Genomic DNA, 72,089 nt, shown 5'->3' on the forward strand with positions numbered 1-72,089 from the left:
TAACCAGTACCCCACCCCCGCTGGAGGCGCGCGGGACGAGCCGGGCAAAGCCCGGGACAAGGGCGGGCCCGTTTTAGCCCATTCTAGTATGGTCAAGGACGGGACGGGCCACCCTTCTAACAACATTAATCAAGGTTAGTGAGAGGCTGTGTTTCTTCGTATTGCTTGGTACTATTGTGGATTTATTTACCAACTGAGCTATTTTTCCGCCATACCATGACTGCCTCACCTACTACGGGTGGTAATATTCGGAAATATACTGGAGGGTCACTAATGGGTACTCTGGATACTTTTCTGGTAAGAGTATCTACAGCTTTAGCCCGGGACATTGAGTTAACAGAAAAGAGATTATCTCTGGACATTGCCTTTGATAAGAGATCTTCAATGGGCAGTCTGGCTAAAGCCCAATTCCCAGACCCCCGACAGCCTAACATCCATGATTTAACATCATCCCCGGAGGAGGGAGAGAGATGCCAAACACCTTTACATTCTGAGGGGCCTTTAATATGCCAGACAGACTGTCCTACTACCTCAATGAACACGAGACCTGCGACTAACTCCCGTATTACTGCAGGGTCTGTGCACTCGCCCAATATTAAGACCCGGTCAGCTAGCAGTAACGCTAAAGCGGGCGGACCTCAACAGTCATTGGGACCGACAACCAAAAGGAAGCGCACTGGGGCCCAAGCACAAGCTTCTGGGAGAAGAGCAAAAATAAGGAAAGAGACTTTGCCTAATGAGGCCTTATCCAAAGAGACTCTGTTATTAGCCTCTTCCCATAAATCCGCTACCTCCGTCATAACACAACTAGCTACCGACGGGGATATTTTTCCATCATGCGATAGGGATGAAATACAAAGCCAGATGGGTCCATCATTCTGGACAAAATTAGAGTGTATCGTTAAGAGGGCCTGCCTCCCATTGTGTGACAGACTAGACTCCATAGAATCTAGACTTGTGTGGAAGATCCTAATTTCCATTTCAGAGTCAAATACAGAAGGTAAAAACTTTGAGAGGGACAAACTTGCTTGGGGTATCTGGCCCAAACTCCATTGTTGTCAGCTTGAAATCACGCTAAGGCCGCAGTCACACTTGAACAATGCTTTCTATTGCCGCTTTACGTTTATTGGCACTTTTCTCTTAAATCTTTCAAAATCGTATTTACAATTCCCCTTATTTGATTGCTGTTGTTTTGGTGTCATTTAGTTTTTTGAAATGTTCGCTATTTTTATAAATTAGTGTAAAATTTGTATTGAAATGTGCTTTTGACTTTGTAACTTTTTTTTACCTTCTAAATGCTTTACATATTTAATATAAGTTATGCCTGTCTGCATTGCGACATGGCTACTAGAGGCAGAGCATAGGTTTATATTATTGAAACAGTTTCCTGCACCTTACAGATTAGTGATTTAATTGATGTTGGTGGACTGACATTCACCCTAATTAATAAATCAGTTTTCCTACAGTTAGCATGAGTACTGCATTGATTTGCAAGCGTACTGCTTTTTTTGACATGTACAAAATGGTATGCTTCATATACATAATATATTGCTTAATTCTTGAAAAGCACTAGTTTGTATGTGTAATGTATTGGGTCCTTATGCATAACCTTCTAGGTTGCATGTTTATCATACTGATTTGCATGGATACATTCCTAGTAGACCTGGACAGTATGGTTCCCATGAATGACTCATTGCTTTGCAAGCACACTATATATGATTGTGTACAGAATTTTGTGTTTTCTATTCATCCCTAAATATTTTGTATTGTGCCCATTGCATACTAAGGCCCTGATTAAAAGTATAGGTTTTATCTAGATCTCCTGATAAATAATGATTCCACAGGGTACGTTATTTATCAGGTGTGCTAAAAAGCACCTATTACAAGTTTTTGGGGAGTAACATGCAGATGTGCACGTTTAACACATAAAAATCTGCATAGTAAGGTAAAATAACATACATATTCTCCCTATTAAATTTCTGAATGTTTGACCTGCCGTAATTTAATGAAGCATGAGGTATTTAACATATCCATTAACTATCTAATGCATTAAATACCTGAAATCTCACATTTCCAATCCCTGTGTAAACAGGGGTTTACCTATGGGTTGGAAGTAACCTAACCACTCATAATTAGGCCCTATTTGTTATTTCCTCAATCACATTGGTGAATGAACTGCAAATAACTTGACTTGAATAGGTTTTATATTGAAGCCTGTGCTGTATTAATTTTTGTTGCTGGCAAAACACTATAGACTGACCCAGCAGATTTGAGAGGCTAATAAAATGGCAGGGGTCAAAGGTCTCCAGAAGCTGGAAGCTCAGTTTTCTTAAGTCCTGGGAGAAGCCACTTCCTGTGAATCTGAGAAGCACTTGCTGTTGCCATGAGAGGGAAACACCTTGGATCATTTACTCATGCTATGGTTTCACAACTACAAATGTATGGTTTTAAAAGTTTAGTTAGGGAGGAGGAGCTACGCTACGAATCAAGATGGCCGCGTAAGCTCCCGGCTCCGCTGCCCTCCGCCAGCAGCTCGATTATCCTGTCTTCAATCCTACCTTACACCTGATTTCCTTGTTTATGAAGGTCTACTGCTTCTAAAGGTGCAATCCCGAGATTTCTACCTCATCGGCTGACGAAGATACGCGGTGTTTCCATTCTCGGCCTAACAACGTGTGGAAGCCGGGGCCTCGATTTCTAGACTATCCGGGTCAGAGTTGAACAACATCGGCCGTGAGACCTGGACTGAGCCCGGTCTCCCGAAGAGTGCCTGAATTGTTGACTTTTTGTGACGATCCTTTGAACGATCTACACCGAGGACACACCAGCGTGCCACGCCGGCTGCTGTGGTGGGGGTCCGGTGCCCGGAGACCTTGCTGCCCTCCCGGGGTCTACGGGCTGGGGCCCTCTCTGACGGCGAAGGTGTGTTCTGTAAGACGCGGAGCGCCCCATTACTTGATATCAGATTTGCGTGGCCTGCGACTCCGGAGCAGCCGGCCTCCGGGGTTCAAGTCCGGCTCTGTCGCCTATTGGGAGGGGATGGAGCAGACGGAAGGCGCGCCATCGCTGCAGGCCGTTGTGGCCGCCATTGGGGCGCTCCATTCGCACACAGTCGCTGTGTTCCGGACACTGATGGTGAAAGTGGACGGTATCTGGAACCTGAGGACGACACCTCGATTGGTTTCCAGCTAGAGATGGTACCAGCGGTGCATTGTGCATTTTGTGTCTTCAATGGAGCATTAAAGACATCCCTTTGGGCACACCTAATTCTCCTCCATAAGAAAAAGAGGATTCCACACTCTTTGTATCTTTGAATTCTGTGTATATTTATTTGTTATTTATTTTTGTTTTTGTTCCATTGATGTTTAACAGTTTCTTTGTAAACATTCTGATTCAGTTCAATCATTATTCATATTCAAATCAGCGACAAAATTACCATTCTATCCAATGCATTTCAGGCGTATTTGTATCGCCCTTCATCAGGGAAGCAACACTGTAAATTAAAAATAATAACAATCATGAGTCACGGTACGTTAATGTCGTGTTCAGGTATATCTACTGTTCGCTGCGTGCATAAGTGTCTAGATAACTTCACCTCAGTCACCTTATTTGCCCGTGCTACCTATTATCCTGCTTAAGTGTATCCACTTACATGTCGCTGTAATCAACCTTGTAATCGGTCGCTGTAACCAAAAATCCAAATAACGAAAGTCAGTAAAGTTTCTACCAAAGTCGGTTGAACTTAGCGCTATTATCACTATTATCAACTCACAAAAGTACCCTAACGTCTTCTTTACGAAACTGACCTGGTCCGTACTAACTCGGCGTTCTTCTCCCCGTTCAACTTTCCTCCATACTAGCCGGTTACTATGGTAATGAATAAACCGCTTATCTATAGGCTGAGGCTCCGGTCATGTGATCACGGAACTCGCCGATATTCTACACTTTAAACTGAAGTAACAGACTATGTGTTGATCTCCTCGTCGGTGTATGTCATTATCACAGGTATAAAATGATTTATCAGAAAAGGTGGAAAATAAAGAATAATGACAATCTATTTGTGTTCTAGCGGCTATTTTAAAAAGATGTTATATCTGCCGGTAAACAGGCGAATAGAACCCCCTCCTTCTCAAGTCTGCATGTTACATCTTTTAGCAAGGTGAGCTATAGTGTTTCATGTGGTGAATGTTGATGAACAGCAGTTATATAGCAAAATGGTTAATCCACTCATGATCAAACATAAAAACCAAATGAATAATATACATTTTGTATTCGCAGGTTTCCCTTTCGGCCCAAGGAAAACAACAACCACCTCTTACAGTCTATTTACAAATAGCATGATAGTTCGCTTCGTTCATTGAGCCCGTACGTTATATAGATGACATTTTCATCATTTGGAAATCCTCTAAGGAACTATTGGAATATGCTCTAACTGAATTCAATAATATAGACAACCGCATACAACTGACCTGGGACATCTCAGAATCCACAGTAACCTTTCTGGATGTAAGGATAACCATGACAAATGAAGGATTTGAAACAAGTATGCATAGAAAGGAAACATACAGAAACAATATGTTGCATTTTGCCAGCTTCCATCAGCCCAGTTTAAAAAAACATTTACCTTACTCACAAATGACTAGGGCCAAAAGAATTACATCGGACAAGACCAAAGTAGCCGCCACATTGGAAGACATGTCAACGAGGTTCATGAATAGAGGTTACCCCAAAGAAATCACAGACAACGCTAAAAGGAGAGTAGATGCTATTGACAGGAGAGATCTCTTGAAACCTGCTAAAAAACATGAGGAAGCACGAATAGTAGCGGTATCTAAATATTCAACACAAAGTCACAATTTCAAGAGAATAATAATCAAACATTGGAAAATGCTTAAGTTGGAACCAGACTTCCAAAAATGTTTTGATCAAATTCCTATCTTTGCCCACACCAGAGCACAAAACTTGGGGGAAATTCTAAGGAGTACAAAGGCACAAAACCATGTTTAAGCTGTGGAAACTGCAACAGCATCATCAAAGGCAACGTAATAAACCATCCAATGAAAGGCAAAGAGATCAAATTGAGAGTAAACGCTACCTGTAACTCCAAGAATGTAATATATGGAGGAGGAGCTTGGCGGGCATCCGTGATGGCCGCGTGAGCACAGCGCTCTCCGGACCCCCGCCACTCCCGGCATGATATCCTGAACATATCCTGATTCTTCACGAGGATCTATGTAGAGGACGCTGGGCTGATCTTCCTGGGATTTTTGGAATTTGATTTGGACCCGGGGCGCCGAAGATACGGCGATTTGAACTTTCGGGGCCCGTCCTTGCAGTGCGCCCGGGACTGGGTGAGGCTCTCTGGCCGTCTCGGAGTTGAACAACAGCGGCAGGGGGATTGGACTTGTGGGTCCCCCTCTTAAGTTTCGGTTTCGATTCTGCCTCAGACTGAAACATTTGGCAGGGGAGTCTGGCCTGGGCTGGGTCCGGCGCACTAGACGGCTGTCGGGCCTTTGGCTGGCTTATTCTCCTTTCAGGCTGGACCTCTCCTAGTGGTACCCTTGCAGCTGCCTTTTGGTCCCGAAGACCTGCTTTCCCGTGGCCGTTCCCATCGAATCGAGTGAGTCTCCTGGTGACGTGGTTTCCGACATGGCGGGCAGAGGGGACCGAGAGACACGAAAGACCAAGACGCCCCTGCGTGGGGGCCCGGTCCAGTCTAACGTCATGGACCGCTACACCCATGCGAAGGGGTCCCCCGGAGCCGCCCTGCCTGGCCCAAGTGCGGTTGACCACATTGTGGACGCATCAATGGAACCGTCCTTGCAGGACATCATGGGCGCCATTTCTGGCATGAAGGAAACGATAGGCCAACAATATGAAGCCTTGGCCCACAAAATCGACACAGTGGCCATTGATGTGAACTTGATTCGGGCCGACCTATCTAAAACCAATGAGAAGGTGAAGTCATTGGATCTCAAATCATCCAGCCTCACGGCAGACGTCTCAGAGATACAGACGGAGATTGGCAACCTCCGTAGGGTGAACGATTTCATGACCCGGCGCTTGGAGGACTTTGAGAACAGGGCACGTCGCTGTAATGTGCGTGTGGTTGGCGTTCCGGAGAATCCAGAACCGCACTCTGTTGATCTCCTGGTCGAGGACCTGATCCAGAACTACCTTTCTCCGTCTGGGCTGAGTAAATTCTTCGCAGTGGAGCGTGCCCATCGTGTTCCGGGAGGCCAGGGTAAGCCAGGCGCCCCGCCGAGGCCTATTGTTGCGAAACTCTTCCACTATAGGGATCGGGATGCTATCCTGCAGGCATCACGTGTGAAGGGCCCGGTGGCCTTTGAGAACGCCACGGTGAACTTTTATCCGGACTTTTCTCAACAGGTGCAGAAACAGCGTATGGGCTTCCGTGGAGTCAAGAAGCGTCTCCGGGACATGGGATTGCGCTACGCTATGCTTTTTCCGACCAGGCTGCGAGTTGAGTACAATGACCGACCCTTTTTCTTTGATCGGCCTGACTCTGTGAATGACTGGCTGGACTCTCTGCCGGACCGACCTCCTGCGGCTGAGTCCGCCGCCCACCCGGGTGGTGCGGAGGGTGGTGTAGAGAGCTGAACTATTTGTCTATGCCCGGGTCCTCGTGTTAAGTAACCTCTTCTGGGATTCTATGCCTAAGTGCCTCTACTATCTGTGTGTTTTCCTTGTTATTAATCTTGTTGGGGTGGCGGGTGGGCCAGAGCCTTTCCTCCTCCGGGGTCTTTTTGTAGAATGGGGGTTCTTGGGCGACAGGCACACTGCATGTTGGGGTGGCTTTTTAGCTTCTTGCAGGGGTGCAGGGTGGGGGGTGTTTCCTTTATTGTTGGGGGGTGGGTGGATGGGAAGTTTGATGTTTATGTGTTGTGTCCTCAAGGCGATTCTATCTTGCTAATGATGTTTTTGATGTCATGCTCATTGGAGGGGGGTGGCGGCGTTGCTGTGTGGGATGGGGGTAGCGGGTTGAGGTTTATTTCGTGGAATGTTAATGGTCTGGGGGATCGTATTAAGCGGGGTGTGGTGTTGCGATGTCTACGACGTTTGTCTCCGGATATTGTTTTTCTACAGGAGACTCATTTAGTGGGCAATACATGTCGTGCACTGAATAGGTGGGGCTATCGCCTCGCCGCACATTCGGGGTTTACTACGGGTTCCAGGGGGGTAGGTATCCTTGTTCGGGCTTCCCTCCCCCTAGCTATTGATGATGTGATCCTTGATGATCGGGGGCGTTATGCCGTCCTCGTGGGTCGCTATGAGGGTCGGACCCTTTCCTTGTTTGCCGTTTATGTGCCCCCCGGTCTACAGACCTCTACCTTTTCCGATTTGGGCCGTGTGTTGTTGAACCTCCCTGTTAGTACTCTCTTCATAGCGGGTGACTTTAATTCTGTGTTCTCCGGTCTACATGATCGTCACCCCCCTAGGGACACCCCTTTGGCCCAACAGTGGCTGGGTGGGTTTCTGGATACGTTCGGCTTGGTGGATTGCTGGAGGCTTATGCATCCTACTCAGCTTCAATACACTTTCCACTCTGGGGCCCATGGGAGTCTGTCTAGACTGGATTATTTCCTGATGCCTGCGGCGCAGTCGCCGGCGGTTCGTGAGATTAGACACCTCCCCCGGGGTATCTCTGATCATTCTCCGCTCTGGCTTTGTTTTGAGGTGGGGGTGGAGGCGGCGGGCCGGGTGGCTCCTATCAACCCATGGTACCTCACCTCCCCCGAGACCCGCAATCTCTTGATTAAGTCTTTGGATAATTATTTTTTAGACAACGAGGGTTCCGTCTCCTCTGCGGTATCCCTGTGGGAGGCCTTTAAGACGGTGTTTCGCGGGCAGGCCCTTTCACTTATTACTGAATCCAAAAAGGCGAGGAATCGGGAGGTGGTGGACCTTGAGAGGGAGATTGCTGAGATAGAGGCTGACCTAGAATCGGATGTTACATCTGATAAACTCCACGCCCTGGGTCTGAAACAATTTGCTTATAAGTCTTTGGTCACAGATGCGGCTAAACTGATGTTTCGGGAGCAACAGGGTCGTTTGTATGATGTGGGGGACAAAGCGGGTAAATTATTGGCATGGTTGGATAAGAAGGAGAGGGCGAGTCGTGTGGTGCCTGTGATTCAGATGTCGAACGGTGTGAGAGTGACAGACCCGGTTGGAATAGTTGAATGTTTTGCGGATTATTTTCGTGTAGTTTATACCCCTGTGTCTGAACGGGATGTTGATGACTCTCGCCTTTTGTTGCATGATATAGCTCTGCCCAGTGTTTCCGATTTATACCGAGTCTCTTTGGAATCCCCTTTTACTGCGGACGAGATAGCGACGGCCATTCGCTCACTCCGTTCGGGCAAAGCTTTGGGCCCGAATGGATTGCCAATTGAATTGTACAAGCTAAGTCCTGACAGGGTGGCGCCCTATCTTCGTACCATGTTTTTGGAATCCCGCGAACGGGGTATTCTCCCTTATGATCAGCGTCTGGCTACGATAGTTGTTATTCCCAAAGAAGGTAAACCTCGGGACCTTTGTTCGTCTTACAGGCCCATTTCCCTGTTGAATGTTGAACCCAAAGTCCTGGCTAAGCTCCTGGCTACCCGCCTCTTGACGGTCATTAGTGGCTTGGTTCATCCGGATCAATCCGGATTTATCCCGCATCGCAACACGGCTCTTAACCTACGTCGTCTCCACGGAGCTGTTGCGAGGGCGGGGGTTCTGACGGAGCCGGCCATTTTGGCTTCGCTTGACGCCTCGATGGCCTTTGACACGGTAGAGTGGCCCTATCTTTGGGCAGCTCTTGAGAAATTTGGTTTTGGACCTGAGTTTATTGGTTGGGTGAAGTTGTTATACGCCGAACCCTTGGCACAGGTAGTGGTGAACGGTCGGGTTTCGGTCCCCTTCTGTCTTGGTAGGGGGACCCGTCAGGGGTGCCCCTTGTCTCCGTTGCTTTTCGCGCTTGCTCTGGAACCGTTGGCTGCGTGGCTTCGATGGGAACCTTCACTCAAAGGGATCCGTTGGTCACCGGATTTTGAAGACCGCGTCTCGCTTTACGCGGATGACATTCTTCTGTATCTTACTTCCCCGCGTAAATCTTTAAATGTCTTATTTGACGTTCTTACTTCGTTTGGTGCTAACTCAGGTCTGGTTATTAATTGGGCTAAGTCCTGTGTGTATGTTCTCTCTGGTGTTTTGCCCCCATTACCGGACAGATTTCCTATCCAGGTTGCCCAGTCTGGCTTCAAGTATTTGGGGATCTTTATTACGCTGGACTCTTCACTCCGGTTCGAGCGTAATCTCCTCCCCCCGCTTCTTAGACTGCGACTGGATGTGGCCCGTTGGCGTAAACTACCCCTGTCTCCTCTGGGCAGGGCTGCCCTTTTTAAAATGATGTCTTTTCCGCGATTCCTTTACGCGCTTCAAAATTCTTTTGACGACATTCCCGCTACCTATTTCCGAGAGATCGAGAGTCTTCAAAGGCAACTGATCTGGGACGGGCGTCCACGTATCGCCCTTGCGAAACTTACCATCCCTTGGTTTGACGGGGGCATGGCGCTCCCCGATATCAAGAGATATTATTGGGCTTCCCAGCTGTCTGCCATTAACCACGCAATGTATTCCCCGGGTCGAGATCCGTCCTTTGAGATGGATAGACTCCAGCTGCCGGGAGGGGATTTTAATAGAGCGCTTTATTCCAGATCGGCCGGGCGCCATCTTGTGGGCCCGTCCAGGACCGCAGTCAATGTGTGGCATGCCGCGAATGTGAGTTTGGGATGGGAGAACCGACTGACAATGGCGACTCCGCTTTATGCTTCTGAACGTTTGGGGTGTCTCTGGTCTACTAAGGGCTTTGACCGCTAGGATATGATTGGTATATGTAAAGTGGGTGATGTCTGTGTGAAAGGTAGAGTGAAGTCTTTCCAGGCCCTTAAGGCAGAATATGACTTGAGTGATAGAGAGTTTTTTCGGTATTTGCAGGTCCGGCATGCCCTGACCTCTGTTCTGGCTCCTGATGTGACCCTGCCCGAGTCCTCCCCCCTTGAGGATCGCATACTGGATGGACACCTGCCCGATAGCACTATCTCCCTTATTTACAAGAAACTGATTAATAATCGCGCTGATTTATTGGTCCGACTTAGGGAGGTTTGGGTCGGTGACGGATTGGACTTGGATGACGAGGATTGGCAGTCGGCACTCTCTTCTCCGAAAGAGGTCGCCATCCCCGCCCGTCTCCGTTTGGTCCAACTTAAGATCCTCCACCGGGTATATGTAACTGGTCCGCGTCTGGTTGTGATGGGTTTTTCCCCAGATGGCTTATGCAAGCGTGGTTGTGGGATGAGTGCTACATTTCTGCATATTCTTTGGGAATGCCCGGTGGTAGCAGCCTACTGGATTGATGTGCTTGCGGTGATGACTGTTGTGACTGGTATTACCCTGCGGCCTGAGGCCCGACGATGCCTGTTGAACGTGTGGGAACCCACCGACTATTCTGTGGCCCAGACCAGATGGGCGACCTTGGGATACATGGTCGCGAAGCGGGACATTGCGCAACTCTGGGGCGCATCCAGACCGCCCGAAGTCTCGGTGTGGGAAGATAACATGGACTGGTCCATGTTCCGAGAGAAGACCGTCTATGTGGCTAGGGGCAGACCCAGGGCGTGGGCGAAGATTTGGGGTCAGTGGAATGCATATCGTGGAGATATTTGTACCCCTCCCTTGGTTGACGCTCCCGATGTTACCTTATCTCCCTAGGCTGACGTTCCCGAAATTTTTTTCATGTTATTATAGGATTTTCCTGCCCTCCCCGCTGGCCCCCCCCCCGGCCTTGCCGAGTCCCATTGATTTGCTTTTGTTTTCCTGATTAGTGTCTCTCCCCTCCGCCTTCTGGGCTGACTTGATTAATGTGCATTCGCCTTGTTTAGAGTTCATTGTTTTTATGATTAATACAGAAAATTGTTATGTCCTGTCCTATGTTTTGAGCAATAATTGGTATATGCTTTGTGCCTGGCCACGAAAGTGATCGTTTGCTTCTTATGTTGTGCGTTGCTATTAGCAGCCAGCCCGTGTGGTTGTGGGCCCATCTTTGTAATTTTTATTTGATTGCTCAATAAAAGTCTTTAACCAAAAAAAAAAAAAAAAAAAAAAAAAGAATGTAATATATGCATTGAAATGTCCATGCGGCAAACTATATGTTGGAAAAACAGAAAGAAACATAAAAACAAGACTCACAGAGCATAAATCTAACATTCGGATGAAAAATATGAAATCTTCTGTAGCTATCCACTTTATGGAAGCGCAGCACAACATTTCACAATTGAAATACATAGTATTAGAGATTGTTGAAAAAAAAGAAGGAAGAGACAACACCAAATTCATGCTGCAGCGAGAGAACTTTTGGATACATAAACTGGGGACACAGAGCCCGAACGGGCTCAATGAACGAAGCGAACTATCATGCTATTTGTAAATAGACTGTAAGAGGTGGTTGTTGTTTTCCTTGGGCCGAAAGGGAAACCTGCGAATACAAAATGTATATTATTCATTTGGTTTTCATGTTTGATCATGAGTGGATTAACCATTTTGCTATATAACTGCTGTTCATCAACATTCACCACATGAAACACTATAGCTCACCTTGCTAAAAGATGTAACATGCAGACTTGAGAAGGAGGGGGTTCTATTCGCCTGTTTACCGGCAGATATAACATCTTTTTAAAATAGCCGCTAGAACACAAATAGATTGTCATTATTCTTTATTTTCCACCTTTTCTGATAAATCATTTTATACCAGTGATAATGACATACACCGACGAGGAGACCAACACATAGTCTGTTACTTCAGTTTAAAGTGTAGAATATCGGCGAGTTCCGTGATCACATGACCGGAGCCTCAGCCTATAGATAAGCGGTTTATTCGTTACCATAGTAACCGGCTAGTATGGAGGAAAGTATGGAGGAAAGTTGAACGGGGAGAAGAACGCCGAGTTAGTACGGACCAGGTCAGTTTCGTAAAGAAGACATTAGGGTTCTTTTGTGAGTTGATAATAGTGATAATAGCTCTAAGTTCAACCGACTTTGGTAGAAACTTTACTGACTTTCGTTATTTGGATTTTTGGTTACAGCGACGTCTGCCGTGAGGCTGGATGATTTGAGATCCAATGACTTCACCTTCTCATTGGTTTTAGATAGGTCGGCCCGAATCAAGTTCACATCAATGGCCACTGTGTCGATTTTGAATTCAGTTAGAGCATATTCCAATAGTTCCTTAGAGGATTTCCAAATGATGAAAATGTCATCTATATAACGTACGGGCTCAATGAACGAAGCGAACTATCATGCTATTTGTAAATAGACTGTAAGAGGTGGTTGTTGTTTTCCTTGGGCCGAAAGGGAAACCTGCGAATACAAAATGTATATTATTCATTTGGTTTTTATGTTTGATCATGAGTGGATTAACCATTTTGCTATATAACTGCTGTTCATCAACATTCACCACACGAAACACTATAGCTCACCTTGCTAAAAGATGTAACATGCAGACTTGAGAAGGAGGGGGTTCTATTCGCCTGTTTACCGGCAGATATAACATCTTTTTAAAATAGCCGCTAGAACACAAATAGATTGTCATTATTCTTTATTTTCCACCTTTTCTGATAAATCATTTTATACCTGTGATAATGACATACACCGACGAGGAGATCAACACATAGTCTGTTACTTCAGTTTAAAGTGTAGAATATCGGCGAGTTCCGTGATCACATGACCGGAGCCTCAGCCTATAGATAAGCGGTTTATTCATTACCATAGTAACCGGCTAGTATGGAGGAAAGTTGAACGGGGAGAAGAACGCCGAGTTAGTACGGACCAGGTCAGTTTCGTAAAGAAGACGTTAGGGTACTTTTGTGAGTTGATAATAGTGATAATAGCGCTAAGTTCAACCGACTTTGGTAGAAACTTTACTGACTTTCGTTATTTGGATTTTTGGTTACAGCGACCGATTACAAGGTTGATTACAGCGACATGTAAGTGGATACACTTAAGCAGGATAATAGGTAGCACGGGCAAATAAGGTGACTGAGGTGAAGTTATCTAGACACTTATGCACGCAGCGAACAGTAGATATACCTGAACACGACATTAACGTACCGTGACTCATGATTGTTATTATTTTTAATTTACAGTGTTGCTTCCCTGATGAAGGGTGATACAAACACGCCCGAAATGCATTGGATAGAATGGTAATTTTGTCGCTGATTTGAATATGAATAATGATTGAACTGAATCAGAATGTTTACAAAGAAACTGTTAAACATCAATGGAACAAAAACAAAAATAAATAACAAATAAATATACACAGAATTCAAAGATACAAAGAGTGTGGAATCCTCTTTTTCTTATGGAGGAGAACTAGGTGTGCCCAAAGGGATGTCTTTAATGCTCCATTGAAGACACAAAATGCAGATTTAATCAGGCGCCCAGGGACGTTGGCCGCCACCCAAGGAGCACCCAAACCGAAAAAACACAATCGTTGAACTTATAGCTGTGCACTTACCCCTTCCCCACGTATTTACCAGCGGTGCATTGCACATCAGAGGTCGAGGTCCCCGTGCATAACCCGGAGTTCATAAACCTTGACGGTCCCCTATTACCGACAAGCCAGCCCGTGCTTCTCGCTAGCGTCACTTGCCTGATCCTGCTGCCGCCTAACGCATCAATAGACGGTCTTCCATGTGGCTACGAGTTCCTTGGTGATGGTTTGGGATACTCGCTATTTTTGGACACCTTTCCTCGTTCGAGCCGTGAACTATTATCCTGTATTCGATCCTCCTGTGCTGACAAGAACTTTTGTGGACGCTTTGCCTTTTCCTTCAAAATGGCGACTCGAGTGGCAAAGACTCTTATGACGGACCGTACTGGCCAGGGCTGAACTTTATCGCTGGGTTCCGATAAAATAGCTTTTAGCGATGCCGGGGTTGTGCCTATATTGTGACGAGAATTGGGTGGTTGTTGTTTATCCTCCCCGGACTGGTTTGTATAATTGCTAAATATTGATTTTACCATGTCTCGGGATGGTCGCTGTTGGCAGGGGGTACGGGAGACCGGGAGTGTGTTTGCTTTCTCCTCCTCCGCTTTCTCTTTTCCCTTCCTTTAGGGTAGTTCTTGGGCGACAGGCACGCTGCTAGTGGGGTTAGGCCGTAGCCATTGCAGGGGTGCTGGGTGGGGGGTTAGGGGTGGGGTTTTTTATTTTGCCTTCTTTTGTTCTATGGCCCCTTTTGTCTTTTCTTTTTCCTTCTACGAGAGATGGGCTGTTTGTTTTTCATGGATCCTTTATTGTCCGGGTGTCTTCGCTGGCTTAATTATCCTGTAACATTGTGGACGAGGTCACGTGGGTGGGATTGCTTTGATTGCTTAATAGATTGCTTATTTCCTATTTCCGTTATGTGTACCCGTGATGGGCCTTTTACTTCTTACAGTGATTATTGTTTGTATATTTCCCCCGCCTGGCCCTGTTCTGTATTTTACTGCGAAACACCTGATATCTGTATTGCCTGCTCTTGTCTTACTGTTAAAAAAAATAAAAAAATAAAAAAAGTTTAGTTAGTATTTGAATATCATTTTAGAGTGTGATATATGTTAGCACTGCTTGCAACCGTTTAGAATCCATTTAGATGGACACTGCTTAAAAAGCAGCTTCAGATAGCTTGCATTCTAAATGTTTATAAAGCAAATAAACTGTGAAGTTCAACTGTTCCTTCTTAGTTTTGCAGTGGATCTCTTGCTATTTTGAAATCAGTAGTTGTTAGCATGAGTGTTTTAATATCAGGTGATGTCTTGTTTTCCTTGAACTAAGGAAATTGATGTTTTCGAAGTCCAGTGGTCAGTCTGAAAATGACCAGAGCAACACACATAGTTTTAAGCAGGTGCTGTGTAATAGAAAGTCTCCTTGGGGTACAACAAACATGTACATCTGTTTTTTGCACCCTGGAGGCACATTGGTATGACAGTAGGAGCTGCAGATGCTTGTGCAGTGCATCTGTTATGCAGACTGTGCTAAACATGCAGCAATACATACGTGCAATTTGGAGCTGCATTAGAGGCAACTGTCAGCGCAAAGTTGTTTTGGAGCACAAAATGACTGATATAGCCATTTGTGGGAGAATAAAATAGGAAATATGGGCCTTTGAAAGCATATAGGTAGGAGAAATGGGATTTGTAAAGTGATTGATATGGGCAGAATATGGACAATGGTGCTTTGTATATTAGAATATGACTATCTGAACATTAAACTGTTGATAAAGCGACATTCTGTGGGACAATGGAATGCACAGTTTTACTCCCCGATAGAAATGCATTCAGAAACATTGGTTGGTAGAATCAAAAAATGAAAAGGTATTACATTTTTTGTTTCTAGGTTTTCAAATGGAGACTGCAATGATTTTGTCAGCACAGGTGCTGAGAAACCCAGAGGCCACTTTACAGATACTGCATACTATCCACTCTGTCCTGTGATTTAACATAAAAGGCCCAATTATGAGTTTGACGATGGGGTGGCGGGATCGCCCCACTGCCGCACCACCAAACCTGTGTGAAAACCGCCTGCCATATTACGTCTTTTTTAGTCTTTGGCGGGTGGTTCCTTATCCATTCCCACATCGGTGGCTATAAAATAGGCACCGCAATGGGAATGTTGACATTCGCTGCGCGAATTGTATTGTATGGTGAAGCGCTTTGTGGTAAAACGAATCTCTGCTGTGTGACTGAATAATAATTGCACTGCTTAGCCCGACTCTTAATGTTACTTGTTTGGACCTGCGCTGTATAACAATCTATGTTAGAGCGCGAAAATAATTTTTAGATACACTGCGGCGATTGATTTTAAAATTGCACTGTGTGTTGGCCATTTAATTATATTTGCACCCACTCACCATTGAGGCACTCGTCACCCCTGTAGCCCCGTTTCCACTGCAATCGCTAGGCTTGTTTGTGTGGAGGGTGCAGGGCGGGACCTTCTTCCGGCTTCCAGGCCGGGGCAGGCACTGATTGGGCGAGCGTGTAGAGGCGGAGATGATGACTAGCCCGTCCTCTACATAAACCAGATGCCCTCTATGACGCGCAGCGCCCGCGCCAAACCCGCGCCGAAGACGTGCCTAAGACCAGCTCGTCTGGGCCCGTCCGGGCCAGGCCGGGTCACAGGGTAGGGAACCATGCTACATCAGAACCCATTAAATACAGGTATGATGACCTCTGAGCAGCTAAGGGCCCTTCATCCAAGGAAAAATGTTGAATGCACTACACTCATGCCATCTCACACTGGTAACCTTTCCTGTCCTAAATGCTTACTCTCACTGATTTCCAACCCTATCCAGAGACAAGCGACGGTACTATCAAACAGGGCCATCCCCCAAAACCGAAAACACTTGAGTTTACATTCTACAGTGTAAACTGCCGATCTTTACCGCAACACAAACTCGATATTTTCAACTTACTACTGGACAATAAACCTAGTGCAATCTTCTTGACAGAAACCTGGCTCCATGATGGCGCGGGGCCTGATGTGGCTACCGCTCTCCCTCCTAACTATGCCATTGTTAGAAAGGACAGATTTGGGCAAGTAGGCGGGGGCATTGCAATCATTTACTGTAGGGATCTCACGTGTAGCCTCGAATCGGTTGACATCCCTGACTGTGAAGCCGCGTTTTTTAAAATATCCCTTAACCCCAATTTTACATTCTCCGGTCTTTTGATCTATCGGCCACCGGGGAACGCTACCTCGTGGGCCGCAAATTTAGCAAGCCATATTACACCTTTTCATCTCACCTCCAAAAACTTCTCATTGATAGGAGATCTTAATTTACACCTCGACGACCTAGCCAATGTCTCCTGTGTGAACCTTTTAGACGACCTCACAGCACTGAATATGACATTGCTTAATACAGGCCCCACACACAAAGCAGGTCACCTTCTAGACCCAATTGTTTCGAACATGCAAGATCTAAAATGGCTAAACACGACCCCTATTTGTTGGTCTGATCACCATCTAATTCTTTTCAATCTCACATTAGCAGCATCCTCCCAACCATACCCCGTCCGTCCAGTCACCTTCATGAGAAACTGGAAAATGCTGAACATTGAAGAAATGAATTTTACCCTGGCCAAAAAAAACCCTGTCCATGGCCACGGCATGGAAAGTATTGCCTACGCAACTCACACGTGGCTTGGGAACGCAGCAGATGTTTGTCTGCCTCCTTCCCACTTTAAAGGCAATATTCATCGCCCCCCAGCTCCGTGGTTTAACGAGTCTCTGACAATGGAAAAATCTAAGTGTAAAGCGCTTGAAAGGCAATGGCAGAAAAACTATGACCCCAGAAAGAAAGAGCTATATCGAAAAGCTAGGAATATTTACCACACTGCCTGTATCAAGACCAATGCCCTCTACGTAGCAAATACTATTAACTCAGCTCCCAATATGGCCCGGACGCTTTTCAATACCGTTAAGGAATTGGCGGGTGAAAAAAATCTATTGCTGCGGCCTGCCCACTAAACACCCAACAATGCCAAGATCTGCCCTTCTCTTTCACAGAAAAAATTGAGAAAATCATTACTGACGTTAATAAGAATATCCCAGTCAATGACCCACAAGAAGAAGATACCACTCCTGTGATAACAGAAGGGTGCATGTTAGAACACTGGCCTTCTATCACCTTCGAGACTCTGAGGTCCCTCCTCAAATCCATCAAGTCAGGCTCCCCTCGTGATCCGATTCCCATTAGTGTCATAAGTCAACTAGACAATCCTTCCTTAAACATCATTGCCGACATGCTTAATTCTTCCCTTCAACTCTCTACGGTCCCCTCGCTGTGGAAACACGCCATGGTCAGCCCATTATTAAAAAAAACAACCGCCAATCCTGAGATTTTAGCTAACTATCGGCCCATATCCCTTCTCCCGGTTTTCTCGAAAATCCTTGAAAGACACATCCATTCGGCCCTCACCACATTTACTGAAGACAATTCTCTCCTACACCCTTCTCAATCGGGTTTCAGGGCAGGTTAATCTACCGAAACTGCTCTTCTTGGAGTAACGGAGAGGATTAGGAAACTCTTAGATGATGGCCAAACGGTCGCACTAATTTTGTTAGACCTGAGTGCGGCCTTTGATACCATTTCTCACAATATACTACCAGCCACGCTCAGGAGAAATGGTATCGGTGGTGCGGCACTGGAATGGATCAGGTCCTTCCTTTCACAACGCATGTTCCAGATCGCTTCTTCCCTTGCCTGTTCTGATACGTTTAGTGCCCCACATGGAGTGCCCCAGGGCTCGATCTTGAGCCCTTTGTTTTTTAACCTTTACCTTCGCCCATTAGCTGATTTAGCAGAAAGGTCTGGACTCACCCTGATGACCTATGCGGATGATTCGCAAATCGGTTTTTCATTGTCAAAGTCCGATCCCCTTGCCCCGTCTCTACTTAAACAAGGTTTCCAAGAGGTCTTCTGCTGGATGTCTAACAACCAGCTGAAGCTAAATGGGGGAAAAACTGAGATTCTCCTTCTAGGGAAAAACAAAGATTTATGGAGTTCTTCCCACTGGCCGCCTATTTTAGGCAACCTCCCCACACCAGCCACTCAAGTTAGGAGTTTGGGGGTTACCATCGACAATGCACTTTCTATGAAGCAACAAGCAAACAAAGTCGTTGGCCTATGCTTTACCATCGTGAAATGGCTGCGTAAAATCTTGTGGATGCTGCCCCCTGCTACCCAGAAGACCGTAGTCAATGCACTCATTACATCTCGGCTTGACTACGGCAACATCCTTTACCTGGGCTAAAATCAGGCGGTCCTAATACGGCTTCAACTTGTCCAAAATTGCGCCGCAAGATTGCTGTGTAAAATCCCGAAAACCGCCAGGGTATCGAAATACCTTAGGGAACTTCCCTGGCTCGGGGTCGAGAACCGGGTCAGGTTCAAAGCCCTGAGCTACATGTTTAGGATCAAAGTCGGCACGGCACCTAAATATTTGCAAGAACTAGCCAGTCCCTACCTTCCTACACAAAATCTGCGCTCCCTATCAGCAGCCAACTTTGGGGTGCCCAGATCTAAACTGGCAAGAATGGGAGGGAGGTCTTTCTCCCATCTAGGGCCCACCCTATGGAACTCACTCCCTGCTCACATCCGTAAAGGGGACAACTATGCAAGATTCAGGAGAAACGTTAAGACCTGGCTTTTTGAGAAATGATTTGTCCACTTTTCTGCTTTCCATACCTTTTGCTCAGCCATAATGTCTCGGCGCCGGGAAACCCTTTGTGGGTAGCTGCGCGCCTTACAAATGCAAAAAATAAATAAATAAATAAATGTCAAAGGAAGTTCCGGCACGGCACAGACTATAAGTCTAAACTGTGCTGGAACTGGGGGTGCATTCACATGGAGTGAGGCACAAGGGGGCCCTTTCGTTACTGTCACTGTTCTGAAGGCGGAAAGACCTCCATGAAATCAGTGGCAGTGAGTAAAGTTGTTATATGCTTGGCAGGATTGTGGCGGTCCTGCCAAGCATATTGATGCCTTTTGACTGCCACGCCACTGCCAGGGAATGGCAGTTCCCTGGTCGAGTCAGCAATCGCAGGGCGGCACGACTGCCAATGTCGTAATGAGGTGTTCAGAAGAATGCCACCGCTGCCCCACCACGAGTCTGGCCGTCTGAGAACCTACAGACACGTAATTAGACCCTTAGTGTATGCAACAGAGCACAGTGGGACAGTGGACATATCACAGCAGCTGCTCTGTTCCCAGTGCAGGTGTAAACTTACACCCACATTAGGAACAGCACATAAGTGAAATGCATACCTCTTTTTTGAAGGATTGTGTACACCTTTCACTGCTGTGGATCCTTGAGTGAAACCTGCATCTCTAATGCCCCCCTCTCAAGGGACCTCTTTGTTGGGTGCACTGACTGTGAGGAAACTTGATGTGATGCACAGTCAACACGCTTCTTGACTTCGTCTTTATCTCTGCCCACATATCTAATAAGGCATGGGAGCAATGGCAAAGGATTTCCTCATTTGAAAAAAGCCACACCCATGCAAATGAGGAAACACCCCCTTGAGATTGTTTCACATACAATTACTGCTAGCATGATCTGTGTGACAGATGGGGCAATGCAAGCAACAGCCCCCCTCTGTAATATCAAAATGCCCAAGGAGAAAAAAGCAGGCACACAAGCCTATTGCACCCCGAGGTAATTTTATATAATAAGGCACCCAGTTAAATACAAATACATACATTTTTCTAGCCTATAATTGACAATCACTTGTTTAAAATGATGTGCTACACTGGCACCTTTCAGATAATTCACTGGATTTACAAAATGTAAGAGTCCTATATTCAAGGTAAACATGAGACCCTGATGTCCCTTAACCCCTTCGGGGCTGATGACGAGCTGGGCTCGTCATGGCGTAGCCTCCTCGCACGCTGGTGACGATCCCAGCTTGTCATGAGCCCCACCCTCGGGTGAAGCGCCAGCGCTCCCCCCTAGTCTGCCCGATTGTTTTCTTTTCTGCGGGGATGGCAGGGGAAGACCTTCCCCTGCCTTCCCCCGCCCTCCCCGCCCACGTCATCAATGACGTCAGCGCGCGAGGCGCGCTGACGTCACCGGAGGCTCCTTTTGTTTACCGACGCGCAGGGAAGCCATTTGCTTCCTGCGCCTCGGATGGGAAAGAGGTTTGTTTTGCGGCTGGGGCGGGGGAGATTGCATTTTCACTTCTAACGAGGGAAAGGAAAGGCTTTTCCTTTCCCTCGAGGGCACTTTAGAGGTTTCTTGCTTCACGATCGTGCGATCGTGCAGCAGGAATGTTAGGGATTTTTTTTGTTTTTTTGTTTCATGATCAATTTCGTAGTTCGGGGAGCGGCCCCTTGGGGAAGGGTCGCTCCCCTTGTTGGGGGAACATTATCTATGAAGTCTTCTCTTGGCTGCAATGTTGTGGAAAGGCCGTTTTTTCTACAAAAATGCTGATGGGGGTCATTTATAAAGTAAAATGATAGTGCTCATTGTAATGAAGGATGCAAGTGCCTCTGTCCTTCATTACTTATACTGATGTGTGGCTAAAAAACACACCTGTGCTGCCTAGGCAAAGCTCACTAGTGTTTTTGGCCTGATGAATGTTTTTTTTTGTGTGCTGCTTTTCAAACACATGCTTTGTCTCCAGTGACCATGTGTGTGTTACTATGCCATGTGCGAAGGGGTCCCTTGAGTGAGCTGTCCATCATAGTGGGAAGCTCACAAATGTTTTTGGGCTGTTGATTGTTACCTGAATTTGTGCTGCAACTCTAGCGCCATCTTTGTCTCCATTGACCATGTGTGCGTTACTATGCAACTGCACAAATGTGCGCAGGGGTCCCTTGAGTGAGCTGTCCATCATAGTGGGAAGCTCACAAATGTTTTTGTGTTGATGATTGTTTTCCAGAGTTTGTGCCGCAACTCGAGCGCCATCTTTGTCTCCAGTGTCCATGTGTGCGTTACTATGCAATTGCACAGATGTGCGCAGGGGTCCCTTGTGTGAGCTGTCCATCATAGTGCTTGGGGTATGCACTAAACATGTCGACGATAGGAGTTGATAGGTACATCTGGACACATTACGTTTAGGGCAGCCTATCTTTCCACCCCGTTTATTACCACCTAGAGGCAAGAATAAAGTTTATTGTAAACCTACTGGGCAGGTATTTCACACATCACATAGTCCATTCCTCAAATACACATGCACCACACATAGTCTAATAAAGTGCTCCTACGTAACTTTCGCAAGTCGCAGCACGCCCCAGCCCGTAGAGGACTGGGATGGCCCCAATGATGAAGCATGTCACCGTGGGGCAACCCTGGTGAGTGAGGGGACACCTAAAAGAGGAGCATTTCTCCCCTTTTTTGTACACTACCATATTTTCACAATCGACCCCAGTGTGTGTTGGTTGTTATCTGAATAAACTAGCAAGGCTCTTAGGTATCTGGAAACAGAGACCATTTGTTCATCATAGTGGGAAGTTCACAAATGTTTTTGGGCTGATGATTGCTTTCCTGAGTTTGTGCTGCAACTCGAGCCCCATCTTTGTCTCCAGTGTCCATGTGTGCGTTACTATGCAATTGCACAGATGTGCGCAGGGGTCCCTTGTGTGAGCTGTGAATCATAGTGGGAAGGTCACAAATGTTTTTGGGCTGATGAATGTTTTCCTGAATTTGTGCTGCAACTCGAGCGCTTGCTTTGTCTCCAGTGTCCGTGTGTGTTACTATGCCATCGCACCAATGTGTGCACAGGTCCCTTGAGTGAGCTGTCCATCATAGTGGGTAAATTTAGGAAAGATGGTGCACTCCGCTAGTTGGTGGGCGTTGCCAAACGGGGATCTTTTGTGTGAGTTCACATGCCTCTTATGTGTATAAATGGTCAGAGACTGTTGAGAGCAGCAGATGGGGAGAAAGAAGCTCCTGGTCATAGGAACTGTTTTAGGATTGCGCTTGTGAAAATCAAGGATGCAAGTGCCTCTGTCCAGCATCGCAGTTAACCACAGTAATTCTGTTGTCCCCCTCCCCATGAGAATCCCTGATGACGTCAGCGCGCACAGCGCGCGCCAACATCTTCAGGGATTCCCAGGCAGTCGGGAAGCCATTTGCTTCCTGCGCCTGGAGGTGTTAGGTTGGTTTTGAGATATTTGGGGGGGTTTGCAAAGAGGCATCAGGGGAGAGGTAAGTGATTTTCCTCTCTTCTGATGTCTCTTTGCAGGGCATTTCTGGCTCACGGCCGCGCACAGCATTGCGATTGTGCGGTGGAAATGCCCCCACTAGCACCAGGGATTTTATTTTAGATTGTAGGAAGTGACCCATTGGGCAAGGGTCACTTTCAGGTGGGTCGGATTTTAAATTTAGATTTTCTGGCCTCCCCCCCGGTGGGCAAATCAACCCGTACTTTTGTCCGTTTTGCCCTTTTTGATGGCCCATCTGTGTGGATGTGATTTTGGGGGTACATTTGTGTATTGTTTATTCATTTGTTATGTTGTTTGTGAAATGTAGTATTAAATTATTTTTTTTCTTCTTTGTTTTTGATCCAGGCTTTTGCTGTTTGTATTGGTGTAGGTTGTGGTTCGGTTAATGCTGGTTTTGCAGCTTGTGTAGTTGCATGTGCTTGGTAAGTAAATGTTTTTTGTACTATGTTTCCTAGATAAATGTGTTGTTATGAAAAGTGAAGTTATTGCTGTTTGTGTGGCTTTGTGTTTCTTGATTGTTAACTTTTTTTTTTGTATTGCTGCTTGATGTGTACTTTGTCTAATCTATACTTTTTTTTTCTTTCCAGTGGGATTTCCTTTCTTTTTGCTGTGTTTCAGCAGAGTAGGTGCTGGTGAGTCTTCTTATATTTGGTTAGATTTGAATTGTTTTTGAGTGTATTGATTTTTGTGTGAAGACTCTACCTTGTTTACTTCTTCCTTTGCACAGTGTAGGTTGTTGTTCACTTGTGTGTGTAGTCTTCTTGATTTGTAAGGATAATGGCTGCTCGCAGGATTACTGCTAAGCAGGTTGTTAGTTTGCTTTTTGAGTCTTCCTCTGACCATGGTCCAGACACTGACTCCGATTCGGAGCATGAGGTAGGTGCAGAAGATTCAGGCAGTGAGTTTTCTCTTCGCATGGTATCATCGGATGATGATTCTTCTTCTAGTGCTGATGAAGTGCCTGTGGTAGAGAGGGACATTGATGTGCCGGTAGAGAGGCAAGAGCCATGTGAGCGGCAGCCTAGGTCCTCAAGGTTTCCCTTTTTTTCTCGTCAGGAACAGGCAAGTGTGGTAAAGGCTGCGCCCAAAAGGTTTCACATTGCTGTGGTGCGCCAAAGGTTATCTGGTGCTGCTAGTCTTCCTGTTGTAGAGCAGCATGAGGCATCTGGTGCTGCTAGTCTTTCTGTTGTTGTTGAGCAGCAAGTGGCATCTGGGGATGCGAGTTCTTCTGTTGATGTTGAGATGCAAGAGGCAGCTGGGGATGTGAGTTCTCCTGTTGGTGAAGAGATGCAAAATGTATCTGGGGATGCTAGTATTCCTGTTGGTGTAGTGAGGCAAGAGGCATCTGGGGATGCTAGTGTTCCCGTTGATGTAGTGCAGCAAGAGGCATCTGGCCTGCAGGCTAGGGTGGCTTCTTCTCCTCATGTTAGTGATGACGTCTGGGTTGCCCCTGGCATGGTGCAGCCGGAATTGCCAGACTTCACTGGTGTTCCAGGGTGTAGAGTGAATACTGACAATTTTTTGCCAATTCAATTTTTTCAGTTGTTTTTTGACGATGAGTTTTTGCATGAGATTGTGGAGCAAACTAATTTGTATGCAGAGCAGTATTTGAGGGACCACAGTGCCAGCCTTAAGCCCCATTCCAGAGCTACCCATTGGTCTCCCACATATGTTGAAGAGATGAAGAAGTTTTTGGGATTAACTTTTTTGATGGGCTTGCTAAGGAAGCCATCAATGTCTTCTTATTGGTCCACTAGTCCCTTGATGGCAACATCTATATTTCCAGCAGTTATGACTCGTGATCGATATATGCTTCTTCTTCGCATGATGCATTTTGTTGATAATGATTTAGCGTTGCCACGCGATCACCCTGATTGTGACCGTCTTTTTAAGATTCGGCCTGTCCTTGATCACTTTGTTGATCGTTTTCCTGAGATGTTTGCACCTGGAAGAGAAATAGCTGTGGACGAGTCTTTGGTATTGTTCAAGGGCCGCTTGGTTTTTAGGCAATACATTCCTAGTAAGAGGGCACGCTATGGCATCAAACTGTATATGCTGTGTGACAGTGAGACTGGATATGTTTATAATTTCAGGGTGTACACCGGTAAGGATTCCAGCATTAACACTTCTGCTTGTCCGTCCACTTTTGGAGTGACTGAGAAAATTGTGTGGGAACTAGGTAGACGATTATTTAACAAAGGCCACCATTTATATGTAGATAACTTCTACACTAGTGTGCGTTTGTTCAAGGAGTTGGCCAAAGTGGGCACTGTTGCATATGGCACGATGCGCAGTAACCGGAAAGGTTTCCCAATAGAACTTGTTTGCAAAAGGCTTGTGCGGGGACAGTCTACTGCATTGCGATGTGGGAAGCTTCTAGCTGTGAAGTTTTCAGACAGGAGAGATGTTTACATGCTGACTACTATCCATGACGAAAGCACTGAAGCTCTGCCAGTTCGGGGTGAGACTGCTGAAGTGCGTAAACCTGTGTGCATTTTAGACTATAATAGGCACATGGGTGGTGTTGACAGAGTAGATCAGAGGTTGGAACCTTATGCTGCTCTTCGAAAGGCTTACGTTTGGTACAAGAAGTTGGCTATCCATCTTTTCCACTTGGCATCCTTTAATGCTTTTGTTGTTTTCCAGAAATCTTGTCCTGAGTCAAAGATGCCTTTTGTTAAGTTTCAGGAGACTATAATAGGCCGCCTTGTACTAGTGGAACAGGCAAGTGTGCCAAGATTTGGAGTGGTGGAGGAAGTGGCTAGACTGAAAGATCGCCACTTTCCAGAATACATTCCTCCCACAACTGCAAAAGACAATCCCACTAAAAGATGTAGAGTCTGTTGGCGAAGAGAAGTGCGGAGGGAGTCTCGTATGCACTGTCCTGACTGTCCTTCAAATCCTGGATTGTGTGTGCCAGCTTGTTTTAAATCGTACCACACACAAAAGAAGTTTTGGGAGTTTCATTGAGCTTGTAAGTGTACTGTCTGGTCTGTTTTCTGTAATATTTTTTTGTTTGCTTTTAGGTTTGCATTAGTGCAAAGCATTTAGGTTTTGAATTTGTGTTAGCAGATTTGTAGGTTTCTACATTTGATTTGTGGTATTTCTTTAAAAAATTCTAATTTCGATGGTGGTGTGTGCAGGATTGTGCTTGGATTGTTGGTGTGCGTGGACTGGCGCTTGGCTGGTGGTGTGCGTGGTCTGGTGCTTGGCTGGCATAGTGCATGGATTGGAGTTGTGCTGGGGGGGGTGAGTGGATTTTTGCTTGGCTGGCGGAGTGCATGGTTAGGTGCTTGGCTGGTGGTGTGAGTGGATGGCGCTTGGCTGGTGGTGTGCGTGGTCTGGTGCTTGGCTGGCATAGTGCATGGATTGGAGTTGTGCTGGGGGGTGAGTGGATTTTTGCTTGGCTGGCGGAGTGCATGGTTAGGTGCTTGGCTGGTGGTGTGAGTGGATGGCGCTTGGCTGGTGGTGTGCGTGGTCTGGTGCTTGGCTGGCATAGTGCATGGATTGGAGTTGTGCTGGGGGGGTGAGTGGATTTTTGCTTGGCTGGCGGAGTGCATGGTTAGGTGCTTGGCTGGTGGTGTGAGTGGATGGCGCTTGGCTGGTGGTGTGCGTGGTCTGGTGCTTGGCTGGCATAGTGCATGGATTGGAGTTGTGCTGGGGGGGTGAGTGGATTTTTGCTTGGCTGGCGGAGTGCATGGTTAGGTGCTTGGCTGGTGGTGTGAGTGGATGGCGCTTGGCTGGTGGTGTGCGTGGTCTGGTGCTTGGCTGGCATAGTGCATGGATTGGAGTTGTGCTGGGGGGGTGCGTGGATTTTTGCTTGGCTGGCGGAGTGTATGGTTAGGTGCTTGGCTGGCGGTGTGAGTGGAGTGGTGCTTGGCTGGCGGTGTGTGTGGAGTGGTGCTTGGCTGGCGGCGTGTGTGGAGTGGTGCTTGGATGGTGTTGTGTTTGTGGAGTGGCGCTTGGCTGGTGGTGTGCGTGGAGTGATGCTTGGCTGGTGGTGTGTGTGGAGTGGTAGTTGGCTGTCGGTGTGCGCTGAGTGGTGTTTGGCTGGCAGTGTGCATGGTCTGGTGCTTGGATGGTGGTGTGGGTGGACTGGCGCTCGGCAGGCGGTGTGTGAGTAGTTACTTTCTGTTGGTCAATACACACACTGCTAGTTGAGTGACACTCCACACAGTCCATCATTTTGTGTAGTTGCAGTGTCAGAAATGTGGGTGTGTGAAAGTGATGGGCCCTTGAATGGCGCTGTTTGCTGGTGTGAGTGTTGAAATGTGATGGGTCCGCGGCTCGCGGTGTGAATGTTTTGTATGTGTCACGCGTACGAAAGGTGTATGAATGGCCTGTGAAGAGGTTGGTGCCTTGACGTGGCTTTACAGCTCACGAGCTGCGAGTCAGTGGTTCAGTTTATCATACTTTCAATTATACGCAGTGTATTTCATTTTTGATGAAATTACTTGCGTATCCAATTGTATGTACTGAATCATCACTCACCCTCGTGCCAAATCCAACCAGTATGTGTGTGTGCTTGCGGATTAGATGGGTGTGCAGTAATAATTGTTTTTTTTCTCTTTCTGCAGTAGGGTGTACCTTGCCCCTTATTGTGATTGTTGTTATGTGTTGCTTTTCCATTCGGATGGTGTCAATGGTCTGGTTTGTATCAGGTATGAAAGGTGCGTGAATGGCCTGTAAAACGGTTGGTGCCTTGTCGTGGCTTTACAGCTCACGAGTTGCGAGTCACTGGTTCAGTTTTTATGCATTTATTTATTGACAGAGCATTTCATTTTTTTGAAATATCTTGTTAATAAAATTTTATGTACTGAACCATCACTCGCCCTCGTGCCAAATCCAACCTGTATGTGTGTGTCTTTGAGGAATCGATAGCCGTGCTTGAATGTTTGACTTTTGAGTAACTCTGTTAAGGTGTGGTATCCTTTTACTCGGGAGAACAAGGGGAGCGCAGGGTGGTAGGACTTTTTTGCCGGCACGGCGATCCCACGCCAAAATGTTTGGAAAAGTGCTATTTTTACCTATTTTTAAGGTTTGCAAGGAGTTCTGGGTAGGAAAACATTGGTGGACCCACACATGCCATACCTCCCTGGACTCTCCCGGGTGTCTAGTTTTCAGAACTGTTTGGGTTTGCTCTTTCCAAAGAATACCACCCACCCCAGGCCAAAAACTCAGGTGCCTCCCCCCAAAAAATCAAAGTTATATTGCTTCAGGGTATTTTATATTCACCACTGTTAGATTTGGACCTTTTCCTGTTGCAGCCACTATGGCTACCCACGCAAGTGAGGTACCGTTTTTATCGGGAGACCTGGGGGAATGCTGGGTGGGAGGTAATTTGTGTGAGCCCAGTGATGCCACGCTTTCCCAGTCTACAACGTGTGAAAAAATAGATTTTTTTCTGCTAAAATTGAGGTTTGCAAGGGATTCTGGGTAAAGGAACGTTGGCGGATCCACGCAAGCCATACCTCCTTGGAAGCGCCCGGGTGTCTACTTTTCAGAAATGTGTGGGTTTGGTAGGTTTCCATAGATGGCTGTCTCGCACGGGGCCAGAAACCCAGGTAACCCCTCTTGCAAAAGCTGGTGAATGTAACAATGGTGAAAATCTTAAGTCCACCAGCTTTTGCAAGAGGGGTTACCTGGGTTTTTGGCCCCGTGCGAGACAGCCATCTACGGAAACCTACCAATCCCACACATTTCTGAAAAGTAGACACCCGGGGGCTTCCAAGGAGGTATGGCTTGCGTGGATCCTCCAACGTTCCTTTACCCAGAATCCCTTGCAAACCTCATTTTTTGCATGGAAAAAATCAGTTTTTTCACACGTTTTAGTGTGGGAAAGCGTGGCATCACTGGGCACACACAAATTACCTCCCACCCAGCGTTCCCCAAGGTCTCCCGATAAAAATGGTACCTCACTTGCGTGGGTAGGCATAGCGGCTGCTTTAGGAAAAGGCCCAATTCATACTGTGGAGAGGAAAACATTACCTTTAGCCAAATAATATTATTTTTTGAGGGGGTCACCTGAGCTTTTGGCCTGGGGCTTGGCAGGCATCTTTGGAAATGACCAAACCCAAACAGTTCTGAGAACTAGACACCCGGGGGAGTCCAGGGTGGTATGGCATGCGTGGGTCCCCCAATGTTTTCCTACCCAGAAACCCCTGCAAACCTGAAATTTTGGTCAAAAAACCCACTTTTCCATACTTTTTTGGGTGGGATCTCGCTGCCGGAACAAATGTCCTACCACCCAGTGTTTCCCTTGTTCTCCCGAGTAAAATGATACCTCACTTGTGTGGGTGGGCCAAAGGCATGTGACTTAGGCTGGGGTGCTTAATTTGTAAAACGTAAATATGAGTAAAAACTACTTTTTTCAAAATTCATTTTTGGCGTGTTCTGCTTTGGGGCACCCACACAAGTGAGGTATCCTTTTACTCGGGAGAACAAGGGGAACGCAGGGTGGTATGACTTTTTTGCCGGCCCGGTGATCCACGCCAAAAAGTTTGGAAAAGTGCAATTTTTACCTAATTTTAAGGTTTGCAGAGAGTTCTGGGTAGGAAAACATTGGGGGACCCATGCATGCCATACCTCCCTGGACTCCCCTGGGTGTCTAGTTTTCAGAACTGTTTGGGTTTGCTACTTTGCAAAGAATACCACCGAGCCCCGGGCCACAAACTCAGATGCCCCCCCCCCGAAATCAAGGTTGTTTTGCAATAAGGTATTGTAAATTCACCACCGTACGATTTGAACCGTTTCCTGTTGCAGCCACTATGTCTACCCACGCAAGTGAGGTACCATTTTTTTCGGGAGACCTGGGGGCACGCTGGGTGGGTGGAAATTTGTTGATCCACGCAGATTCCAGAACTTTCCACCACAGAAATGTGAGGAAAATGTGTTTTTTTGGTCAAATTTTTATGTTTGCAAGGGATTCTGGGTAACATAACCTGGGGGTAGGCAGGCGAGTCACCCCATCCTGAATTCCCCTGGGTGTCTAGTTTTCAAAAATGTATAGGTTTGCTAGGTTTCCCTAGGTGCTGGCAGAGCTACGGCGCAAAAACAAAAGGTAGTCTTTTTGTCCGAATCGTGCTAAATTTCACTGGGAAATTGAGGTGCGACCATGCTGCGTTTTGCGCTGTTTCATGTCGCAGCCACTATGCCTACCCACGCAAGTGAGGTACCATTTTTTTCGGGAGACCTGGGGGCACGCTGGGTGGGTGGAAATTTGTTGATCCACGCAGATTCCAGAACTTTCCACCACAGAAATGTGAGGAAAATGTGTTTTTTTGGTCAAATTTTTATGTTTGCAAGGGATTCTGGGTAACAAAACCTGGGGGTGGGCAGACGAGTCACCCCATCCTGAATTGCCCTGGGTGTCTAGTTTTCAAAAATGTATAGGTTTGCTAGGTTTCCCTAGGTGCTGGCAGAGCTACGGCGCAAAAACAAAAGGTAGTCTTTTTGTCCGAATCGTGCTAAAATTCACTGGGAAATTGAGGTGCGACCATGCTGCGTTTTGCGCTGTTTCATGTCGCAGCCACTATGCTTACCCACGCAAGTGAGGTACCATTTATTTCGGGAGACCTGGGGGCACGCTGGGTGGGTGGAAATTTGTTGATCCACGCAGATTCCAGAACTTTCCACCACAGAAATGTGAGGAAAATGTGTTTTTTTGGTCAAATTTTAATGTTTGCAAGGGATTCTGGGTAACAAAACCTGGAGGTGGGCAGACGAGTCACCCCATCCTGAATTGCCCTGGGTGTCTAGTTTTCAAAAATGTATAGGTTTGCTAGATTTCCCTAGGTGCTGGCAGAGCTACGGCGCAAAAATAAAAGGTAGTCTTTTTGTCCGATTCGTGCTAAATTTCACTGGGAAATTGAGGTGCGACCATGCTGCGTTTTGCGCTGTTTCATGTCGCAGCCACTATGCCTACCCACGCAAGTGAGGTACCATTTTTTTCGGGAGACCTGGGGGCACGCTGGGTGGGTGGAAATTTGTTGATCCACGCAGATTCCAGAACTTTCCACCACAGAAATGTGAGGAAAATGTGTTTTTTTGGTCAAATTTTAATGTTTGCAAGGGATTCTGGGTAACAAAACCTGGAGGTGGGCAGACGAGTCACCCCATCCTGAATTGCCCTGGGTGTCTAGTTTTCAAAAATGTATAGGTTTGCTAGATTTCCCTAGGTGCTGGCAGAGTTACGGCGCAAAAATAAAAGGTAGTCTTTTTGTCCGATTCGTGCTAAATTTCACTGGGAAATTGAGGTGCGACCATGCTGCGTTTTGCGCTGTTTCATGTCGCAGCCACTATGCCTACCCACGCAAGTGAGGTACCATTTTTTTCGGGAGACCTGGGGGCACGCTGGGTGGGTGGAAATTTGTTGATCCACGCAGATTCCAGAACTTTCCACCACAGAAATGTGAGGAAAATGTGTTTTTTTGGTCAAATTTTTATGTTTGCAAGGGATTCTGGGTAACAAAACCTGGGGGTGGGCAGACGAGTCACCCCATCCTGCATTGCCCTGGGTGTCTAGTTTTCAAAAATGTATAGGTTTGCTAGGTTTCCCTGGGTGCTGGCAGAGCTACGGCGCAAAAACAAAAGGTAGTCTTTTTGTCCGAATCGTGCTAAATTTCACTGGGAAATTGAGGTGCGACCATGCTGCGTTTTGCGCTGTTTCATGTCGCAGCCACTATGCCTACCCACGCAAGTGAGGTACCATTTTTTTCGGGAGACCTGGGGGCACGCTGGGTGGGTGGAAATTTGTTGATCCACGCAGATTCCAGAACTTTCCACCACAGAAATGTGAGGAAAATGTGTTTTTTTGGTCAAATTTTTATGTTTGCAAGGGATTCTGGGTAACAAAACCTGAGGGTGGGCAGACGAGTCACCCCATCCTGAATTGCCCTGGGTGTCTAGTTTTCAAAAATGTATAGGTTTGCTAGGTTTCCCTAGGTGCTGGCAGAGCTACGGCGCAAAAACAAAAGGTAGTCTTTTTGTCCGAATCGTGCTAAATTTCACTGGGAAATTGAGGTGCGACCATGCTGCGTTTTGCGCTGTTTCATTTCGCAGCCACTATGCCTACCCACGCAAGTGAGGTACCATTTTTTTCGGGAGACCTGGGGGCACGCTGGGTGGGTGGAAATTTGTTGATCCACGCAGATTCCAGAACTTTCCACCACAGAAATGTGAGGAAAATGTGTTTTTTTGGTCAAATTTTTATGTTTGCAAGGGATTCTGGGTAACAAAACCTGGGGGTGGGCAGACGAGTCACCCCATCCTGAATGGCCCTGGGTGTCTAGTTTTCAAAAATGTATAGGTTTGCTAGGTTTCCCTAGGTGCTGGCAGAGCTACGGCGCAAAAACAAAAGGTAGTCTTTTTGTCCGAATCGTGCTAAATTTCACTGGGAAATTGAGGTGCGACCATGCTGCGTTTTGCGCTGTTTCATGTCGCAGCCACTATGCCTACCCACGCAAGTGAGGTACCATTTTTTTTGGGAGACCTGGGGGCACGCTGGGTGGGTGGAAATTTGTTGATCCACGCAGATTCCAGAACTTTCCACCACAGAAATGTGAGGAAAATGTGTTTTTTTGGTCAAATTTTTATGTTTGCAAGGGATTCTGGGTAACAAAACCTGGGGTGGGCAGACGAGTCACCCCATCCTGAATTGCCCTGGGTGTCTAGTTTTCAAAAATGTATAGGTTTGCTAGGTTTCCCTAGGTGCTGGCAGAGCTACGGCGCAAAAACAAAAGGTAGTCTTTTTGTCCGAATCGTGCTAAATTTCACTGGGAAATTGAGGTGCGACCATGCTGCGTTTTGCGCTGTTTCATGTCGCAGCCACTATGCCTACCCACGCAAGTGAGGTACCATTTTTTTCGGGAGACCTGGGGCCACGCTGGGTGGGTGGAAATTTGTTGATCCACGCAGATTCCAGAACTTTCCACCACAGAAATGTGAGGAAAATGTGTTTTTTTGGTTAAATTTTTATGTTTGCAAGGGATTCTGGGTAACAAAACCTGGGGGTGGGCAGACGAGTCACCCCATCCTGAATTGCCCTGGGTGTCTAGTTTTCAAAAATGTATAGGTTTGCTAGGTTTCCCTAGGTGCTGGCAGAGCTACGGCGCAAAAACAAAATGTAGTCTTTTTGTCCGAATCGTGCTAAATTTCACTGGGAAATTGAGGTGCGACCATGCTGCGTTTTGCGCTGTTTCATGTCGCAGCCACTATGCCTACCCACGCAAGTGAGGTACCATTTTTTTCGGGAGACCTGGGGCCACGCTGGGTGGGTGGAAATTTGTTGATCCACGCAGATTCCAGAACTTTCCACCACAGAAATGTGAGGAAAATGTGTTTTTTTTGTCAAATTTTTATGTTTGCAAGGGATTCTGGGTAACAAAACCTGGGGGTGGGCAGACGAGTCACCCCATCCTGAATTGCCCTGGGTGTCTAGTTTTCAAAAATGTATAGGTTTGCTAGGTTTCCCTAGGTGCTGGCAGAGCTACGGTGCAAAAACAAAAGGTAGTCTTTTTGTCCGAATCGTGCTAAATTTCACTGGGAAATTGAGGTGCGACCATGCTGCGTTTTGCGCTGTTTCATGTCGCAGCCACTATGCCTACCCACGCAAGTGAGGTACCTTTTTTTTTGGGAGACCTGGGGGCACGCTGGGTGGGTGGAAATTTGTTGATCCACGCAGATTCCAGAACTTTCCACCACAGAAATGTGAGGAAAATGTGTTTTTTTGGTCAAATTTTTATGTTTGCAAGGGATTCTGGGTAACAAAACCTGGGGGTGGGCAGACGAGTCACCCCATCCTGAATTGCCCTGGGTGTCTAGTTTTCAAAAATGTATAGGTTTGCTAGGTTTCCCTAGGTGCTGGCAGAGCTACGGCGCAAAAACAAAAGGTAGTCTTTTTGTCCGAATCGTGCTAAATTTCACTGGGAAATTGAGGTGCGACCATGCTGCGTTTTGCGCTGTTTCATGTCGCAGCCACTATGCCTACCCACGCAAGTGAGGTACCATTTTTTTCGGGAGACCTGGGGGCACGCTAGGTGGGTGGAAATTTGTTGATCCACGCAGATTCCAGAACTTTCCACCACAGAAATGTGAGGAAAATGTGTTTTTTTGGTCAAATGTTTATGTTTGCAAGGGATTCTGGGTAACAAAACCTGGGGGTGGGCAGACGAGTCACCCCATCCTGAATTGCCCTGGGTGTCTAGTTTTCAAAAATGTATAGGTTTGCTAGGTTTCCCTGGGTGCTGGCAGAGCTACGGCGCAAAAACAAAAGGTAGTCTTTTTGTCCGAATCGTGCTAAATTTCACTGGGAAATTGAGGTGCGACCATGCTGCGTTTTGCGCTGTTTCATGTCGCAGCCACTATGCCTACCCACGCAAGTGAGGTACCATTTTTTTCGGGAGACCTGGGGGCACGCTGGGTGGGTGGAAATTTGTTGATCCACGCAGATTCCAGAACTTTCCACCACAGAAATGTGAGGAAAATGTGTTTTTTTGGTCAAATTTTTATGTTTGCAAGGGATTCTGGGTAACAAAACCTGAGGGTGGGCAGACGAGTCACCCCATCCTGAATTGCCCTGGGTGTCTAGTTTTCAAAAATGTATAGGTTTGCTAGGTTTCCCTAGGTGCTGGCAGAGCTACGGCGCAAAAACAAAAGGTAGTCTTTTTGTCCGAATCGTGCTAAATTTCACTGGGAAATTGAGGTGCGACCATGCTGCGTTTTGCGCTGTTTCATTTCGCAGCCACTATGCCTACCCACGCAAGTGAGGTACCATTTTTTTCGGGAGACCTGGGGGCACGCTGGGTGGGTGGAAATTTGTTGATCCACGCAGATTCCAGAACTTTCCACCACAGAAATGTGAGGAAAATGTGTTTTTTTGGTCAAATTTTTATGTTTGCAAGGGATTCTGGGTAACAAAACCTGGGGGTGGGCAGACGAGTCACCCCATCCTGAATGGCCCTGGGTGTCTAGTTTTCAAAAATGTATAGGTTTGCTAGGTTTCCCTAGGTGCTGGCAGAGCTACGGCGCAAAAACAAAAGGTAGTCTTTTTGTCCGAATCGTGCTAAATTTCACTGGGAAATTGAGGTGCGACCATGCTGCGTTTTGCGCTGTTTCATGTCGCAGCCACTATGCCTACCCACGCAAGTGAGGTACCATTTTTTTTGGGAGACCTGGGGGCACGCTGGGTGGGTGGAAATTTGTTGATCCACGCAGATTCCAGAACTTTCCACCACAGAAATGTGAGGAAAATGTGTTTTTTTGGTCAAATTTTTATGTTTGCAAGGGATTCTGGGTAACAAAACCTGGGGTGGGCAGACGAGTCACCCCATCCTGAATTGCCCTGGGTGTCTAGTTTTCAAAAATGTATAGGTTTGCTAGGTTTCCCTAGGTGCTGGCAGAGCTACGGCGCAAAAACAAAAGGTAGTCTTTTTGTCCGAATCGTGCTAAATTTCACTGGGAAATTGAGGTGCGACCATGCTGCGTTTTGCGCTGTTTCATGTCGCAGCCACTATGCCTACCCACGCAAGTGAGGTACCATTTTTTTCGGGAGACCTGGGGCCACGCTGGGTGGGTGGAAATTTGTTGATCCACGCAGATTCCAGAACTTTCCACCACAGAAATGTGAGGAAAATGTGTTTTTTTGGTTAAATTTTTATGTTTGCAAGGGATTCTGGGTAACAAAACCTGGGGGTGGGCAGACGAGTCACCCCATCCTGAATTGCCCTGGGTGTCTAGTTTTCAAAAATGTATAGGTTTGCTAGGTTTCCCTAGGTGCTGGCAGAGCTACGGCGCAAAAACAAAATGTAGTCTTTTTGTCCGAATCGTGCTAAATTTCACTGGGAAATTGAGGTGCGACCATGCTGCGTTTTGCGCTGTTTCATGTCGCAGCCACTATGCCTACCCACGCAAGTGAGGTACCATTTTTTTCGGGAGACCTGGGGCCACGCTGGGTGGGTGGAAATTTGTTGATCCACGCAGATTCCAGAACTTTCCACCACAGAAATGTGAGGAAAATGTGTTTTTTTTGTCAAATTTTTATGTTTGCAAGGGATTCTGGGTAACAAAACCTGGGGGTGGGCAGACGAGTCACCCCATCCTGAATTGCCCTGGGTGTCTAGTTTTCAAAAATGTATAGGTTTGCTAGGTTTCCCTAGGTGCTGGCAGAGCTACGGTGCAAAAACAAAAGGTAGTCTTTTTGTCCGAATCGTGCTAAATTTCACTGGGAAATTGAGGTGCGACCATGCTGCGTTTTGCGCTGTTTCATGTCGCAGCCACTATGCCTACCCACGCAAGTGAGGTACCTTTTTTTTTGGGAGACCTGGGGGCACGCTGGGTGGGTGGAAATTTGTTGATCCACGCAGATTCCAGAACTTTCCACCACAGAAATGTGAGGAAAATGTGTTTTTTTGGTCAAATTTTTATGTTTGCAAGGGATTCTGGGTAACAAAACCTGGGGGTGGGCAGACGAGTCACCCCATCCTGAATTGCCCTGGGTGTCTAGTTTTCAAAAATGTATAGGTTTGCTAGGTTTCCCTAGGTGCTGGCAGAGCTACGGCGCAAAAACAAAAGGTAGTCTTTTTGTCCGAATCGTGCTAAATTTCACTGGGAAATTGAGGTGCGACCATGCTGCGTTTTGCGCTGTTTCATGTCGCAGCCACTATGCCTACCCACGCAAGTGAGGTACCATTTTTTTCGGGAGACCTGGGGGCACGCTAGGTGGGTGGAAATTTGTTGATCCACGCAGATTCCAGAACTTTCCACCACAGAAATGTGAGGAAAATGTGTTTTTTTGGTCAAATGTTTATGTTTGCAAGGGATTCTGGGTAACAAAACCTGGGGGTGGGCAGACGAGTCACCCCATCCTGAATTGCCCTGGGTGTCTAGTTTTCAAAAATGTATAGGTTTGCTAGGTTTCCCTAGGTGCTGGCAGAGCTACGGCGCAAAAACAAAAGGTAGTCTTTTTGTCCGAATCGTGCTAAATTTCACTGGGAAATTGAGGTGCGACCATGCTGCGTTTTGCGCTGTTTCATGTCGCAGCCACTATGCCTACCCACACAAGTGAGGTACCATTTTTTTCGGGAGACCTGGGGGCACGCTGGGTGGGTGGAAATTTGTTGATCCACGCAGATTCCAGAACTTTCCACCACAGAAATGTGAGGAAAATGTGTTTTTTTGGTCAAATTTTTATGTTTGCAAGGGATTCTGGGTAACAAAACCTGGGGGTGGGCAGACGAGTCACCCCATCCTGAATTGCCCTGGGTGTCTAGTTTTCAAAAATGTATAGGTTTGCTAGGTTTCCCTAGGTGCTGGCAGAGCTACGGCGCAAAAACAAAAGGTAGTCTTTTTGTCCGATTCGTGCTAAATTTCACTGGGAAATTGAGGGGCGACCATGCTGCGTTTTGCGCTGTTTCATGTCGCAGCCACTATGCCTACCCACGCAAGTGAGGTACCATTTTTTTCGGGAGACCTGGGGGCACGCTGGGTGGGTGGAAATTTGTTGATCCACGCAGATTCCAGAACTTTCCACCACAGAAATGTGAGGAAAATGTGTTTTTTTGGTCAAATGTTTATGTTTGCAAGGGATTCTGGGTAACAAAACCTGGGGGTGGGCAGACGAGTCACCCCATCCTGAATTGCCCTGGGTGTCTAGTTTTCAAAAATGTATAGGTTTGCTAGGTTTCCCTAGGTGCTGGCAGAGCTACGGCGCAAAAACAAAAGGTAGTCTTTTTGTCCGAATCGTGCTAAATTTCACTGGGAAATTGAGGTGCGACCATGCTGCGTTTTGCGCTGTTTCATGTCGCAGCCACTATGCCTACCCACGCAAGTGAGGTACCATTTTTTTCGGGAGACCTGGGGGCACGCTGGGTGGGTGGAAATTTGTTGATCCACGCAGATTCCAGAACTTTCCACCACAGAAATGTGAGGAAAATGTGTTTTTTTGGTCAAATTTTTATGTTTGCAAGGGATTCTGGGTAACAAAACCTGGGGGTGGGCAGACGAGTCACCCCATCCTGAATTGCCCTGGGTGTCTAGTTTTCAAAAATGTATAGGTTTGCTAGGTTTCCCTAGGTGCTGGCAGAGCTACGGCGCAAAAACAAAAGGTAGTCTTTTTGTCCGAATCGTGCTAAATTTCACTGGGAAATTGAGGTGCGACCATGCTGCGTTTTGCGCTGTTTCATGTCGCAGCCACTATGCCTACCCACGCAAGTGAGGTACCATTTTTTTCGGGAGACCTGGGGCCACGCTGGGTGGGTGAAAATTTGTTGATCCACGCAGATTCCAGAACTTTCCACCACAGAAATGTGAGGAAAATGTGTTTTTTTGGTCAAATTTTTATGTTTGCAAGGGATTCTGGGTAACAAAACCTGGGGGTGGGCAGACGAGTCACCCCATCCTGAATTGCCCTGGGTGTCTAGTTTTCAAAAATGTATAGGTTTGCTAGGTTTCCCTAGGTGCTGGCAGAGCTACGGCGCAAAAACAAAAGGTAGTCTTTTTGTCCGAATCGTGCTAAATTTCACTGGGAAATTGAGGTGCGACCATGCTGCGTTTTGCGCTGTTTCATGTCGCAGCCACTATGCCTACCCACGCAAGTGAGGTACCATTTTTTTCGGGAGACCAGGGGGCACGCTGGGTGGGTGGAAATTTGTTGATCCACGCAGATTCCAGAACTTTCCACCACAGAAATGTGAGGAAAATGTGTTTTTTTGGTCAAATATTTATGTTTGCAAGGGATTCTGGGTAACAAAACCTGGGGGTGGGCAGACGAGTCACCCCATCCTGAATTGCCCTGAGTGTCTAGTTTTCAAAAATGTATAGGTTTGCTAGGTTTCCCTAGGTGCTGGCAGAGCTACGGCGCAAAAACAAAAGGTAGTCTATTTGTCCGAATCGTGCTAAATTTCACTGGGAAATTGAGGTGCGACCATGCTGCGTTTTGCACTGTTTCATGTCGCAGCCACTATGCCTACCCACACAAGTGAGGTACCATTTTTTTCGGGAGACCTGGGGGCACGCTGGGTGGGTGGAAATTTGTTGATCCACGCAGATTCCAGAACTTTCCACCACAGAAATGTGAGGAAAATGTGTTTTTTTGGTCAAATATTTATGTTTGCAAGGGATTCTGGGTAACAAAACCTGGGGGTGGGCAGACGAGTCACCCCATCCTGAATTGCCCTGGGTGTCTAGTTTTCAAAAATGTATAGGTTTGCTATGTTTCCCTAGGTGCTGGCAGAGCTACGGCGCAAAAACAAAAGGTAGTCTTTTTGTCCGAATCGTGCTAAATTTCACTGGGAAATTGAGGTGCGACCATGCTGCGTTTTGCGCTGTTTCATGTCGCAGCCACTATGCCTACCCACGCAAGTGAGGTACCATTTTTTTCGGGAGACCTGGGGGCACGCTGGGTGGGTGGAAATTTGTTGATCCACGCAGATTCCAGAACTTTCCACCACAGAAATGTGAGGAAAATGTGTTTTTTTGGTAAAAGTTTTATGTTTGCAAGGGATTCTGGGTAACAAAACCTGGGGGTGGGCAGACAAGTCACCCCATCCTGAATTGCCCTGGGTGTCTAGTTTTCAAAAATGTATAGGTTTGCTAGGTTTCCCTAGGTGCTGGCAGAGCTACGGCGCAAAAACAAAAGGTAGTCTTTTTGTCCGAATCGTGCTAAATTTCACTGGGAAATTGAGGTGCGACCATGCTGCGTTTTGCGCTGTTTCATGTCGCAGCCACTATGCCTACCCACGCAAGTGAGGTACCATTTTTTTCGGGAGACCTGGGGCCACGCTGGGTGGGTGGAAATTTGTTGATCCACGCAGATTCCAGAACTTTCCACCACAGAAATGTGAGGAAAATGTGTTTTTTTGGTCAAATTTTTATGTTTGCAAGGGATTCTGGGTAACAAAACCTGGGGGTGGGCAGACGAGTCACCCCATCCTGAATTGCCCTGGGTGTCTAGTTTTCAAAAATGTATAGGTTTGCTAGGTTTCCCTAGGTGCTGGCAGAGCTACGGCGCAAAAACAAAAGGTAGTCTTTTTGTCCGAATCGTGCTAAATTTCACTGGGAAATTGAGGTGCGACCATGCTGCGTTTTGCGCTGTTTCATGTCGCAGCCACTATGCCTACCCTCGCAAGTGAGGTACCATTTTTTTCGGGAGACCTGGGGGCACGCTGGGTGGGTGGAAATTTGTTGATCCACGCAGATTCCAGAACTTTCCACCACAGAAATGTGAGGAAAATGTGTTTTTTTGGTCAAATTTTTATGTTTGCAAGGGATTCTGGGTAACAAAACCTGGGGGTGGGCAGACGAGTCACCCCATCCTGAATTGCCCTGGGTGTCTAGTTTTCAAAAATGTATAGGTTTGCTAGGTTTCCCTAGGTGCTGGCAGAGCTACGGCGCAAAAACAAAAGGTAGTCTTTTTGTCCGAATCGTGCTAAATTTCACTGGGAAATTGAGGTGCGACCATGCTGCGTTTTGCGCTGTTTCATGTCGCAGCCACTATGCCTACCCACGCAAGTGAGGTACCATTTTTTTCGGGAGACCTGGGGGCACGCTGGGTGGGTGGAAATTTGTTGATCCACGCAGATTCCAGAACTTTCCACCACAGAAATGTGAGGAAAATGTGTTTTTTTGGTCAAATTTTTATATTTGCAAGGGATTCTGGGTAACAAAACCTGGGGGTGGGCAGACGAGTCACCCCATCCTGAATTGCCCTGGGTGTCTAGTTTTCAAAAATGTATAGGTTTGCTAGGTTTCCCTAGGTGCTGGCAGAGCTACGGCGCAAAAACAAAAGGTAGTCTTTTTGTCCGAATCGTGCTAAATTTCACTGGGAAATTGAGGTGCGACCATGCTGCGTTTTGCGCTGTTTCATGTCGCAGCCACTATGCCTACCCACGCAAGTGAGGTACCATTTTTTTCGGGAGACCTGGGGGCACGCTGGGTGGGTGGAAATTTGCTGATCCACGCAGATTCCAGAACTTTCCACCACAGAAACGTGAGGAAAATGTGTTTATTTTGTGAAAATCTTACCTTTGCAAGGGATTCTGGGTAACAAAACCTGGTTGTAGGCAGTCGAATCACCCCATCCTGAATTCCCCTGGGTGTCTACTTTTCAAAAATGTATAGGTTTGCTAGGTTTCCCTAGGTGCCGGCAGAGCTAGGGTGCAAAAACTACAGGTAGGCACTTTGCCAAAAAAGGGTCAATTTGTAACTGCTAAATTTAGGTGTGACCACGTTGCATTTTGCGCCGTTTCCTGTCGCAGGCACAAGGCCGACCCACACAAGTGAGGTACCGTTTTTATCGGGACACTTGGGGTAATTCAGATTTGTAAATCAACTGTTATTACCAATTGAGCTTTCATGCATTTCTCCCTTTGAATGAAAGACATTGTGTAAAAAAAAAATCTTTATGAAAAATGACCAATAATTCTCATGCTAGTATGAGTATTCCCAACTTTGAAAATGTGCAATTATATACTGTTTCTGAACTCTATAATTTGTACCCAATTCAGAAATACATAGGTGTCTTTCATACAGATTATTCCATGTATACATTTTCCAAGACAAAGTGCACTATACCCAGTAAATGAAAAAATACCATTGCAAGTTGCTGCTCAGTTTTTGGATCTGGGTTCGTCGGGTTCTTGGTGAAACTACAAGTCCTATATATCCCCACAACCAGGAAGGTCTAACGGATGTAACGGTATATTGCTTTCCAAGAGCTGTCAAAATTAGAAAAAGTTATAGGTGAAAACGTTGAGACAAAAGGCTGTTTTTTTCAACAAAATTTCAAATATTCCAATATCTAACTGTTAGTTTCTATAACGAAACCTTCATGGAGTTAGACAAATGACCCCTTTCTGAATTCAGAATTTTGTCTACCTTTCGAAAATGTAAAGCTTTCCAGGATCCATTATTGCTTTCAAACTCATTTCTACCATTAACTGGAAGGAGGTGGAAAGCTCTAAAAATAGCAAAAATAGGCTATGTCCCAGAAAAATGCCAAAACTGAGTGAAAAATTTCGGTTCTCTGACAAAAGTCTGTCATTCCCTGAAAGCTGAGAAAATGGAGATGTCAGCCCCACAAACCCTTTTGTGATACCATTTTCAGGGAAAAACCCAGAGGCTTTCATTTGCAGCCCGTTTTTCCCATTTTTCTGAAAAAAACAAAAAAATCACTATATTTTGGTTAATTTCTGGGCCCCCTCCAAGGGAATCCACAAACCCTGGGCGCCTTTAGAATCCACATGATGTTGGAAGAAAAGGACGCAAATTTGGCGTGGATACCTTATGTGGTCAAAAAGTTACAAGGGCCTAAGCGCGCACTACTCCAAAACGCCAAAAAAAGCCTCAGCACAGGAGGGGAAAAGGCCTAGCAGCGAAGGGGTTAATATCAAATGACCCATGATTTGTAGGGCATGCTAACATCTACTGACATCAAAATAGCAGGAGCCACTCTGCAAACTGAGAAGGAACAGTTATAATCCATAGAAACGGTTTTCTATATAAACATTTTGAATGTGTAAGTTATCTGAAGCTGTTTTTTTAACCAACGTCCATCTACATGAAGTCAACACTGTTGCAAGCAGTGATAACAAAGGGTACTTTCTTTAAAATAATGTTTTAATGCTAACTATTTTACAATCTGCTAAATTACACTTCAAATTGGTAAACCAAAACAGTTTAAATGGGGTGTATTACTTTCAAATACATAACCTCCAAGATATTTCAGGATCCAAGACATTTCACTCAGATTCACAGGAGGTGGTTTCTCCCAGGATTTAGAAAAACTGAGCCTCCAGCTTCCAGGGATCTTGTAAACCCCTGGCAGTGTCACTGCCCCCTCAAAGCTGCCGATTCAAGCCATGTTGTAGTACCAGCAAACTAGTGTGCGACGACTAGAAATCAATGTGAGCCCTATTAAAACCTAGGTCTTTGTAGTTCATTAACCATTGTACTTAGGTACCTGTATTTTGTGCACAAATCAGTAATTAATGTTTATAAAAGAGAATATTTTGTATTAACACAGATGCAGTGTTCTTGCAAATCAAAGTGTTATTCATGAGAACCAAACAATTGTTTCTTTCTACCAATAAAATATGCATGTACATCAATATGGTAAATGAGCAAACCAACAAGTTATTGACAAAAAACAGCACATCATGCAGACAAATCAGCAAGTTATGTTATGTTATCTGGAATTTATAAAGCGCAAGGCTACTCCCAAGAGTGTCCTGGCGCTAGGAAAAAAAGACCACATAACAGCCTACAGAACATCCCCACACAGCAGAATCCGGCAGATTCTATGGCTGAAAAAGCCATGTAATGGTTTTAGACATATGTGTACATGTAAACCTACATTTTACACATACACCCAGTACATTAAAAGAACAAAGCAATTTACAATGGATATGAACCATATATTTATGTATATCAACAAGTACAGTATGCATTCAAATCAATGTGATATTCATGCAAACCAGTAAAATATGCATCTGAATCAGTAAATAACGTTCAAACTGCATGCAAAGTTTTCAAGCCATTGGACATTACAACTTATATATTACACAAACAGAACAGCACATTATAAGAGTGAACCAATATGTTATGATTCTGAAACAAGCAATTATGCATGTATAGTAGTATACTATGAATGAAAACCAGTATATAATGCTTTAAACTCATATATTACACCTATGACCCAGCACATTATCAGAGAGAATCAATACATTATGATTCTGAAACAAGCAGATATGCATGTATACCAGTATATTATTAATGAAAACCAGCATATAATGCTTTTAAACCAATATATTACACCTACAAACCAGTACATGACCAGAGGGAACCAACACATGTCTCCCAATACTTTGTGAATGCAGAAGAGAATATAATCAAATCAGTAGGTTGAACATATCCATAACCATATCCAGGCCCAGACTGGCTACCGGGCGTTTTGAAATGCTGCTGAGCTTGGGGCTGATTTCGTTGATGGGGACCTGCGTGTGCTGAACGAAATTCGTTTTGCTTTGTTTATTTCAAAGCACACGCAGGTCTCCATCAACAAAATCAATCAATCAATCAATCAATCAAAGACATTTGTAGAGCGCACTACTTACCCGGAGGGTCTCAAGGCGCTTGGGGGGGGGGGGGGTGCTGCTACTGCTCGAACAGCCAGGTCTTGAGTTTCTTCCTGAAGGAGAGGTGGTCTTGGGACAGGCGCAGGTCGGGAGGGAGGGAGTTCCAGGTCTTGGCGGCCAGGTAGGAGAAAGACCTTCCTCCTGTTGACGCTCTTCGGATGCGGGGGACGGCGGCGAGGGCGTGGTTGGTCGATCGGAGGTGGCGTTTGGGAGCGTAGAAGTTGAGGCGGTTGTTGAGGTAGCTCGGGCCTTGGTCGTGTAGGGCCTTGTGTGCGTGGGTGAGGAGACGGAAGGTGATTCTCTTGTTGACGGGGAGCCAGTGCAGGTCTCTCAGGTGTCTGGAGATGTGGCTGCGTCGGGGGATGTCGAGGATGAGTCTGGCTGAGGCGTTCTGGATCCGCTGGAGTCTCTTCTGGAGCTTGGCGGTGGTTCCGGCGTAGAGGGCGTTGCCGTAGTCCAGACGGCTGGTGACGAGGGCCTGGGTGACCGTCTTCCTGGTCTCGGTGGGGATCCACCGGAAGATCTTCCGTAGCATGCGCAGGATGTTAAAACAGGACGCGGAGACGGCGTTGACTTGTCTGGTCATGGAGAGGGAGGAGTCCAGGATGAAGCCCAGGTTGCGTGCGTGGTCTGTCGGTTTGGGTGCGGTGCCCAGGGCTGGGGGCCACCAGGAGTCGTCCCAGGCGGAGGGCGAGGAGCCCAGGATGAGGACTTCCGTCTTGTCTGAGTTCAGTTTCAGGCGGCTGGTCGTCATCCACTCGGCTACGTCTTTCATCCCTTCGTGAAGGTTGGCTCTAGCGGCGGCGGGGTCGTTGGTCAGGGAGAGGATCAGTTGGGTGTCGTCAGCGTAGGAGATGATGTTGAGGTTGTGTTGGCGTGCGATGGCCGCGAGGGGGATCATGTAGACATTGAAGAGGGTGGGGCTCAGCGAGGATCCTTGAGGGACGCCGCAGATGACTTCGGTGGCCTCTGACTTGTACGGTGGTAGACGGACTCTCTGTGTTCTTCCGTCGAGGAAGGAGATGATCCATTCCAGTGCCTTCTCCTGGATTCCGACGTTGCTGAGGCGCTGCACTAGGGTGCGGTGTCAGACAGTGTCGAATGCCGCGGAGAGGTCTAGGAGGATGAGGGCCGCTGTTTCTCCGTTGTCCATCAGGGCTCGGATGTCATCGGTGGCAGCGATGAGGGCCGTCTCGGTGCTGTGGTTGGCTCGGAAGCCAGACTGTGAGGGGTCGAGGGATCCATTCGTCTCGAGGAAGGCGGCCAGCTGTTTGTTGACGGTCTTCTCGATGACTTTGGCTGGAAACGGGAGGAGCGAGATGGGTCGGTAATTCTTGAGTTCGGTGGGGTCCGCTGTGGGTTTCTTGAGTAGGGCGCTGAGTTCGGCGTGTTTCCAGCTAGCCGGGAAGGTGGCGGTGTCGAAGGATGTGTTGATGATTCCCGCAGGTAGGGTGCGATGACAGCGTCGGCTTTGTTGAAGACGTGGTGAGGGCAGGGGTCGGTTGGAGATCCGGAGTGGATGGAGTTCATCCCGCGGATGGTGTCTTCGGTGCTGATCGGAGTCCAGGCGCGGAGGGTGGTGGTGGGGGGCGGTGGTTCGGTCGTGGCGTGCGTCGGTTGAGTGCTGAAGCTGTTGTGTATGTCCGCGATCTTGTTGTGGAAGTAGGAGGCGAGGGAGTTGCAGAGGTCTTGCGATGAATCAGCCCCCACCACAGTGAAATCAGCCCCCAGCTCGTCAGCATTCCAAAACGCCCGGTAGTCAGTACGGCCCTGATCATATCCATAACCAATATCCTACGCACACAAACCATTATATTACAGAAATTAGCCTATGTAGTATATATATCTACAGTACCTTAACCCCTTCCGTGAGGCTGCGATTCCCCCCCGTGTGCGGCTGCGGAACGAACAGGGCGGGGCCATGACGAACCCCAGCCGTCATCAGCACACGAGCACCGTGGAGCGTGACGGCTGGGGTTCGTCACCAGCATGGAAGGGGTTAAAAATATTTTACTCATGCGTTACACTTGCAAGTACACCATTGTTTTAAACACACATCACACTTTACTCTGCATACACTAATATGCTAAACAGACAGACGCAGTGTTTCTTGATATAAACTGTTTATTGTAACATATACTGATCAGTTGTGCCTAAAAATCCCATACCTTGACCTCATACTCTCTCATCTAAACCAGCTTTATTTGTCAGTGTTCCAATAGTTTACCTTTGCATTAATCAATATATTAATTCCTTAGACCAACGTTACTGTAAACAAACCTGTATAATGCACGCAAACCAAAATAATGTGCGTGAACCAGTGCAGTAGAAAGACACATCCAATATGTTTTATGTATACAATGTAGTTGCTTTGTGAACCATTATGACTGATATGTGACAATATATGTCACTTACAAGTTAATTGATTTTTGGGCTACATAAGCACTGATGTAGATTAGATATAAACTAAATCTGAAGAGATTGGGGTTTGTTTATTCCTTGCATATATACATGGCGGCGCTCTAATTAGGCTGTCTTTGATTTTCAGTTATTTTTATAAAACATGATTAGCCATTTTTTGTCGGGCCATTCAATCCAATTACTGTGGGAGCAGGTCCCATGTTTTTGGCAGAGATCCTAGCATCTGGCATCCAAGATGTGAACACCGCCTGAATTACCTGTTTTTGTAACCTTTATCAGATTGACTATTCGCTCATTCACTTCTCTCCAGCAGACGTCTGCCTTTCCTACATTGTTTGAATGGCTTCGCCTCGGGACCACTGGAAGGTCATGATATTCCTCAAGGTGTTCTTTGACTTCACATTTATTTGTACTGTGTGTGCAAATTATCACAACATTGTGTTTTCTGCCGCGCGTAGGACAATGCTAAACTTGATTTAAGAGTCCAGAGTTGCAATCCCGTTAGTTCAAATAAATGCAAACGGTTCGAGCTGCAAATGATCTAAACAACCAAGCTTGTGTGATCAGCGGGCGCTAGAGTTATTGTCTTTAGTTAGCTTCCTGATCCATCAAAGCCAGAGACTGAGATAATGCTGTGCAGCATGTGCCTTCTTGCACCCTTTAGAGCAGAGGCTCTTGACCACTGGACTTCTGTGGGCCCTCACTTATTACTGTATGTTGGGCAATCTGGGGAACCCCACTGAGTCATTACTGGAATCCGGGGACCCCTCCCTAAGCATTTTCAATGATCTGAACTGCAGAGAATACTGGACAAATACAGAAACAAGCATTCATCAAGCAAATACACGGATAATGACATTTTTTATATAATTCACAAACATAAAAAAATCTACATTTTAATGAAGCATTTTTAAATGTAATTGAGGCCACTCATCATCCATACTATATTCTGTTGTAAGCACTGGCTCTGCTCACACAAAACAAACTGAGAGTATTACCCTAACCATAAGCCTTTAAATTCAAATTGCTTCACATTTACAGAATGTTTAAAAATTTCAATTTTGGAACCTCTGCTTTACAGTATACGTGGATCAAAGCAGCATCAGAATCTCAATGGGCATTTCTTTTTTTCTTTTTTTTTATCTCCAAACCTGCTTTTATTGACTCTAATGGACTGGCTGAGATAGATTCTTGTACACAAAGTGACAAAAAAATAGTTTTTGGAAACCTACAAAAACATCAAAATTATGGTAGAAAATTGACTTTGTATATGCTTTTCGTAAACATCCTTATGAACCTGGTTGTTCCATTCTTGCCCCATGGCCATACTAAACAAGAAGACAGAATTTCCACTGCAAAGCCATTTTACATAAGAAATTGGGGCAAATTAGAATCTGTTGTGTCCAAAGTAGCTTTGGAAATCATACCAGTCACTGCATTTTACCCCGAAAACATTTGCACAGGCACAATTGCTGATTTTGTATGTCTCTCAGATTGCAGCACTCAAAATCTACGTGAAGATTTCCCGCCTGCTAGGCTCATGCAAAGGTACAGGGGGGGCAGTAGCATGATGTTTGTCCATTACTTGGAGCACATCATCCATAATGGAAGGCCCAAGGTCGACATGTAAGGACAGCATTGACCCCGCATGAGACAGGAAGGTCTCTTCTCCTGCTGTTTCAGCTGAGAACACGTTGTGAGGAGCAGGCCTTGGTTTGAAACCTGAAGATGAGCTCGGAGACATCTGTTCAGACCTGCTGTTATTTGTAGGCGATGGAAGCCCTCCAGTGGTCGTCTGGTGTACGGTGTCTTTATGGACTTGAATGGAGGCAGGGGTTGATTGAACTCTGTCCTCCAAATGAAGTCGGGGAGGTTTCGGTGGTGGAACCTGGTTGGAAGGAAGCAGGACAGCCTGTGGCCCTTCGATGACAGTCAAAGAGAGATGGCGTTTTTTAGGAGAGGGGACGAGTTTTCTGCCAGCCTCTGCTTATGACCAGCTACGGCAGCAGTCCGTGAAAACTCAAATGACTCCTCATACTGACTGCTTCTCTGCGCCCTGCGGTTCCCCTGCATCCATGGCAGCAAATGAAACTTTCCTGAACAATGTTGTGATAGCTTCGTGCATTCTGGGTATTGTTGTCGTGTTTTGCTTCAATAAAACTAATTAGACTAACACATTTGAAGTAAAATGATTTGTAGGTGGAATGTTCAGGAGTGGAGACCTTGTTACACAATTATCTGCAGTGAATTGGTCATGCTAAGTTGAATACCTCTTTCTGCATTGTCCAAATGCTACAAGGAAAATCAATTATGCAGAGTTCCGAAAGAGTAGTAACAGGCACGGCCAGTACAGGTAAGAGCTGTGTGGCGGGGCGGGGGAGGGGGGAGTCGATATATGTTCGGATAGGGGAAATTAAATAAATAAATAAAACCACTTACCTTGCACTTGCCGCATCGCTGCAATAATCAAAATAATAACATGAGTTTCAAACATTTCCTCATTAATCATACCAGATAGAGTCAAGAATAACATTGTTTTCCTACTAAGCCAGGTATTTTTAACTTTTTTTCACTAATTTAAAACCCCCACCCCTATTTGTCTCTTCTTCCTTTATAGTATATGATGAAAAGTGCTCCCACATAACCCGTTGGTCGTAGCACGCTTCGTTACGCAGTGGAACAGGAATAACCCAATGATGAAGCATGCCACCAAGGGGAAACCTTGTTGGGTGAGGGTTATTTAAAGAAAAATGGTAATCAACAGGGAGGGAGGTGGAATAGCTGTCCATTCAGTTCCCCTTATCAGTATACAAAGAATCAAGAAATAGAATGGACACTTGTAACCGCATAACCTCGGTTTCTTAAAAAACCCTCATAGACGCGGTGATAAGATCGTTTAAGCGGTGTATCTTTTCTCCGCCCCACACTCACGTTCTAGCATCGTCATCGGGTTTATTAAGTGTGCTGTATGCCTGCCTCAAGCCTGAGGCAACCTCTGGTACAGTGCGGTAGTGTCCAAATATTAATCAGTGCCCACAGTGAAAAAATAAAAATAAAAATAATAAAAAACAAGCTAACAACTAATACTGATTTTAATATGGGTAAGATGTAGCTTGTTAGTAAAAAATCTGGGTATAGTTGTGGATCGTGTTACTAGATCATATTATACCACTTGTAAATAACAGTCAACATGTTTCTGCCCTTCCTTGCACAGCCGGGTCTATGGGGCATTCGTCAGGACGTATAAAAGAAAGTTATACTCACACCATTTGTGTAGAATTTAAAGTGGGTATTGTGTCACCACTAAGTTTCTTATCGAGGTTTTGTTGTACCTGTAGTAATAGACACATAAGAATGAGAAAAGTACAAACATGTGGGTAGCATACAACTCAACATTCAGCTATATGTGCCGTGCTAATCTCAGTCCTAATTTAATGTGAGCTTTAATTTGAAAAAGGCGTAATTACGCTATCATTCTAACTTAGGAAGCATAGGTATGGTGACCATCTTGTTTCTGCTACATGTGGAGAAGGTCTTAAAATAAAAATAAAAAGTAGCTCTGATAGAATATGCTACTTACTATTAAAAACAACTGTATTTGCCAGTACTGAAACTTATTTATTGTATATGGTATACTGAAGAACTGAAATGAAACACGTTCTTCGCTTTTGTTAATTCTTGATTAAATCTATTTATTTTTTCGCAAGCTTATTTTCAATTATTTGAGCTGCAATTTTTTATATTTAGACATTCAAAATTGAATATACAGGAGAAAAGGGGAAACAAAATTCTTTTGGTGTTATTTACATACATTTAAGGTGCAACATGGGAAGTGAATTCATTCAGTCATACTCAGGCATACTTCGTGAAGACAATGTGGGGGGAACGGGTGGGGGAAGGGGCGGGGGGAAGAAAAAATCAATTAAATTGATAATACAATGAATGATTCCGATTCAAGTAAATCAATGGTTGTGAGCATTTAAATATATTTACAAAATAAACATTGACTACTTTAGATGGGCCATCTGAACTGTATACTGGTTATGCACTCTATTCTCATTTTTTTATATACAGATTGGCCTGACGAAAAATGGTCGACGCGTTTCGAATTCCTTGGGGGGGAACTCTCCTCAGGACCTCTATTTCGGTTCTGTAAAACATAATGAGGGAATTGGCTTAGTGTTGTCTTTATGGACCAGTGTCCATAGGTTCAACAGGACAGGGGCAGTGCGCTCTTACCTACAATGGTCACTTCCTTTGATGTGAATTGTCAGCAGACATGCTGTGAAAGAAATAGCACAGGATGGAATAAATAACTCTGAACAGTTGTGGTTTGAATGTATGTGCAGGGTTAGATTTCGACTGGTTTCTTACTTGGGTTTTCAGTTTCCAATCTCGAAGAGATGTGCTGTTTTTTGCGAAGCTTGGCTTGATCACTGGGGGAGGGAGGGGGGGATCTGCGCGTCTGAAATGCAAAGGCGTGCGAATCATTGGTTGGTGGTGTCTATTTAGCGAAGTTTAAACAAACTGTGCTTGGTCGTTGTGCCAGACAGTCTTACCTTCCTTTACTTGAAGAAGCTATCTTCCTGGTTATTCAGGGCGCGAGCCGGCTGCACGTAATCTGTAACACACAAAGATATGGCATCCATTGGTCTTTAGGCTGTGACATGGCAACCGTTTGTTCTGTTCTGTAGCGCGGTGCCTGATCGATGTTAGCGTAGCGGGGGTAGCTCTGTTTGGAAGTGGCTCTTATTCTGACGGGTTAAACTAATCCCGCTTGCCTATAAAATGTACTGTGTACATTTAACTCCTTTGTTGGATTTTGAATTACCTTATTTTCTGGCTCTGCCGGTCCTTCGATCCGCTTTCATCCAGGTTCCGCATTGAATGGCGTTCCGACCTTTGCTGTTGGTCACGTGATATTTACGTGTGTGGGAATTCTGGGAGTTGTAGTCTTTTTGTTTTTTGGGTCAGATTATTGACCAGATGATCTCCGCAGGCTGAATCTGTTTAGTTTTCTGATGAGTCTGTTTTTGGCACGTGGACTGTTGTTTTAAAGATGGAAAATTTCTGAAAGTTCGTTCAATCCGTCTAACGCCGAATTGAATTTAATAATTAACATCGCTTCTCGTTTGGATAATTTTGCTTCAAGGTCTCCTCCCCTCGCATCCTGATCGACCTTTGAGATAATGGTCCATTTTAATTCTTGTTCTGTATGTGTGAGAGCGTGCCAGTGATTCACGAGAGGAGCTGATTGCACATTTTTTCTAATCCTAGATTTGTGCTGTGATATTCGTTGTCTTACTTCCTGACTTGTCTTCCCGATGTAAATTTGACGGCAGGGGCACCAAATTGCGTAAATTACATTCTTAGATTTACAATTAGTAAAGCTTTCGTGCTTCCAAAAGATTCCTTTGTGGGAAAATACATCCCCTTCTACAGTAGAATTGCAGCATAGGCAAGTGCCACACTTATGATGGCCTTTCAGTGGAGGCAAGTTCACATAGTCTCGTAATGTTATATTTCGTTCTTTTGGTAGAGCCGCCCGTACCACTTGATTTGCGATACTCTTATCTCTTTTAAACGCAAAGAGAGGAATTTCTTTCAATTTTGTATCCAGATCTTGCACTAAATGCCAGCTGTTTTTTATTTGCTTTTTTAGCCAATTTGACGAAGGACAGTATGTGGAAACACAGACTATTCGGTCTACAGATTCCCTTTTTTTCCCCCAAATTCGTCTTTGAACGAGCAGTTGCGTCTAATTCTCAGAAATTGCCCTATTGAGAATTAGACGCAACTGCTCGTTCAAAGACGAATTTTTCTTTCATGCCAGGAAATTACAGGACAATTTGATAGAAAGAGGGTACCCCAAAAAGATGCTAAAAAGAGCAATCAAAAGAGCATGGTGGACCCCTCGAGAGGTTCTCTTGCAATCTAAACAAAGGGAATCTGTAGACCGAATAGTCTGTGTTTCCACATACTGTCCTTCGTCAAATTGGCTAAAAAAGCAAATAAAAAACAGCTGGCATTTAGTGCAAGATCTGGATACAAAATTGAAAGAAATTCCTCTCTTTGCGTTTAAAAGAGATAAGAGTATCGCAAATCAAGTGGTACGGGCGGCTCTACCAAAAGAACGAAATATAACATTACGAGACTATGTGAACTGGCCTCCACTGAAAGGCCATCATAAGTGTGGCACTTGCCTATGCTGCAATTCTACTGTAGAAGGGGATGTATTTTCCCACAAAGGAATCTTTTGGAAGCACGAAAGCTTTACTAATTGTAAATCTAAGAATGTAATTTACGCAATTTGGTGCCCCTGCCGTCAAATTTACATCGGGAAGACAAGTCAGGAAGTAAGACAACGAATATCACAGCACAAATCTAGGATTAGAAAAAATGTGCAATCAGCTCCTCTCGTGAATCACTGGCACGCTCTCACACATACAGAACAAGAATTAAAATGGACCATTATCTCAAAGGTCGATCAGGATGCGAGGGGAGGAGACCTTGAAGCAAAATTATCCAAACGAGAAGCGATGTTAATTATTAAATTCAATTCGGCGTTAGACGGATTGAACGAACTTTCAGAAATTTTCCATCTTTAAAACAACAGTCCACGTGCCAAAAACAGACTCATCAGAAAACTAAACAGATTCAGCCTGCGGAGATCATCTGGTCAATAATCTGACCCAAAAAACAAAAAGACTACAACTCCCAGAATTCCCACACACGTAAATATCACGTGACCAACAGCAAAGGTCGGAACGCCATTCAATGCGGAACCTGGATGAAAGCGGATCGAAGGACCGGCAGAGCCAGAAAATAAGGTAATTCAAAATCCAACAAAGGAGTTAAATGTACACAGTACATTTTATAGGCAAGCGGGATTAGTTTAACCCGTCAGAATAAGAGCCACTTCCAAACAGAGCTACCCCCGCTACGCTAACATCGATCAGGCACCGCGCTACAGAACAGAACAAACGGTTGCCATGTCACAGCCTAAAGACCAATGGATGCCATATCTTTGTGTGTTACAGATTACGTGCAGCCGGCTCGCGCCCTGAATAACCAGGAAGATAGCTTCTTCAAGTAAAGGAAGGTAAGACTGTCTGGCACAACGACCAAGCACAGTTTGTTTAAACTTCGCTAAATAGACACCACCAACCAATGATTCGCACGCCTTTGCATTTCAGACGCGCAGATCCCCCCCTCCCTCCCCCAGTGATCAAGCCAAGCTTCGCAAAAAACAGCACATCTCTTCGAGATTGGAAACTGAAAACCCAAGTAAGAAACCAGTCGAAATCTAACCCTGCACATACATTCAAACCACAACTGTTCAGAGTTATTTATTCCATCCTGTGCTATTTCTTTCACAGCATGTCTGCTGACAATTCACATCAAAGGAAGTGACCATTGTAGGTAAGAGCGCACTGCCCCTGTCCTGTTGAACCTATGCACACTGGTCCATAAAGACAACACTAAGCCAATTCCCTCATTATGTTTTACAGAACCGAAATAGAGGTCCTGAGGAGAGTTCCCCCCCAAGGAACTCGAAACGCGTCGACCATTTTTCGTCAGGCCAATCTGTATATAAAAAAATGAGAATAGAGTGCATAACCAGTATACAGTTCAGATGGCCCATCTAAAGTAGTCAATGTTTATTTTGTAAATATATTTAAATGCTCACAACCATTGATTTACTTGAATCGGAATCATTCATTGTATTATCAATTTAATTGATTTTTTCTTCCCCCCGCCCCTTCCCCCACCCGTTCCCCCCACATTGTCTTCACGAAGTATGCCTGAGTATGACTGAATGAATTCACTTCCCATGTTGCACCTTAAATGTATGTAAATAACACCAAAAGAATTTTGTTTCCCCTTTTCTCCTGTATATTCAATTTTGAATGTCTAAATATAAAAAATTGCAGCTCAAATAATTGAAAATAAGCTTGCGAAAAAATAAATAGATTTAATCAAGAATTAACAAAAGCGAAGAACGTGTTTCATTTCAGTTCTTCAGTATACCATATACAATAAATAAGTTTCAGTACTGGCAAATACAGTTGTTTTTGATATTATAGGCTTGGCCTTACTGTGAACAAGCCAAACCCCTCCTTTGTATACGACTTACTATTAAAGGCTCATTGGTTTTGGAAGGATTTGGATACACTTTCTCTTTAGTCTATATAGACTACATTCGTGCTACTCTTTCACAGTAGTTTTTCGCAAAGGTGTCTATACTTGTCATATTATTATGACATTGTTTTCGTTACTGTCATTGTCTCCATTGTGTTTCGTGTGTGTGTACGGACCTATCATGTGGGTCTTAAGTACTCAAACTCCATGGGGGTAAGAAATATATATTTATACCACTATTGCCGATATCAAGTAAAAGAGTTTGTGACTATCCACTGTTCACGGTACTCGATAATATGTTGCCGTAAAACCCCACCCATCCACTTTAAGCGGTAAAGGGTTACCTCGTAAGTTGCTAAAAACGAGCGCCTTCGGGGGTTTCAGGCTAAAAGGATGAAATAACAAAGCCATATTTTAGTAGGATGAAGGAGTTTGGAGGTACTCGAGCGGGTGTTCTCGTACCATCCTTACCTGCGTTCGGAATCGTCTCCGCTTCTGGTGCTGGCTCTGCCCCCGGACACGGAAGCGGCGTGTCGGGCGTCGTTTAGCTTAGTTGAGCTATGGAGATCGAGATAGGACTCACCCTCTCTCCGGGTTCTTTACTGTTCATAAGTAGCGGGTGTGATTCTAAACAGAATGAATAAATGTTTAAAGAAACATTTGTGTTTCTCAATAAAGTTATTTATGAAAAAATATATAAATAATAAATAATTTATATTTATAATTTCTGTTCACGAGAGCAATGTTTCCCTCTCCGTATTTTGCTACCTTTTTTAGTTTTGCGGGACTCCTTCATTCCGGATGTTTTTTCAGGCAATAAGATCGAAATAAATTCCCATTGTTGTGAAAATGTGATTGTCATATTTATAATGTGGCACTACCACACACCTCATCTAGAGATAGTGGTCTCTCAGATATGTAAGAGACTAAAAGTTGTAAATATTTATTAATGCAAGGTTTTTTTATATGGCTTCTCATCTCATTGGTCCAATAGGACCTTAGCGGTAAACAGTGTAATCTATTCTTGACAATGATATTATTAGAGCATCTATTTAGAGAACTGATGCCATGGTATGTTATCATTTAATCCGTCAATGTTTGCTTTTAGACGGTCCACCCATCTTTGCTCCTTCTCGTACAGAATTTTCTCTGTAGTGTGGGTTTTGTTATGCAACATTTCAATGACTGTCCATCTCAGATCTTCTGCCTTGTGATCCAGTTCTGTAAAGTGGGCGCATAATTTTGTTGTGTTCTTCTTGGTGTTAATGTTGCTCTTATGCTCCCCAATCCGTATCTTTACTTTCCTGGTTGTCATCCCAATGTATTTCTTACCACAGGGACATGTCACCATGTATATTACGTGTGTTGAATTGCAATTCATATGTTGCTTTTGTGTCCAGGTCAGTGTGTCCGTTAGTTGTAATGTTTTTGTTGCAGTAGTTAGTTTGCACACAAGACAGGTACCACATGGAAAGTGGCCTGTAATAGGTAACATCTCAAAGTTCCTAGTTATAGGGATCTTTGGTTTTTTCTGCGGTCGTGTGTGTACAAGTATATCTTTTATATTTCTGGTACGTTTATTTACCATATGTTGCTGGACAGAATGTTGTTACACACGTCACTGACCTGATGACGTGTGTAACAACATTCTGTCCAGCAACATATGAAGTACAAATGATTGTGAACAAGAATTGGCGAATTTTAACATCGGGAAAAATCAACTGGCCAAAACCTAGGTTTGCGAATAAACGTACCAGAAATATAAAAGATATACTTGTACACACACGACCGCAGAACACATCTAACATGGGCTTCGATTGGAATTCATAGAGCATATTATCAAGGCCATTATCGCTGCTTTATCGGCAGTTTCCTGCCGATAAAAGCGGCAATAATGTATCGCCTGTCCTTGATAATATGCCCCATAGTGCCTTAAATATAAGACATTTTCTGATCTGGATTGAGGGACAACATTGCTGTTACATTTTGAATTACCTGTAATCTTTGTAGTAGATAATCTGGTACTCCTACGTACCGAGAGTTGGTAATGTCTAGTCTGGAGCCATTAATCACCAAGATATCCCTGGCTTTTTAGGTACCAGGAGGATACCTGGTTGGCAAAAACAGTTCACAATCAATAAAGAGGTCTCGTTTCTTTGAGCCAGTAGAAGTCCAGCCAAAAGCTTGCCTTTTATCGCCTCTTTTTTCTGCAAAACTACCCATCGACTCCTATGTAGATCTCAAAAATATTGGAAATTTAAGCTTCATAGGAGCTGTCCAGTCAGAGTAATAACTGGGTGAAGTCAGCATACTTGTATACATTGACATCTTTGAGTGAAGGAGTTTGATTAACTGTTCCACAGATTAAAAAGGTGGCAATATAAGGATGAGCCCTTTGGTACCCTATATTTTATTTGAACTTCTGGAGTTTCATAAAGCAAAAGTCTAACTGACTGATTATGCTTTGCCAGAATTATGGAAATCCAGCTAGGGTGGTGTCAGCAATTCTAGCTTATTTCAGATGTTCTAATAACTTTAAAAATATATACTTTGATATTAAATATACTAACAAATGTTATAAAAGAAATTACAATTAATAAAACATAATAATAAAACCCCAATGCAAAAATTTAAAAAACTATTGGAATACACTACTGTAAGTATAATAATACAAACATCTGGAAGAATACTTACATGTTGGAGGAAAATCAATCAAATCTACTGTTCTAAATCCCATTTAAGCGACATTCAAGACAATAAGTTCATTTAGGGATAAAATATAATATTCTAACTCTGGTCTAATAAGCATTGGGGAAAAGATTTACTGTTCTAACTCTAGTGCAACAAACATTGGGAAAAGTGTTTACATTTGTGGGGGAATTGGATCAGATCTACCATTCAAGCTACAATTTAATAAACAGTGGGACAAGTACATAAATTGTGGGGGAGAATAAGATTTGCTATTCTAACTCCAGACAAACAAACAGTGGGGAAATTGCATGAACTGGCGGCGAGGGGGTACTGTTCTAACTTCAGGCTAACAAACAATAGGGAACATGCATACGTAGGAAGGGTCAGACTACGTAGTCTAACGTCAAGCTAACAAACTTTGTGGAAATTGCATATGTTGGGGGTGGGGATCAGATTTACTATTCTAATTTGAATTTAACAAATGTTGGGGAAAGTGCATACATTGGTGGTGGGGTGGGATACAATTTGCTATTCTAAATCGATTCTAACAATAGTTGGGGAAAGCCATAAATTGTAGGTGGACAGATTCACTTTTCTAATTTCAAATACATTGGGGAAAGTGCATATATTGGTGGGAGGGGGGCAGAATTACTATAAAATGGATTGATTGGGAAATCAGAATGTTTTTATTCTAAATCCAATCTAAGAAAAAATGGAGAATGCATAAAATGGTGTGATTCAGATTTGGTTATTTTAACTCCATTCTAGCAATCACTAGAGAAATAGATGGGAGTGTCATATTCACTAGACCCAAATAATATAATTCCCAAAAATAGGAATCATACTTTTTAAAAAAAAAGTAAATCTATTTTTAAGTTATATGTTTTCCTTAATTTGTAATAAATATAATGATAACATTAATTATAGATTATATCTAAAACACTGAAATGCACAAAATACTGCAAAAACCATTAACATTTATAACATTGTTTTTAGGAATTATATGAAATAATTCCTCAAGTCAAAATAGATGAATAAGATCAATAAATTACTGGCAATTAAAAAAACCTAACATAATTCATGTTTTAATACATTAATTACAGTTTGCGAATATTGTATTTAAAATAACCACACATCCAATCTCCCAATAAACCCTACATTTTACATTTTGTACATGACTCAATAAACTGTCAGATTTTTAAATTAATAAATAACTATTTAAACATTTTTAAAAGTAGCATATTAATCAATTATCTTAAATGAATATATAATTTTACAAATGCTACCCACAAAATACCATAATAAACCCACAACCCAAACTTTAAAAGTTGATAGCTTACTACAAAATTAAAGAGCAATTAAAATCCATAAAATATTCAACAAATGAAACAATTATGCCTAATTATTTTATAATGAACAAAAAATGTACTCACCCAATCCTCCAATAATCCCAACAACCCAAAATGTAAAAAAGTAATACATTTAAAAAAGTGTATGTAGCATTTAAACAAATAAGTAAAAATGCAAAGATAAAACATAGAGTCAGCTGTACTATTTACTATTTGCTAAATACTCATCAAAATTTGTAACGAGCATTGCTGCTATTTCTTCCTGTATTGCTCTTTCCCCCCACCTGCTCTCCTGTCTGCTTCCTTAGTGGAGAAAGCTTTCTGCTGAACTTTTCCTCCATCTTGGCTCCCCCTATGAAGGGCCACACTAGAGCAGTCATTATGGTTATTGTGTGCTCTGGTGTTTTTACTTGTTTGTGATGTGTATAATGCCCCTGGGCTACAAAGGGACAGCTGCATCATAGACGTGTGCGCTGAATGAGGTCAGTGGGCAAGCCACTGGCAAGCCAAAGTAGCACCTAAGGAAGGCTTGTCTGTGCCTGTCCATGTCAGCTTTACTATCCATCCTTGCATGGTTCCTGAATAACCCTTCACCCAACACTTCATACCTGCCTGCTCGGATGTATCTACGACAGTATTGGAACTGAAATGTTGAGATTGGCAGTGTGAAAAAGCCATAAACCATTCAGTAGATGGTGGCTCAGCTATTGTGAAAGGTAACTTCTCTAATTTTTCAATGAGCAGCTTGGTGTACTTCGTATCTCTGAGTGCCATGGTCAATTGTCTGTCGGTCATATTGTAAACCGAGAACACATTTGTGTGGTGGCATTGCAGTAATTTACAAAGCAGTTTTCTATCTTAATGTGAACAAGAAATCAGCTCCTCGACACTGAATTCTTGCCTCTCTCTTGTTCTATGAATTTTAATTGTTCTATCAAATTATTATTTACAGACCTCCTAGTTCTGTGAAAAATGTAATCTCCTCCCTAAAGGATTCCAATTCCATTGCTCATCCTAACTCAAACAATGTATTTGTTCTTTTTGATTTCAATCTCCATGTTGGTAATGAGCAAGATAAGGCAGCTTCTGAACTACTTAACATAGATTCATATGGATGAACCATTACCGACATTCTACTTGCTGCACGTACCCGTGCTCCCCTGATACTTTAGAGATTTGTACGTGGACTGCCTAAACTGGAGGTACCCGTCCTAGAGCCCTTCCGCTTACTGGCAGTCACAGCGCAGTGGAATTCCTCGGTCCTTTTACCTGTATTCGCCTCTCCCCGCAGCGCAGCCGGTCTGTTAATCTCACCGTACCTGCACACCAGCTGGACCTCGATTATATTTATTTGAACTTTTGCCTAACTCATTTGGTTCTGGCAGGTGAACCCAAAACTGTAATACGTGTGCACAGGACTTGTTCTCATGTATACTTGACCAGGTCTATGCATGCCACCCCTTAGTAGGTTCCCTCTAATCTTTAGAGCTCACCTGGATTGATCATAAGGGCATTTTTTCAGTATCAACAAGACAATTCACACTAAAGCCAGCTTCAATCTGCCTCCAAAATTACTGTATTGCCTGTGGTCCAAGCTGTAACTCCACAGAATAGTCACTTTTAGATAGACCTCTATCTAACCGGCAGAGGGACATAAATATTGCCATAGGCCTCTTTAACAACTGGATCACGTCAGCCTTGGATGCTACCCTCACTCTTAAAGCTTTGTTCTGTCGCAAAATGTCTCCATCATCTCCCTAGTAGACACAAAAACATTTTCTGACAAAAAGAAGTAAAACATTCTGCAATACCAAACAGCGGATGGGGGAAAGGGCAATACAAAAAGAAGTAGTACTTTTCTTTCTACATATTAAAGCAAGTTGTTAAACTGATTTTGGATATTGACGTTGTTTTTATTTATTACTGTTTTCTATTATGATAGTTTGCTAATCATTGTACCTACATATCCTACATATACCTTTGTAGTGATTTCTTCTTTGTGTTTTCTCTTGTGGAATGCTCACCTCTCGTGGGTGCTATCTCATGTGCATTCCACAACAGAACCTGGAATGTTTGGGGTTTTGAATTCAAGCACTGTTGGCTCGATGGTTGTTTGTTCAACTGGCTGCTGCACAGTCCCTGTCATCAAAAAAGTATATCTTCAAGAGAGCTTCCAAGTTTCCTGTGAATTGTTACTACAATATACGTGGTGACTAGTGGCAGCAGACGGCAGGACCCACGTGAACTTACCAGTCCTGTCCAACGCGTCTCGTTCTACTACCTTCATCAGCAGGCTGTTTGCCGGCTGAAGTCCAGCAGTGAGTCCTTGTTTGTTTCTGGACACAATCCCAAGCACTGGAAGCTGAGGTACTTTGTTTTTCTTTCTCGTTTGACAATTTCTGGCAGCAGCCACGCTGCTCGTTGTTTGTCGGAACAGTGGTTCCTACGTCACTCGAGCCACCATTCTCTTGCCTGGCTGTGTTTCGGAGAGGTCCAGGCAATATACACTGCATTCAAATTACGCAGGGTAGCGGCCATTTTGAGATCGGCCAGTTGAAGTTCTTGTGCGCTCAATCTCACTAGCCACCATTCTTTCACCGGCACATTGCAAAAAGGGTCAGGCAGTGTACGCTGCACGCACCTTATGCAGTGTAGTGGCCATTTTGTGTTGGCCTGCAGGAGCTTTTGGTGCTTTTCTCCAATGAGATCGTGGCATTTTCTTTTGGCTTAATGTCTTTCTTCTAAAGTCATATCACATGCGACACGCACGCATTGTGTGTCTTCACACATATTTTTAGACAGTTATTCAAATCTACAGTGTGTTCAGTGACACACACATCTCGTGTGCCAACTTGTTATCCTTCAGTTTCAAGTACTTGTTTTAATAGTGTCTGTGGCACGCACACCTTGTGTGTCATTTACTGCCATTCAAATCTACAGTGTGTTCGGTGACATGCACCCCTTGTGTTCCAACTTGTTATCCTTCAATTTCAAGTCCTTGTTTTAATAGTGTTGGTTACATGCACACCTGGTGTGTCGTTTACTGCAATCACCTGCTCTGCTGTGTGAAGGTGTTTCTTCTGGTGGATCCTGGTGCAAGAATTACCATGATCACTCAAGACCTGTTTGGCGTAGTGTGGAGTTCTCGCCCTTTAGAACCTCCTGATAGGGCTCCTGTTTCTCATGAGGGACGTATGATAGAGCTGGCAGGGTATTTTGAGGACATTCTTGAATTTAAAGGTAGAAAGATCCATGGCAAGGTGTATGTGGCAAATCAAGGGTTTGTCCATTCTAGGATGGTTCCATCAAGGTCATTTCCAGACGGTTCTTAAGCCGGGTACTAAGGAACAGGTCTCTATTGTCTCATTTAATGATCTCTCAGATGTCGTTTACCGACGTTTTCTGCTGTTTTTGGTGGGGCATTGGGACAGATCAGGGGTTTCAAGCATCAGATTAGGGATTAAGGATGATGCCATTCCCGTAAAGCACTGGCGCAGGAGTTTCCCCTTTAGCCTGAACAGGAACTTTATGACACGTGCCAGAAGGGCATCATTGAACCAATTGAATCGTCTCTCTGGCTTTCTCCTTTGGTTGTTGCCCAGAAGAAAAATGGTGATCTTCGTGTTTGTATTGACTTACGCAATCTCAGCAAAAATATCTGGGTTGGTTTTCAACCTCTCCCCAAAATTCCAGAGATGCTTACCATGATCAAAGGGTCCAAATGATTCAGTAAATTGGACTTAGCGTCAGCCTACCACCAGGTAGTCTTAGATCCTTCTTAAAGCACCTCACAGCATTTGTGTCACCGATTGGCACATTTCAATTTTGTTACATGCCTTTCGGTCTTGCCTCTGCTGCAGCAGTTTTACAGAGGATCATGAGTCAGATGCTCAAAGGGGTCAAAGGTGTTGCTGTCTTTCAGGGCAATGTTTTGATTTATGGTGAATCAAAGGAGGAACACAATGATTCTTTGTATCGTGTTCTTCATATAATGCAAGAGAAGGATCTTGTTCTAAAAAAAGAAAAGTGTATTTTCTCAGTATAGAAGGTGGAGTACTCGGGTCATGTTTTGTCGGAACATGGAGTTGAACCAAGACCTGGTCTGGTCAAGGCTATTGTTGACAGTTCAGCACCTACTGGTAAGGTGGGACTCAAGTTGTTCATTGGTCTCTGTGAATTTTACTCATGTTTTGTTCCTGATTATGCTTCTAAGGTACAGCCCCTCACCAACATGTTGAAGAAGAGTGTCCTGTTTGTCTGGGATAATCTCTGTCAGGAAGTGTTTGAATGGATCAAATGTCAGCTAGTTTGTCCCAATATTCTCAAACCTTTTGATCTTAATCTCATGTGCACCATCCCTGTTGATGCTTGTGGTGTTTGGTTAGGTGCCATTCTCACTCAGACAAGCAATGGCACTGAGAATACCTTGGGTTATGCGTCTAGAGTGTTGCGTGGTTCTGAGTTGAACTTCTCTGTCATTGAGAGGGAACTGTTGGCTTGTTGTTGGGCCATCAGGAAATTTCATTCCTACATCTGGGGAAACCATTTCGTGCTATACACAGATCACTCTCTACTGGTTTCTATCCTGTCTGGAGACAAAAACAGGAAACACACTCCCAGAATTGCCAGATTGACAACCAAGTTGCTTCAGTGTGAATTTGATGTTTCTTACCCGTCCTGGTAATAAGAACAGCAGGGCAGATTATTTCTCAAGGTTTCCTGTCTCTGATTATGATTCTTTTTTTAAAAAAAATCTTTGTATTATGAACATAAAATAACAATACAATGAAGAACGACAACTGAAAGAAAGCAATTGTCAAATAGGACACATCATTCAAAATAAATGGCTCACATATATAATCAATAAAATCAAAATAAACATAGGCGATGACATATAGATATCACATGGTATTAAATCTCTAATGGGACTCCCTATCGACATTATATGGAGTATCATCTGCAAAGGGGGTACATAAGAGTCCTCTATATTCATTCCATGTGCTCCTTAGTCTAGTCCATTTGCCCGGACAGCCTCTACCTTCAAATATCACCCTCTCGGCTTGCATGCACCAATCCATATTTGTAGCCCAGTCCGTACTGCTGGGCACAACTCCTCCCTTCCATGTTCTGGCAATGTTCCTCTTTGCTACAATGCAGCCCAGAGAGACCCACATTTGTTCGGTGCGATTCAGATCAGTGGCGCCCCAGATGTTTAAGAGACAGAGATTAGGGTAAAGCCCTATCGGTGTCTGACATATTTTGGACATCGTGGATATGATCTCATTCCAGTAATGTTGGAGAACCGGGCAGTCCCACCATTGATGTAGAAAAGTGCCTATGACACCACAAGCACGGGGGCAAAGTGGTGAGGTTGTGAATCCCATCTTAACGAGAGCTGTGGAGGTAGAAAAGGCTCGATGTAATAGTTTCAATTGAATTAATTTAAATCGGGATCTGATGGCCACTTTCCTAGGAGAAGCCAGGGGCTCTCTCCAATCCTCATCCGGTATGTCCCCTAAGTCGGCCACCCATTTCTTTCAAATTTTATCGAGTGATTCTGGTAGATTATTAAGTATCTTTTTTTTATAATAAAGTTTTATATAGCACAAACTTGACCAAGGAGGGTTTCAGAGCGCTTTACATTTAGGATTGTTGTGTTAAAAGTTACATCAGATACAAGAGCATAGTAAGGTACAGTACACAAACAATGTTTCAAGAATTCATAGGAGGGAGGGGAGGAAGGAGTAATAGCGGGGAGACTAGGAGGAACTGTGCCCAATGTCCGTCTGGGTAGGTGACGGTCAAGGGGGAAACCAGGGCCAATCTCCTCATTAGCTGTCTAGCAGCTCCACCGGGCATTAGCCATGTTACTTAGGTCTCAGCGTTCAGGAAAAACAGTTTTTAGTTTATTTGATTTGAGAAGGTTATATAGCGCTGGCTAGACCCAGAGATATCAGAGCGCTTAACCAGAGGATTGTTGCATTATATGGTATATCTAAAATGGTTTATATAGTGCTGGCTAGACCCGGAGCTATCGGAGCGTTATACCAGAGGAACATTGCGTTACAAATTACATCAGTTACAATTGCGTAGTAATGTACAGTAAACAAACAACGAGGTTGAGAGAATTTGTAGGAAAGGAGGGGAGGAAGGAGCCATATCAGGGAGACAAGGAAGAACTGTGTCCAATGTCCGGCTGGGTAGGTGACGGTCGAGGGGGAAACCAGGGCCAATCTCCTCATTAGCTGTCTAGCAACTCCACCGGACATCAGCCATGTTGCTCAGGTCTCAACATTCGAGAAAAACAGTTTTGACTAGTTACATAGGCTATCAGGATAGAGGTAACAGAAGAAGGCAGGGGGAGGGGGTAAAAGCAAACCAGAGAAGGAACTGGGGCTACCATGTAGGCCGATGGGGGATGTAATCAAGGTCTGGTCGGAGTCTGGTGGTAGGGGAAACTATGGCAGCCATCTTGGGGTCAGGCCAGGGATTCTGACCTTTGAGTCAGAAACAGCCGGTACCCATTTTAGACTTTCGCTCGAGGGGAGCCTCGAGCGGGGACACACCAGCATCTGGATGAGTAGCAACGGGATTAGGGTTGTGAAAGATTTACTGCCTGCCATGTTAAGGTCAGGCACGTCAGGCAAGCCCCCGGAATGCCACCGATATCCAGGATACATCTGGTCCGGCTTCATGTTCTGCCTCATCTCGTTGTTGGACCCCTCGGCCTGGACAGTCACCGGCTCTCTGGGCTTCCTGTGGTTGGTTTTCCACGTCTAGTCAGCCCGTCAATATTTATCAGGGGGAGGGGAGGAAGAACTTCCCTCTCCGTCATGGGGTGCCCCCCTTGCTGATAACCGTTCTTATGCCTCCATGTAATACTCGGGTGCTTCATCCGCATAAATACCTCCTCACCGCCGTCAGCTTGAGATCGCCAGGCCCGCGCTCACAAAGCTCCCAGGCCTCTCACGCAAATACTTTATCTCCAACCGGCACAAATCTCCCAGCTTAGGCCTCTCAGTAGTGTAGCAGAGGCTGCTTTGCGCACTTCAGCTCTACCGCAGCGTGCTCACTGGTGACTCTTAGGTGTCTGGCAGTGCGATCTCGGGGCTCCGTCCTGCGACTCGCGATACTCTCTGCTTCAAACCCTTTCTCTCCCACTGGCTCAAACCCGCCAGATCAGGGCTCTTGGCAGCATAGCAGCAGCCGTTTCGTGTGCCTCAGCTCCATCGTGTCGCACACACTGGCGCCTCCTAGATCTCTGTCAGTGCAACCTTGGGGCTCGGTCCCGCCGTTCCCGATCCTCTCCGCTTCAGCTCGCCACCAGCTCCTTCAGTCGTCACGATAAGTTAAGGAAATAGCCTTATCCGGCAGGTAGTCGTCTAGGAGTCTATCTTCGAAAGGTGATGAAACAGGGAGATCAGAGCCTTTGGGGATGGCTTTGGTGAGTGCGCTACGTGCTTGTAGGTAGCGGAATGTTTTCCCCTCATGCAACTGGTATTTAGCTTGTAATTAAAGTAAGTAAACCACCCTTCACTTTCCCCACATGTCTCCAACTGCAGAGAAAACAATAAGGTCCCATTTATCAAAACTGGGATGGTTTGACAACATCCCTAGGTGACAGGATTCCAATAAATGGGTAACTCCTGTAATTTTACCCTTCCAGCCTAGCACGGTGGTAGCTGCTTGCCAAATTGAAACTATGGTGGAGGTGGGAGGAAATATAGGTACATGTTGGGGCCCGCCGTATAGCGTCCTCATATAATTACCGGCCTTCATATTAAAACGGCCCATTCTATATGCTGGATCTGTCACAGGACGATGGGCCCAGTGATTGAGGACCACTAACTGAGAGGCTCAATAATATGTTTTAATTGCGGGGAGAGGAATACCACCATCATACCAACTGCATAGGAGTTTATCCAGAAAGCAGCCGGAGTGCCATAATTTTGAAAAGGGCAGGCCTTCCAAGTAGGGTAAGGGGCAGCCCTCTCCATTGTTGCACATCCGCTCGAAGGCGATGTAGGGGAGGACGGAGATTTCTCCTGTGGAAAGTATCCTGGTCGGTCGTGATATTGATACCTACTAGCGTAATCCCTCTGTGACAATACTGGCCGTACAACCCCGGGGGAGCTGTGGTGGATTTCCACTGAGGACATATACCAAGGATTTGTCCCAATTAATAGTGTAGCCCGAGTATTTCTGGAAAAGGGCCAGGATATGGAGCACTGAGTGCAACGAATACCAGGGCTTGGCTAAATACAAAAGAATATCATCCGCATAGAGGGCTATTCTATATGACCAGTCCAGGGGCCTAATTTAGTCCGCAGATGGACGGGTCCCATCTAATCCATGCAGCTAAGGGCTTGGGTGCTAACGCAAACAGCAGCAGCGACAGGGGACAGCCCTGCCTCGTGCCCTTCCCCAGTTCGAAAATTGCCGACCTGCCACCATTGACTGTAAGGCGGGCCAAGGGCTTGGAATATAATAAATGTATCCAGGCCATGAAGCATGGACCAAAACCATATCTCTCCAAGAAGGTAAATAAAAAGGGCCATTCCATCATATCAAACACCATTTTAGCGTCTAGGGACACAATTATCGCGTCTTCATGTATGGTGGAGGCCCTGCCCAACACTCAGAAGAGGTGGCGTATTTTTGGTTAGCATAAAGCCTGATTGGTCCGGGTGGATTAATTTATGTAGATGGGTGACAGGTGAAGAGCCAAAAGTTTAGCCAGGATTTTGACCTCAGGGTTGGGAAGGGAAATCGGTCGATAGGAGCCACATTGATCTCTGGGTTTCCCTTCCTTGTACATAACTGCTATATTAGCCAAGCGTTGTGTCTCAGGGAGGGTCCCATTTTGACACTTTCATTGTACATTCACAGGAGATACAGAGCTATAACCGGTGAGGCTGCTTTGTAGAGCTCGATTCGGAGGCCACTAGGTCCCATGACCTTCCCAGAATGCAAGGCCCCAATAGCTTTCCACACCTCCTCGCAATCGAGGGGAGCGTCAAGGTCCTCCGCATCCTGTGGGTCTAAGCTCGGTAGAGGGAGGGTGGAAAGCAAGTTGACGGCCTCCTCCTGGGTAGAAGTAGATGTGGGGACATAGAGACGTTCAAAATGATTGGAGAAAAGTCTCCACAATTCCGTCCCAGTCGCCATGTCTCTCTCCATCCGGAGCCACAATTTCAGACACCCACCTATTGGCTACTTCTCGCTTATCTAACCCTGCCAACAACTTACTGGCTCTATCCCCTATTTCATATACCCTATATTGGGTTAAACGATAGTGTGCCTAGGCTGCCTCACTAGCAATATCGTGGTATTCCTTCTGCTTCACTGCAAGCCTAAGCAAAATATTGGGGGAAGCAGATGTAATAAGATCACGTTCAGGAGTAGCCACTTCTGATTCAATATCTTCTAGCCGCTTACGTTTTTCCTTGTGGTGGCCTGCCACCGCTACCACCCCACACCCACGAATCACTGTCGTATATGCCTCCCACAGTGTGACATCTGAATCGACGGAGCCCTCATTTTCTGCAAAATAATCGGACGTGGCCTTTATCACCTTATCTCGTATGTCTGGAACTTTGAGATACCAAGGGTTAAGGGCCATCTCTCGAAGTTAACGGGGAGGAGCACCACCATAATGCACTAGGATTGGGGAATGATCTGATATGCCCCTGGGTAAAAAGGAAATTTCGCCAAACATGGAAAGCTGGGAGGCTTGGCAGAAAAGATGATCGATACAGGACAGACTCCCATGGACACTGGACAGGAATATATACTCCCGATCAAAGGGGTGGAGAGTATGCTACGGGTCCATCAGTCCAAGAGCCGATAAGAATTCCAAGAGCAATTTCCCCTGAAAAGGCAAATGGTCTAGTTCTTCGATCATGGTGCGTTACAACCCCCACCCCAATAAGGTGTCTCCATCAGGTAAGTTTAACAGGTGCAAGTCCAAGGCAGTCAAGGTGGCAGAGTGAAGTTTAGGGGAAATATACAGGGAGATCACATTGAGCGATCGACTTTCCCAATCCCCAGAGGCGGTGACAAATCATCCATCCGGGTCGTGTGTGACTTTCTTAACCTGAAAGAGAAGGGAAGGCCTTGCGGGGATACCCACCCCCCTGGATCCCCTAGTGTAACCCGCATGGGCGAGCAGTTTGTAGCACCAGCAGTTCAGTGCCTTATATGTGGTGCCCTGTATGTGTCTCTCCTGAAGCAGTATAAGGTCTGGGGAGTGCCGCTTCAAATCTTGTAAGACTAACCCCCTTTTGATCTGATCTCCTAAACCATTAACATTCCAGGTAATCAGTTTAATTTGACTCCGGGGAGTGGAGAATGTAGGAGTGTCACCCATTAGGATCTTGAATCATGAGCCCCACCTCCCACGGGGGCCAACGAATCACATTACACACTAGGGCACTAGACTAGACCATATAGATAGAGTCGCCATATGCATCAGCTACCATCGTATAAATGTACATGAGCATCAAAGACAGATTGCTTAAAACAGAAAACAAAAACCAAACAGCCCCCATTGTAGAACACCCTGGCCCCCCCCCCACCCTGCCTCCCTGCAACGTGTACGCAGAACTGCCCACCACACCAATTTGCAGAGCGGTTGGATACCCATAAAGAACCCGATTGGAGGGAAACGCTACTTAACCAACGTGTCCTAAGATTCAACCCTCTTCCCACAAAAGAACCATATACCTGTCCAGAATCTAACTCTAAAGAACAAGCAACTTTAAGTGGGAGTCTATGATCCCAAGCACCTCAGTAAACCAAATCCCATCAGTTCCATTCACTCCAAGAGTCTGTTTCGAGTGGGCCAAAAATAATTACCTAAAAACAAATATTCATAGCCAAGTATGCACTTAACAATCGAATCTCGAGCACAGCGCCCCAGAAATGTGACCCAGAGGCTCAAGCAATGTCACAGTCACTTACAAGGTACAAGAAATGAGTCCCAATATACATTGATTAATTTGCTACCTGCACCATCAGAGTTCAACTAAGTCTCCCTGGAGGATGTTCGGAGTCTTGTGTGTGGTTTTGGGAAGCGGCGTCCTGGTCCGAAGCTGATTTCCACCTCTCTAACCAGTCCCAGGTCTCCCCTGGAGGCTGGAAGAACAGCGATTTGCCGTCCACCTGCACCCGTAGCTTCGCTGGAAAAAGCATGGCGTACTTCAAATTATGCCCCCGAATACCACGTTTGACTTCCAGGAAGGAGCGACGTTTCAACTGCACCTTGTGAGGGAAGTCTGGAAAAAAGGTTATGCTGGAATTCTTGTATTTTAAGGGTGGACCATTCCTAGCGGCCTGGAGGATAATGTCGCGGTCCCGAAAATTGAAGATTCACGCCAGGATGGGATGAGGGGGCACCCGGCTTCGGAGGGCCCCCCGGAACTCTATGTGCACTTTCGATGGAGAAGTAGTTGGAAAGGGACTGTGGTTGCAGATGATTTTGAATTAAGTCTTCCACAAAATGATCAGTAGCTGGCCTCTCTGCCCGTTCGGGAACTCCTAAAATGCGGACGTTGTTTCTTCTTGCGCGCCCTTCATAATCTTCTAGCCGGGCTTCGAGGTCAGTAGTCTGGGATTGCAAAGTCTTGACCACCGATTCCAGGTGTGTGGTGGAGGTCGTAAGCTTAGCGATAGACCCTTCATTTGAAGTGACTCGGTCTCCTATTTTTCTCAGATCAGCACGGATCAAGTTGACATCTATGGAGACAGTATCAATGTTGAGCTCCAGCGCCGTGTGGACCCACTGTACTGCCTCCATTATGTCCGCCAGTGTCGGGCCTTCGTCCGTGGACTGCCGTTTTATACCTTCCCCCGGTTGCGTCACCTTCAAGTCTCCGGATTTGGAGTTGGCATATTTAGACAGCTTTTGGAGAGTGGATGGCTTTGGGCCCCTTGATGTGGCCATTGTGTCCTGCTCCTCCACCTCAAGCAGAAAGCGGCAAAAGTAAGGATATCCAGGGGGAGCGTGAGCCCAACCACAGAACGTCTTACAGCTGCTGGGCACTTGTCCTTACTTCGTGCGTGTTTCAAAATGGCAGCTGGAGAAGTGTGTAGCGGCGCATTCTAGGACTCGCGGGGTTCCTGGCCGAGGTCAATGCTGCCCAGGCATCAATGTACAGGGAAGTTTAAGGACCATCACTGCCAGCCACTGGTGAGTTGAGCCCCCTACTCCCTGTAAGAGCAGGCCTTCAGCTGGAGAAAAGAAAGGGAGGGGGCGGGGGGAGATCAAGTCCAGAGGAATTGGCCTCACTAGCTCCTAAACATCCTTGGGTCCCCACATTATCCCCACTAACAAGCGGGGTCGCATAGTTGTTGAGGACATCCCCCAGTCCACACTCAGCACTCGGATCTTTCCAGGCAGCAATGCTCCGCGCAGTCCGCTCAGGCCAGGCACTTGCAACATGGCGCCCGGGGCTGACGCAACTCACCGGCTGACTGGAGCACAGCTCAGTGATTCCCAGCGTCTCCAGACTTGTCCAGGCTATGCCTTCCCATGGCAGGAAAATCCGGCAGTCTTAATTAGAGTTCCGAGCCGACGTCTCGCCAGCGCGTGTCCCAGCTGCAGCACAGGCCGTTCGTCTTCACTGCCGGGCCCGCCCTCGTCTCCTGGCCGCGGAATAAAATTTGTGCTGGCGCCGGCGTTCGATGATCAAATCGTCTCAGGGATAGTTCCGGGTAATCTGTGGCTCGAGGCGCTCTTCTGACCTCGATGATTCTGGTCAGACGGATCTGTTTGGTGGATTTCAGCGGGGAATTAGCCAGCGGCCGACCAGAGCTCTACCCCAGAGCAGCCATCTCGGTTTTCGGCTAGCCATGCCCCCTCAGATGATGATTTTTGTCAAGATGATGATGGTGATGATTTGGACAATTGTTTCATCGCCTCTTTGGTCACGGGCGATATGTGTGCTGTTAGTGAGGATGAGTGGAGGAGTGAGTTGTCCAAGGATGTTTTGCTTTGCCAGGTCATTAAGTATGTCAAGAATGGATGGCCTAAGGAGAAGAATGTACCTTTTCCTTTGCAAACCTTTGTCAAATTCTCTATTGAACTCTCTGTGGAGGATGGTATTTTGTTGTGTTGTGAAAGGTTAATCCCCCAAAGAAGTTTAGAAGCAGATTAATTGGTGGTGTTGATGAGGGGCATTTGGGAAAGGCACTCACCAAGCCTAGGTTACGCAAGTGTTTTTGGTGGCCCATTATGGACAAAGATATTGATGTTTTTGTGGGTGAGTATGTTGTATGTTTGAGTCCTGAAAAAGGCCTGGAAGTGAGGATTCTTCCTCTCCAACCTATTGATCTTCCTACGAGGCCCTGGGAGAAAATTGGCATTGATTTAGTTGGATCTTTCAACCTTCTTCCGCTGTCCTATCTCTTTGCTTTTACTGCCATAGTCTATTATGCTAAGTGGCCAGAGGTTAGTTTTTTTGGGCGAATCCAGTTCCAAGAATGTTATTGATTTCCTCAAGGACATTTTCATGCGGGAGGGTTTCCCCTCTACCATTGTATCTGACAATATTGGGTACAGTTTGTCAGTCAGGAATTTCAAGACTTTC

At 45.4% G+C, this 72,089-nt stretch overlaps 1 pseudogene; it reads right to left on the bottom strand.

Annotated features, from left to right (window-relative positions):
• Positions 1-47,828: 47,828 nt before the first annotated feature.
• LOC144762469 (cdc42 effector protein 2-like) lies at positions 47,829-59,274 on the bottom strand (annotated as a pseudogene).
• Between the last annotated feature and the right edge of the window lie 12,815 nt (positions 59,275-72,089).

Source organism: Lissotriton helveticus, chromosome 6 (genome assembly GCF_964261635.1).
Source record: "Lissotriton helveticus chromosome 6, aLisHel1.1, whole genome shotgun sequence".
NCBI lineage: Eukaryota > Metazoa > Chordata > Amphibia > Caudata > Salamandridae > Lissotriton > Lissotriton helveticus.